General features: G+C 38.3%; 4 protein-coding genes and 2 long non-coding RNA genes across 22 annotated transcripts; 3 read left to right on the forward strand and 3 right to left on the reverse strand.

Annotated features, from left to right (window-relative positions):
* Positions 1-7,009: 7,009 nt before the first annotated feature.
* LOC130743270 (ethylene-responsive transcription factor RAP2-7-like) lies at positions 7,010-11,196 on the forward strand. Of its 2 annotated transcripts, XM_057595441.1 has the most exons (11): positions 7,010-7,173; positions 7,284-7,998; positions 8,196-8,221; positions 8,330-8,360; positions 8,473-8,560; positions 8,647-8,792; positions 9,026-9,070; positions 9,190-9,293; positions 9,411-9,535; positions 10,058-10,171; positions 10,727-11,196. In XM_057595441.1, the coding sequence occupies exons 2-11, from the start codon at positions 7,529-7,531 to the stop codon at positions 11,006-11,008; spliced, it is 1,431 nt and encodes a 476-aa protein (XP_057451424.1). In that variant the 5' UTR covers positions 7,010-7,173; positions 7,284-7,528; the 3' UTR covers positions 11,009-11,196. The 2 variants fall into 2 exon arrangements, with proteins under 2 accessions (XP_057451424.1, XP_057451425.1); XM_057595442.1 differs by lacking the exon at positions 9,026-9,070 and having other exon boundaries at positions 7,011-7,173.
* Positions 11,197-13,688: 2,492 nt separating this feature from the next.
* Positions 13,689-16,490, reverse strand: LOC130743271 (uncharacterized). Of its 14 annotated transcripts, none has more exons than XR_009021423.1 (5): positions 15,990-16,490; positions 15,710-15,792; positions 15,207-15,244; positions 14,038-14,979; positions 13,689-13,921 (listed from the first exon to the last, which is right to left on the reverse strand). It is a non-coding gene; the product is annotated as an uncharacterized LOC130743271 (long non-coding RNA). The 14 variants fall into 14 exon arrangements; XR_009021415.1 differs by having other exon boundaries at positions 15,573-15,792; XR_009021417.1 differs by having other exon boundaries at positions 14,038-14,831; positions 14,942-14,979; positions 15,207-15,792.
* Positions 16,491-20,922: 4,432 nt separating this feature from the next.
* LOC130749132 (uncharacterized) lies at positions 20,923-25,944 on the reverse strand. The gene is made up of 5 exons (XR_009022851.1): positions 24,764-25,944; positions 24,532-24,584; positions 24,301-24,384; positions 22,967-23,038; positions 20,923-21,210 (listed from the first exon to the last, which is right to left on the reverse strand). It is a non-coding gene; the product is annotated as an uncharacterized LOC130749132 (long non-coding RNA).
* A 4,672-nt stretch (positions 25,945-30,616) lies between these two features.
* Positions 30,617-31,085, forward strand: LOC130744292 (uncharacterized). Its single transcript, XM_057596479.1, has 2 exons — positions 30,617-30,775; positions 30,870-31,085. Exons 1-2 carry the CDS (start codon positions 30,617-30,619, stop codon positions 31,083-31,085), a joined length of 375 nt encoding a protein of 124 aa, XP_057452462.1.
* Positions 31,086-39,522: 8,437 nt separating this feature from the next.
* LOC130744293 (uncharacterized) lies at positions 39,523-43,838 on the forward strand. Its single transcript, XM_057596480.1, has 5 exons — positions 39,523-40,772; positions 40,855-41,612; positions 41,706-41,985; positions 42,926-43,071; positions 43,161-43,838. The coding sequence occupies exons 1-5, from the start codon at positions 39,746-39,748 to the stop codon at positions 43,836-43,838; spliced, it is 2,889 nt and encodes a 962-aa protein (XP_057452463.1). The 5' UTR covers positions 39,523-39,745.
* A 5,867-nt stretch (positions 43,839-49,705) lies between these two features.
* LOC130743273 (uncharacterized) lies at positions 49,706-56,411 on the reverse strand. Of its 3 annotated transcripts, none has more exons than XM_057595445.1 (13): positions 56,252-56,411; positions 55,515-55,618; positions 54,899-55,026; positions 54,441-54,594; positions 54,205-54,314; positions 53,189-53,272; positions 53,039-53,087; positions 52,860-52,951; positions 52,635-52,761; positions 52,411-52,487; positions 50,894-52,332; positions 50,508-50,621; positions 49,706-50,437 (listed from the first exon to the last, which is right to left on the reverse strand). In XM_057595445.1, the coding sequence occupies exons 2-13, from the start codon at positions 55,605-55,607 to the stop codon at positions 49,881-49,883; spliced, it is 3,024 nt and encodes a 1,007-aa protein (XP_057451428.1). In that variant the 5' UTR covers positions 55,608-55,618; positions 56,252-56,411; the 3' UTR covers positions 49,706-49,880. The 3 variants fall into 3 exon arrangements, with proteins under 3 accessions (XP_057451428.1, XP_057451429.1, XP_057451427.1); XM_057595446.1 differs by having other exon boundaries at positions 49,706-50,359; positions 52,635-52,764; XM_057595444.1 differs by having other exon boundaries at positions 52,635-52,764.
* Between the last annotated feature and the right edge of the window lie 14,672 nt (positions 56,412-71,083).

A 71,083-nucleotide genomic window follows, 5' to 3' on the forward strand; every position in this document is an offset into this window, starting at 1 on the left:
TCCTCAACACTCTTGCTGCCTTGGGTAAGTTTTTGAAGTTTAAATTTTACATCCCTAGCATGGCTTGAAGGGACATATCTTTTCCTCATGATTCGTTTCATTTCAGCCCATGTTTCCACCGCTGGCTCCTCATTTCTCAATCTCTCTTTTGCAAACTTATTCCACCAAACAAGAGCATAGTCTGAAAAGTGAGCAGCTGCAAGTTTCACCTTTTGGTCCTCCTCATAGTTGTTGCAAGCAAAGACATGCTCTATTTTGAGTTCCCACTCCAAGTATGCCTCTGGATCACTCTTTCCCTTAAAAGGAGGAATTTGGAATTTGACTCCTTCAATCCGAGCAGGTCTAGGATTTTCATGAATTCGTCGTGGCCTCCCGCCTTCACTGTCACTATTGTTCCGGTTCTCCATTTGATCCAGCCTTTCGTGGATCTCTTCAGTTTGCCTCCTCATTAAGTTTTCCAGATGTTGTGTAAGAGCCCGCATTTCGATGGTCGAGAGTCGCACTGCTGGTTGCTCCTCCTCTTCTCCTGACATCTTTGACAAATGAAAAGATTCAAGTAGAACAAACAAATGTTAGTGTTTACCTCACTTCTCTCGTGTTTCCCTCAAATTGGCTTTTCTATGATGTGCACTCTTGCCTTTTTCCACTCAAAAATTCTCACAATCTCTTGAGTAAATCAAAGTTAAGACACACAAAGAATTATGCCACCAAATTTGTGTAGAGTCACACAGATTAGAATAGACTTTAGAATATGAAACAAAAGAAGACAAGACAAATCACCACAGAAATGGAAAGGACTCAAAATATTTAGAGACTAAAGAAGAATTCAAGAGCAAACAGAAAGAAGAAAATAAATTGGAATGCTAGCAACAAAATTACCTTGAACAATTGAATTTGGCTAATTAAACAAGAACCATTCAGCCATTTTTTTTGAATTTTCGTTTTTTTTTTTTGAATTTTCGTTTTGTAATTTGTTTTTGATTCTGAACAATTAACAAGGCTTAACTTTTGCAATGGTTCAGCCAAAAGAAACAAAAACTAAAATCAAGGTAACAAGAAATGATAAAGAGTTGCAAACCAGAATTCCAGATAAGAAAAGAAACCAAAATCCTAGAACCGGAGCTCTGATTACCAAATGATACGCCCCAAGTTGATGCAAGGGCTGAAATGGATCGTCTAGGATTGATCTTGGATGATGAGAACTCTGAAATGTGAGAAAGAAGAAGAAGAATTTCGTGATAGAAGGGAAATGGACAGAAAAGAGGGGAAGTTTTAGTGAAATGGAAGATGAAGACTTCACACAAAGGTGGTGGCAAACCCTTGATAAGCCTAATTCTTGAATCACTCAAGAACTATGAGAATCACTCTCACAAATCTGAATCACTCAGAAAAAAAAAATACTAATTCATTCATAATCTGTCTATTACATTGAAGGAGTGGTCCTTATAAAGAAGAAGGAAATTCAGCCTAGTTACAAAAAATGATGAGGTGTAATTTCTCTAGAAGAATCCTAGGCTAGGAGTTACAAATTAAAAGAGGAAGATAGTGATTTGCTTCAGCCCTGAACGTGTATTTGGTGGCTGATTGCTTCATGTAACTCCCTTTCTTGATTGTTATTCTGACCAGGGAATATAGCATTCAATGCTCTTTATGAACTTAATTTCCCTTTCTTTGTAACTCCATTCTTGGCTTTGAAAGCTCTTCAATCCTTTGACTTTGCTGATGTAACTCCTCCATTCAGAACTTATTGAAATTCAAACACATTCAAAGAGTTTTAAGAAAGGAATGGATCCCTCCCTTTAAGCCCTTCATGCGCCACATGCAATCACACACCACTTGAAGTGGATTAAACACACTAAAATAAAATTCAGCAACATAATGCATTTGGATCCAACTTATTCAATTGGTCCCTTGCATTTTTATTGAAATAAAATAAAACAAAACATCACATGGCAGCCCCTATGCGTGGGCTGGCTCTTCTTCTTGGGCCTGAATGATCATCATGATTTTTGGTTCCATCTCTTCTACCACTTTGTCTTCAAGAATGGTTGCCACTACTTGCTGAAGAGTCTCTTTGGCCTTTTTAGCTCTAGCCCTTGTCATTGGTCCTCCAAGTCCTTTTAGTGCTCCATGACCCTTGTCCTTGTCCTTGTCCTCATCACCGCGTAAGAGCGCTATTAGGCGTCTCTTAGTAGCGGACCGAAATGGCAGACCTTCGGGTTTACTACTGATCTGGCTACCTTTGTGTGGTGTAAGAGGCACGCGGGCAGAAATGGTCCCACCGTTGCTGGTGCTAGGATTGATCCGTTGATGTCCATCCGTTTCCGGAATGCATTTGGTTAACTGGGTTAACCGCCATCTGCATTTCATGCAACATGCATACTGACTTAGTTGCTGAGTGTGATTGATAATTGTTAATCCTATTTGATGCATGCTATTTGTTATTACTGTCGTTACATTCATTATGGAATATGCAACCCTAGGATGTTATCTAGAACTATAAGCCTAAGTGGCTATTCTCTTAATTGTATCTATTGGTGATATTACTTACATAATTCTTTGGAGTTGACCCTCGCGTCTTCTGTGTGTGTTTTGGTGGACTACGCCCTTTATCAGATGTCTTTGGCGGGCTGGTTCACGACGGTTCACCCTTCGGGGGGAACTAGGGTTGGGATGCTGGAACAGGAGCGCATCGCGGTCGCGAGAGGAGGACGGATGGTGTACATAGACTAGGTCGTTCTGGATTTCGAATTCGGACGACGATCATGCTAGCATGTAGGTTATAGTGCTGGTGTAAGCTCCTCGAGATGGGATTAATGTAGGAGTAGAGTCTTAGCTCTGACCGTCATTGTTTTCTTTGGGGACAGGGTAGTTTCCCGCCGATAGCTTTTTGTGTGATTTCTCTACGGAAATCACAGAGAGTTGGTTGGACTAGGGGGTCTTGTTTTAGGCCGTTTGGGCTGACTTATTCTTATTTTGAGGGACAGTGTTGCAGACACTTGACCTTTCTTTTGGATTGTACCTTTTGCCTACGGGCGCTACTTTCTACTACTTTCCGTCACTGGAGGATACTCGTGACGTGGTTTGTTACTTACAGCGGGGGCTGTAAATATTTTTTTATATTAGTTCTGTTATCTTTTTCGCATTTGCGTTTTATTTATTTCAGTCTTGTATACATTATCGTCAAAAAAAATATATTAACGTTTTTCCGCTTAAACTTTCTTTTTGGTTACTAAAGTGACGCCACCGAAATCGGGGTGTTACATTGTGGTATCAGAGCACGGTTGAGTCTTTCGGGAGTTGTTGGGGAATAGGTCTTCTGTGCTAGGTTGTGTGACTCTGCAAAGAGTGAAAATTGATTGTCTGCAAGCGATTTTTCGCTTAGAATTGATTGAAATTAGTGCTTTATCATATTGTATAGTTATGCTAGATGTTATCTTATGATGAGTACTAATTGTTTGTTTAACTTAACAGAACATGGTGAACACTAACCAATTAGCTGAGATGATGGCCACTATGGCCCAAGCTGTGACTGCTCAAGCAAACGATAATGCTATGAGGCGTGCTGCTGAGGAGGCACGTGATCAGCATCAACGTCAGCGAGAAGTGACTCTGGACCAGAACAAGGGCCTGAATGACTTCAGGAGACAAGATCCACCAAAGTTCTCGGGTGGTACTGACCCGGACAAAGCGGATCTCTGGATCCAGGAGATCGAGAAAATATTCGGTGTATTGCAAACTGCTGATGGTGCCAAGGTGGGCATGGCAACTTATCTGCTGCTCGGTGATGCTGAGTACTGGTGGAGAGGCACCAGGGGGATTATGGAAGCCAATCATGAGGAGATCAACTGGAACTCCTTTCGAATTGCGTTCTTGGAAAAGTATTTTCCAACAAGTGCTCGGGATGAGCGGGAGGCACAGTTTCTGACACTCCGACAAGGAGGTATGTCTGTACCATAATTTGCTTCCAAGTTGGAATCTCTAGCGAAGCATTTTCAGTTTTTCAACGATCATGTGGATGAGCGCTACATGTGTAAGCGTTTTGTTAATGGGCTGAGGCCTGATATCGAGGACTCAGTGAGGCCATTAGGAATTATGCGCTTTCAGTCGTTGGTGGAGAAAGCCACAGAAGTGGAGCTGATGAAGAATAGGAGGTTGAACCGTGCTGGAACTGGAGGGTCGATGAGATCAGGTTCTCAAAATTTTCAAGACAAAGGGAAATTTCAGAGCGGGAGGCCATATCAGCGTCCTGCTGAAAAAGGGTTTACTTCAGGATCTTACAGACCCATGATGGGTACTGCTGGTGGTTCTGGAGATCGGACTTTGAACAGGGAGATGACCTGTTTCAGATGTGGGAAGCCGGGGCACTATGCTAATGCTTGTCCCGACACGAGGCCCAAATGCTTTAATTGTAACAAAATGGGGCATAATGTCGGTCAGTGCAGAGCACCCAAGACGGAGCCAACCGTGAACACTGCTCGTGGAAAGCGTCCTGCTGCTAAAGCAAGAGTTTACACCATGGACGGTGAGAGAGCTGAGGGGTTTGTCAGAGGAGAGCGCAAGAACGATGGTAACCTTCTAACCATTCTTTCTCATTCTAGTATAATATGTTCCATTACTCTCGTAGCGTGTGCAAACACACCTAACTTACTTATACTGTCTGAGCTTTGACCTTATAGTTAGTACACCTATTAAGACTTTACTCAGTTATTGCTCGTGTTTAAACTATAGAAGTACACGAGGTTTAGGATAACATGCTAAGCCTAGGAAGTAGTCTTCCACCGATGCGTTTAAACGAAAGTATATTGCGGATCCGACACATGCTATTGAGCTGGATGACAGTAAGTTGAAGGATGAGATGACGAAATGACTAGTTAAGTCCCTTGAGGTATAGTTATGATTTGATCTTCTAGAGGTTAAGTCTCGATTTATGCGAAGTGTTAGGGATTTCAGTAAGCCTAAATTGGTTTGAGTGAGGAAGGTTTTGAGGACGAAGACGACAATAATGGATTGTTGGATATTAAGAGGATGATTAGCTTATGAGTGGTCGATGAATTGATGATTAAGGGGATGAGTCTTGTCATGCACGAGGTATTAAGACTCAAGTCGAGTTTTAATTTGAACGGTGACTAAGGAGAAGATTGATTTCATGGTGCGAGCGACGATAGTTACGAAGTTGGAAGTGACGTTAATGGACTATTAGATTCCAACGCAATATTTCGTCTAGGAGTTATCAAGCGATCGAGTTGAGTTTTGGATCATGAGTGAAGAATACGAGGACAAGTTGAACATTCACTCTGGAATGGCAGAGGTATATCGAGTTTTAGCAGAATTTTGGACGAACAAAAGCAAAGGAGCAAGTGGTTAAGGTTGTGCAATTGCACGAATGCCAACAATATTTTATTTCCAACGGAGACCCGACGCAAGTGGTCGAACCGGACAACATAGAGCTGGACGATGATATGTCTTTTGAGACGCCGTCAGTCAACATTGGGACTAGAAGAGTGAAACAATCGAGGGGAAAGCAGAGTGCTTTAGTAAAAGTTATTTGGAACAAAGACACGGACGGTGCTATATGGGAATTAGAGGAAAGGATCAAGGAACAGTATCCGGAACTTTTTACTGAACCCTAAGTTTCGAGGACGAAACTTTCTTTTTGGAGGGTAGTAATGTAAGACCCAAGTTTTTCAGTTTATGTCAAGTGAATAAAATCCTATTCACGATTAGAGTTGATGTATCGTGAAGGGAAACCTGAACAAGAGTTGATCAAATGAAACAAATTTATGAAGGAGAAAGTTCAGGAAAAGTCTAAGGATTGTATCAAAATCGATAAAAGGTATAGCACGATCGATATACGCTTAAACCTAGGGCAGAAACCCTAGTAAATAGCTAGTTTACACTTAGTAAATAGCTAGTTTACACTTAGTTCTTATATAAGAAGTTTTGCGTTTTGAGTTTTTAGCTTAAAATATTAATTATTTCTCTCTCATACAAACTACTTTATTACTTTATGAGTTTTGTTTTATTACTTTATGAAAATAAAAAGTATAAATAATGTGGTTGGTGGGACCAAATGAATAGTGATAAGAACTAAGAACTCATTGTTGAAGCAAAATTGCTTGAGAGTTGTTTAAACACATGTGGCAATACGAGTTCACATGAATAGTGCTAAAAACTAAGAAATAAAAACTAGCATTGGAGATGCTCTTAGGTTAATAATTACTGACGACTTAGACCACTAATAACAAATGTCCAATACTTTTTAAGTTTGCCAAGTTATAATGTCTAATAATTAGGGGCGGAGGCAGGAATTTTATTGGGGGTGACGAAGATTTAAAGGAAGGTAACATTGTTCCGGCAACACTAAGTCCACTAAATGAAAAGCACAAACCTCTAAGAGCATCATTATCCAAGAAACTCTACTAATTTAAATTTTGGTAATGTCACGTCATTTAAACCACTTTAATAAACTCTACTCACTTTTTACCCCAATTCAGAAATTCTAAAAAGTTTCTTAAATGGATCCCACAATATACCCCATTACTTTCTTGTAAATCCAGTTACCTATCTATTTGCTTTTTTATTTGTTTTTTATTTGTTTTTTAATCATTAAATTTAGAAGAGAAACTTTGAGCAAAGTTTCTCTAGAAAGAAACTTTGGAGCAAAGTTGCTTGTCACGTGGAGAAACTTAATTTTCTGCAACAGTTATAAAACTTTACTTCAGATGACTCTTGAATTTGAATAGTAGACTATCCTGTTTTATACAGTACCGTATCATATGTTACTATGTAAGATCTTATCATACATTGATTATCATGTCTTACTCTGTTGTGTACAAAAATACTACTTCATACCTCCACAGAACAAGAAATTTCCGCCGTTAGTAGTGGACGGTTGTTTCCGTCTATGAGACCGCAACTCGACTGTAACAGATTTGTCACCAGTAACCGAACCAGCCGGTTCATCCCATGAGAGAGAAAATGTTTATATATTCCCTCTTCTCTTTAAAATGTGTCTGAATAACAACTTTACAAGTGCTCACGTTTTTTATCCTCTCAACTCTCAAGTCTCTCCGCTGCCATGGAAACCGATAGAAGCCGATAACCGCTCTCTCTACGGTTATAACCGCCGAGCAAACGAAAAATGCAACTACCATCCACCGCGACGCCGCTGTGAGTTTTTCTCCTTCTCCTCCTCCCCTTCCGGTCGCCGGAAACTTCCTCCGGCGAACTAACTGTAACTTTAGCATCTACTGATTCTGTTTTTTTCTGTTTCACTGTAGAATCTCTGCTCGCCGGTGAAACTCTCTCTGAAGAACTCTCCACATCTTCAACTGTTTTGCTTTCACTTCACGTGTGTTAATTGATTGTTGTTCTCGATCGGATCGATTTAATCTCACCGGTGATGTTAATGTAGAAGTAGTAGTATTAGTTGACTTGAATAATTAATTAAAGTGATAGATAGCAAAAGTAGAAAGAAATTAAAGACGGTTGAAATTGAATAATAATAACTTGAAGATTAAGCGCCATGTTAGATCTTAATCTGAATGCTGAGTCGACTCACAACGATGACTCGTTTCTCGAAGAAGCTGTTTCTTCCGGAACCTCGAATTCCTCCATCGTGAATGCGGAGGGGTCGAGTAACGGGGTAGGCGATGAGGACTCGTGCTCCACACGCGCCGCCGGACACGTCATCACCTTCGATTTCGGCATCCTTAAGGTGGAAGGAGTGGGGAGCGACGTCGCGGCGGCGACCAGGGAGCTGTTTCCGGTGATTGCTGGGAGTTGGCCGGTGCCGACGTTTGTGGCGAAGAAGAGCGTCGTGGATCTCTCGCTGGATCATCACAGGAGCGAGAACGGTGAGGTGAAGGTGGTTCAGGTACCGCAACCGCAACAGCCTCAGGTGAAGAAGAGTAGGAGGGGTCCAAGGTCTCGGAGCTCTCAGTACAGAGGAGTCACCTTCTACAGGAGGACCGGAAGATGGGAATCGCATATCTGGTTCGTGCACTTCACAGTCTTGAGTTTACTAATTTAGCATATCTGGTATATTTTTTCCTTTTTTTCAAATAAAATATCTGCTATTGTTTGATTATTGGACAGTAATTGTAATTTGCTGTGAAATTTGGATTCGGTTTTACCTGGTTGAATACCAACTGAACTTTTTTATTTTTTGGATTTTATTTGTAATGGTGTAGGGATTGCGGGAAACAAGTCTATTTGGGTAAGGATTTGTATTTTGATTGATTAATTCAATTTATATGTAAGATAATTCGATGTTTCTTTGCTGATTTTAGTGTCTTTTCTATGAAATTGGTATTGGTCTTTGTAGGTGGATTTGATACCGCTCATGCAGCTGCTAGGTAAGATTTTTGCACATATTTTAATATCCTTTGAGCAAAACTGTCCTTTTGATTTTAAGATGGAGATTTTCCAGTTTTCTTCCTCAATTAACTTGGAATTTTTCAAATTTAGAGCTTATGATCGAGCTGCAATCAAGTTCAGGGGTCTTGATGCTGACATTAATTTCAACCTTGTTGATTATGAGGACGATCTGAAACAGGTTAAAAAAATGCATCAATTTTTTGTTACCATAAATCTAGATGGAGCCTGCAATTGGTTTTTTACTGTTTTCTTTATGCTTGACAGATGAAGAATCTCTCCAAGGAGGAATTCGTGCACATACTGCGTCGCCACAGCACCGGTTTCTCAAGGGGGAGCTCAAAATACCGTGGAGTGACACTTCACAAATGTGGCCGTTGGGAAGCTCGAATGGGGCAATTCCTTGGCAAAAAGTGAGGACCTACTTTTATGTTAACTGAAACTAAATTTGTGTTCTGCTGTGTGATTATTGGATTAGGATATTAGTATGAATTGAATTCAAGTACCTGTTGGCCTGCAAAGCGAATTGGTTTCAGCTTGGTTCTCAAATGGGTCTTTACTCTTTAGGCTTTTTCCATGTTTGGAGAAACATGTCTAAGATGCCTGTTTTAAAGAAACAATTAGAGATTGCAATGCTTTCGTGCAGGTATATATATCTTGGGCTATTCGACAGCGAAGTAGAAGCTGCAAGGTCCTAATGATGCATGAATTACTTTCTACCTGCACTGATTTTTTTACCCTGAATTATCAAAAAGTTCATTAGGGTTGCAACCAACACATGTCTCCCTTTTTTGTTTTTCTGCAAATTAGGGCCTATGACAAGGCAGCTCTCAAGTGCAATGGAAGAGAGGCAGTGACCAACTTTGAGCCATGTACATATGAAAGCGAGATGAAACCCGAAGCTATTAATGAAGGTAAACACTTCATAGCAACATCTTCTGACTTCTGTTATTTTTTATTTCCAAGTGATTACCAGTTTTAGTAAAATGTTTTGTGTGTGAAGTGATTATTTATATTGTCTTCCAACACAGGTGGCAATCACAATCTTGACCTCAATTTGGGTATGGCAACCCCAGGACATGGTCCCAAAGATAACAGGGGTCATCTTCAGTCCCAGCCTGTCCCTTACAACATGCATCCTGGAAGAAGTTCAAAGGTATATAGCTGAACCTTACATCCCTTACTTTAAGATATCTGTAAAATTATCGGGAAGATTTATATCACAGTATCATCCTCTATGCACTCAAGGTAGTTCAGACATTATTGCTGTTTAGCAGATTTTTTTAACGCAAGCAGAGTGATTTTGGCCTTGGTGGGCTCACCAATAGCTAATTAATACCTGCTTTTTGTGTTTTTTTTTTTGTTACATTAGAAAAATACCTGCTTTTGTTTGACACGGTTGATCTCTGTGAAACATTTTGCTGTTGATATTATTTTGTAACGGTGAATCACATAGCATAATTAGCTTAAGCGGTTAGTATTCTGTTATTACGAGTTAGTTACTGCTGCTCACTTCTATATAACAGAATTACAGAACTTGTATTTCATTTTTTAGTTCAATGTAGAATTCCATTCTCTCTTATCTTCTCCAAACCAGTTTTTGTCCAATATCATAGTAACTAATCAGATTTATGCCTTAATTAGTTGTCATAATTAGGTGGTTTCAATTTATTTGCAGATGGAGACAAATGCTAATTCAGTCATTGGTGATCCGTCTTTGAAAAGGCTGGTAGTTACTCAAGACCGTCCTTCTGTATGGAATTCCACGTACTCCCGTTTCTTTCCCACTGAGGTGAGTTCACTCACTACTATTTTTCAGTTTACAACTGCAGTGTATTGCCTATTTCTCTGGAAAGGTGCTTGACATAAAGTGTTTTAGATTTCTTTGTTAGTAGTATCTGCCTCAGAGTTTAGAACTAGAAGGAATGTATGATTTTTTATTTCTACAGTGCAATCATTATCAGTAAAGTCATGGGAATTTGTCTGTTATATGTATATATTTGATGTTCTGTCACTCATTCTTTTACAAATTGAGTTTGTCCCCAAATGTGTACATAATTAAGCAGTCCTTGAAGTGGTGAGTCCATAAGTTGGTCCTTGAAATTCATAAATAAATTCTATGTAATGGCCATTTTTGTCATAAAATGAGCTGAAATTGGAATGTGGCTCCTCCATCTCAGGCATTAGGATAATATTTCCCGTGCTGCTTTCCTTTTCAATTTTGTATACCTATACAGAGTAAACATGCTGGGGGACTAACATTTTGCATGAATAGTACTTGATGGCACCGTTGGCATGTTATATAAAAATAAGCCTATATTTGAATGATTCTTGAAATATTTTGCAGGAAAGAGCAGAGAGAATAGGCTTAGATCCTTCAAAAGGACATAGCAACTGGGCGTGGCAAACGCATGGGCAAGTGAGCGGTGCTACCCCAGTACCACCGTTCTCTTCTGCAGCATCATCAGGATTCTCAATTTCAGCTACCTTTCCACCACCCACTCCCATCTTTCCAACAAAATCTATGAACTCAATTCCACAGAGCCTCTGTTTCACTTCACCCAGTGCACCTGGTAGCAATGCATCTCAATACTACTATCAGGTGAACTCCCAGAAGGCACCATCATAGCCTTTCTTGTGTGATACCGAAATGAATGGATAATTGCTACAAACCATTGCCTTAAAAAACATATTGTATAATTCAGATAGAGATTGATGTATACTGAGATGTGACATCTAATTGCACCTCTTGGTTAAAACCACTATGAACGCCATGTATTAAGCAAAGAACTATTTTGAGTGTGCAAGTTTCTCTGACGATTCTGTTTTTTCAAAATTAGTAACAGCAAGTTATCCAAATTCAGGGTATTCTCCTCCTACCAATTTTGAGATTTTAGGCAAACCCTGAAAATGGGAGGAAACAGTAGAGTATTTTGTACTTTTTATGGCAACTTCACAATGTGATTGACTACCTTGTTTAATAGCCCTGTCATCTAATTCCTCTGGCGTAAACCCTGCACTCGAGTTCTGAATAAAATTGGACCAAAAAAGAAAAAAGTTCTGAATAAATAAGCTAAATAACAGAGGTTTGCATTCTGTGAAGCATGACTACTCCATATTTTGCAGTAAACATATTGGAGATTGGATACGCATCGGTATGGGTACACATGAGGCAATTCTAAACAAGTCCTAAGTATTCACATTCTTGTGAGAAAATCTTTTAAATATTTTTTCCCCTAAGAGTCAGAACTAATACCTTAACTTAAATTTAACACTTCAAAACCAATTATACCTTACCCTTCGGACAAAAATAATCTTTTAAACTTACTTTTATAATATTATTCCGAACACAAATCACCCTAATAAAATATATTATTTCTAATTAATCATTTATAAATCAATTCTCCCAAAGGTTATTCTACTCAACTTCAAAACATTCATGTTTGGTGTATAGTATGTTGTAGGACTTTTGCTCAAGATAATAATTCATGTGTTTTACAAAAGATTACTTTTGACTTTAATATCAAAGAATTAAAATCTGAAAATAAACAAAGTATGAATTAGTTAATTATAAAAATTTATATTTAAAGAAATTTAAATGATTCAAAATTCATATAAGACGAACCAAAAAGATCCAAGTACTTATTTTGAGTCTTTTTTGGTCAAGATTTATTTTATTTTGAGTCTTTGACAAAGAAGAAGATGAAATTCTCTGATATCTCGAGTCAATTAAGCTGCAATTTTCTTGGAACGAGGATCGACCATATATGTCCAGTGAGAATAGGCAGAGGTAGCAGAAGTCAACGGTGGTACTATTTTATAATATTGGTCACAGAGTAGAGCAGAGGAGAGCAGTGTTTCTGAGTAATAACCAGAGCTGTAAGTAGATGAATGGAGAATACCAAAGCTACGAATTCTGATTACTGCTCATGTGTTATCTCTGTTTTTATTGTACTGTCAGAAAACTCTGAACAAAGAATCAATGACAATCAGATTCGGGTCTATCAACTGGGACCGATTTAGCTGTAGTTTTTTTTTTATTGCGGAAAGAACAAAATACCAAAAATTTAAGGTTCTCTTTGTTTTATGTTTTCAAAACAGTTTATAAAAACTTAAAACGTGTTTGGTACGACCGGTTTCTAAAAAACTGTTTTTGAAAATAATTTTCATTTCAGGTTTTAAAACTAAAAAATCAAAACAGTTAAAAGTTTTTTTCAATTTCTGCTTTTAATTTTCAGTTATCAGTTTTCTAAATGTTTAGAAACATGTCATTCAACCTGTTTTCTTCTTCTAAAAAACTATTTTTAAAAATTGTTTCTGAAAATTATTTTAAAAACTGAAAACAAAACTGCAACCTAACATGCCCTTAGTACTCTCTTTTATTATATGTATTTAAAACAATAAAAAACGTTAATGGTCAAAATCTTAATAATATATAAAGTTAACGAAAGTGAGTTTTAAATGACACATGTATTTTATTGATTAGTTGTTCCTTACTATTTTCTACATGTGTCTCTTCCATTGGTCCAAATTGTGTACACAATCAATATATTCATCATATTGAAGAGATATTAAATGCATTCACAAAACGGCTAAATGCATTCAAAGCAATTAAATTTCATATACACATTAAAGCAAATCAAAGATACTAGTGTTCTTTACCCGTGCGTTGCACGACGATTAAATTTATTGTAAAGATGAATCAGTAGTAATATGTTTTAACTTAGTTTATGCTCTTTTTAGTAAGTATAACAGATATGGAACCGAACATATGTTACAAACATGTAGATGAATGGACCACAATAAATATATTAATTTGATGAGGTTGTAGATACCTCACAATCACTACTAGAAATTCGCTCATTTCCTGCGCATTTTCCTGCGAATTTAGCTCCAAAATTCGCAGGAAACACGTTTTCAAATACCCAGCTAATACCTTCGTGGATAATGCTTGCTGCGATTTCCTGAAATCGCAGGAAATTCCTGCGATATTTTCTGCGATTTTCACTTCAAAATGCGCTGCAAAAGTCGCAGGAAATTTCCTGCGACATTTTCTGCGATTTTCACTTCAAAATGCCCCGCAAAAGTCGCAGGAATGGTAGACCAAATTCGCAGGTAAGAAAAATTTCCCAAGTAAATTCGCAGGAAATTTCTAGAGGTAAATTTTTTTTATTACCCTGATTTTGCGTTGAGATTTTGTTTTGGTAAGCTAGATTTTGCGTTGAGATAACCTTTTTATTAATTATTTTCTATAAATATATCAATTCACAAGGAATTAATTGAGACAATTTCTTAAATGCATGCAAATCTATTCAATAGAGAATTTTTTAAAATTGACACAGAAGCAAACAAGTGTGGAAAAATAGGGTACATATCAAAATGGGGCATAGTAATAATAGTAAATGAGTTACATATCAAAATGTGTCTAAATGTCTATTCTTTCTAATGACACCAAGTAAAGCCCAGCAGCTCCAACAACTCCAATCCAATTGGCGCACCAAATAACAAAGCTGTCAGCAAGGCTGTGAATCAAAATTATAACCTGCAGTGGAATGTAGAATTTGAATCAAAACAAAGTTCATAAAAGCTACCATAAGCTAGAGCTAATCCAAACTGAGCCTAAACATTTAAGACATAATCAAGACTTGGATAACATACTTGGATTCTCATGGACAAAATCAATCATTCTAAAACCCCATCATGTACTTGTAGAAAAACCACTCTGCACTACTGTCTCTCATTGCAAAGAGGCTTGTCATTCCTTCCCTCAAATTGGTTTCTGCCATAACTTTCATTATGCACAGGTTTGGATAAACTTTTCAACAACTACTTATAAAAAAAAGAGATGAGATATTCCCTGATAGAGCATATCAAATATAGCACTGCTGTGAATCATGATATTACCCGAAAACCAGTAACTTTTTGTCTTGCAGATTGATCAGATTTTTCTAGTGCAATTTATTTTCTGAACACAATATAAAAAAATATGATAATCAGTGATCCCACAATCATCATAATGGATTATAGATGGATAAACACAGTTGTAAAGAAAAAAACCTAAAATGGTGTCGGGTGTATTAAACAATGGCATCTACCTTTGTATGAACCAACTAGTGCACTCTGCAACTACAAAATAAATAATAACAAAGATGGATCATAACCTACCTAGTACCTATATATTAAGCATCTTATATTAACTTAAGAATAAGCTCTGCATATATGTTTTTTTTAAGCTTATTTTCTCAAATAATCTTACGAATAACCACTAATAAAATATGTACTTATTGGCATAAGTGTTTGATTGAGTTGTTTATCTAAATGCACCTCAAGTATCTATGAACTACCTCAAGTATCTATAAACTAGAAATAAAAAATACATGAATAGTAGTAAGGGGTATGTACCGAGGCAGATAGGACATGTAGGCTGTTCAGTTGAGCTAGCACTGGATGGCCTAAACATTTAAGTTGAAACAGATAGGAGTGGACAACATACCATAACTGATAAAAAAGACAACAACTATTTTAGGGAATGAAATTGAAAGCGAAGATAGATATTAGATACCCGCAAAATCAGTGAATTTAACAAAACTGGTACCCAATCTGCAAAATTATATTAAATATGAGTGTCAGGTAGGTAAAAACACTCTAAGATTATCTTCTACCATTGTTAATCCATTGAAAACTTAAATGCCAAACAAGCCAAGAATTTCAAATAAGTTGTATACTACAATTGTAGCTGAAGTGCCTATCTAATTTGCAAGCCACTGCAAATCAAAAGTACTATAAAAGAAACTGCACTGCAATTCAGCTAAGATGAAAGAAATTACCTTGAGCTGACTCTGGCATGAACTTCTTCAAAAGGTACCTGGACGGGAATGAAAGGAATACAGATGAAGTAACCAAAAAACTGATATACTATAGTAACTAATTTAAGTCAAGTGAGGAGGATGAACAAGGACAACATGATGCAGTATAGCTGATTATGAGTCAAGTGTTTTAGTAAACTAATGTCATCCTGTAGCTGCTGATAAACAAATAAAAGGCAGGAAAGCATCTAATGGAAACACCAGAAAACATCTACAAGATAAGTACTCATCAAGCCACCGCAAAAGCAAAATTGTTGATATAGTAAATGCTCTATTCTTCAACTGTATCATTGTTGATATTTGTGCAGAATTCAATAGTCAGATTACCTTTAGAGCTGGAAAAGTGCACTCTACAAGATAAGTACATAAAAGGAAAACACAAAGTATCACTGAGCTTTCAGGAATGAGATAAGAGTGACTAGTATTGCCAAAGAAACATCAATGCTGAAAAAGAGAAGAAAAACCTGACATTAGGCTTCAATTGAAACCCCAATCTTTGCATTACTGCAACATTAAAGCCTTTGAAGCATTGAATTTACATGTAGAGCTACACACAAACACACAAGATTGAATGAAACAGATAATTGCTTTGGCAGACAATCAAAAGCAACATAACAACCTTTCACACCTAACATTAACTGATATTATAGCTAATATGTACCCTACACTTGATTACCATGAAATTCCCCAAGTATATGAAACCCAAAACCAAGCCACAATAGATGATGTGAAGAAGAAAATTACCTTGGCTAAATTTCCTTGAGATGGAAGAGTATGAACGAAGAGCTTCAAAGAGGAAATCCACAAACCAGAGAACTTCAAGAGAGAATAGTTTCTGAAATTACAATTGTAGCATCAAATCACAACGTTAAACCCTAATCAATGATAAAATGAATCAATACTCGTCGAACAAGCCTAAATGGAAATGCAACAGAGTGAGGCAATGAGCGTGAGTCAATTGTCGATATGGAAGCAGAGTCGCAGCCTTGCGCCGCCGTGGAAGAGGTAACCGCGCCGCCGTGGACGTTATGGATTAGCTTTGCTCTCCAAGGACACAGTCACGAACAAGAACAGAGGAAGAGGTGCGAGCGATGGCGGCTGGAAGAGGCACGCGATGAAGCAGTGGCGGTGGCGGTGGCGGCGGTGGAGGACGAGAAGTTGAACGGCGCAGGGAAGCAGGAACCCTAGAAGAGAAATCGGGATCGTGAACGAGAACGAAATGAAAAGCGAGATTGTGAACGAGATCGGAATCTGAGACTTTTAATATATTATTATTTAATACATTTTAATATATATATAATATATAAGGGTTTCCTGCGAAAATTGCTTAGAATATTAAATTATTGTTTCCTGCGAAAATTGCTTAGAAATTTCAAGTTTTGCTGCGATGTTTTTTGCGAATATATTCCTGCGAATTTAAGGACGTCAATAAATTCGCAGCAAATATTCAAATCTAGCTGCGAATCGCAGTCCGTAGGTAAGTTTGCAAGAAATTTTATAATTACCTGCGAATTTTTCTTCAAAGACTGTATTCGCAGGTAAAAACACCCAAATCACAGCAAAATTCGCAGGAAATACCTGCGAATAAAAATTGCCAAAAAATGTGCAGGAAAAAAACACATTTCTAGTAATGAATGCCAACACTTGAATAGTAATAAATAAAAACCAAGTTTTTCAGTAATGCATTACATTGAAATTGAAATAAGATAAACATAACAATGACAGCAACATGAACCCTTATTAGAATAGTAATAAATAAAAACCAAGTTTTTCAGTAATGCATTACATTGAAATTGAAATAAGATAAACATAACAATGACAGCAACATGAACCCTTATTAGAAGTTGTATTCCATGATTAATGATAGAAACTTCATAACCGATCTTGTTGTCAATCAAGCATATTTGAGCTATAGAACCTACAAAGGAAAAAAAATTATAAGTGTAATAATTAGTAACCAATACAAATATAAACTGTATATAATTTGAAAATGTTAAACTAACCTTATAGAAACGTCAATAAACCTTCAAATTAGATGATCAATAAACTGTTTGACATCTTTTTATGCTATCGACAATAAAAAGAATAACCATATCAGTTTTCCTATTACTAAAATTTAAATTGAAATTAATTGTAAGATAATTAAGCACTTACGTGTCAAATATTATCGAAGACTTCTTGATACACCATGTTGCGTGTAGTGTTAGATACAACTCCTTCGTCATCTATGATAAGCATCTTCAACCCTTTTTCTAGATTTAACTCTAGAAAGTGCAACATATAGCTGCCCTTGAGTAACGACAGGCCTTGGCAAATACAGTCCAACATGAGATAAAGATTGCCCCTGACTTTTATTTATAGTCACTGCAAAACATAAAGTAACAGGGAATTGTCTGCGCTGGAATTTGAATGAAATGTCAGAATGGAGTTAAGCTCATCCTTGTAATAGATATTGTTTCACCCATCTTGTTTCCGTTTAAAACAGTAGAAACAATTATATATTTAGTCAAAGCATTGATTATCATTCGAGTGTCATTACACAACCCTGCAGCTTGGTCAATGTTTCGAATGAGCATGATAGAGACACCAACTTTCAGTTTAATTTCATGGTTTGAAATCCAGAGCATTTGAAATCATTTAAGAATTCAGATGTAAACCATTCCGCATTGACACCCGAATCTTCGTCTGACTTGCACGGAGTATCACAGCTCATATATTCTGATTCATCACCAGGAATCATTGCTAACATAAAGTTGTTGATTTCCTCTACACTTTCAAGTGTTGGTGCAAGGATCGCTCTTTCTTGAAAGAAAGAATTTTTTTGCAAATTATGCGCAAGTTTCGGAAATGCAAAATTAACTAATTCAAGCAACATAAGAAGAATTGGAGGAATCTCAATATTTCAGGGGTTGACTTGCTTTAGCCCTGAGTTTTTTTGCACTACTATTGATAACTTGTTGGGAGTGGTGTTTCGAAGAGCTCTTTGCAGGAGTTGAGAATAATTTTCTTGAAATTGAAGCAGGTGTGTATGTAGAGCTTGAGTATTGATATCTATGGTAGAACAATTGGGGTTGGATGAACTTGATGAGTTAACAACACCGCAATTTCTTCTATTTGATAAAATTTTCTTTCTCTTTGCCCTGGCCTCACCAGAACCTCCCTCGTTGCTTGGTTTCATGGAGTAGTTGAATGCAGAATGATGCTTACCACTGTGTATTTTATATATTTTTTTGGATGAAATTTCTAATTGATTCCCAAACCCCTTTCCTTTCGTAATTGATTCCTTACATAAATGCATTTGTTTGTTTCCATAATTAAAAACTAATAAAACGGAAATTATGGAGTAAATTTTGTTACACTAATTGTGGCTATAACTTATGAGGGACGAAAATTTGAAATTAATGACTTTTAAAATTGTTTCCAAAATAAAGTTATTAGTGAAAGATTTGTAACAACAATATTATTAAATATCGTATTAATAGTTCCTTAAATTTTGAACTTGATTATTTCAGAATTAGTTTTTATTACAATATACAATAAAGAGCATTTATAATTTCACACATAATACTAATACTATCCCATTGATATCGGTGGCACATCATGTTATGAAACTATGTTTTTAACGTGATATGCAGGTACTAAACTTATTTTTTTTTAACTTGACACATGAATTTTCCTGAGTGAAGTGTTAGAGTCCCACATTGGCTAGAGATGTGGCCAAGCAATTGCTTATATATGGTTGTGCAAACCTTAACTCTTGAGCAAGCTTTTGGGTTGAGTTAGGCCTCCTTCATGAAGCTCTATTTTTAAGAATTTTTCTGTTTTTTTTTTTGAATTTAAAACAAATCAAACAGAGATCAGATTTTGAAAAAAAAAAGTTTTAATTCAGTTTTTTTATAAAATATAATTTTTTTTATAAAATATAAAAAAATGAAAATTTATGCCAAATCAATTTATTAAAACATAGAAATAAACACTCAATGTTTCTCATTTAATCTAATTTCCTTATTTAATTAGATTTTCTTATTTAATTTAATTTTCTTATTTAAGTTCCCAACACTCAATATTTTTTTTAAAAAAAAATTAACCAATTAATGTTAAATGATCATCATAAAATTATACATAAAATTAATTTATTAATGTAATTATTTTACTGAAAATATGTTTGACTGGGTTGATCTCGTTCAAGACTATTGTAGGCTATTGTCCTATAATTAGTATGTACATTTTGCTTGTTGCTTCTTGTTTCTTTTTTTTTCCTTTTCTCTTTTATCCCTCTCTTTCTCTCTTTGTACAATTTGGTTTGAAGTACACCTAGTACTTCCTTAATATATTTGGCTTATAAAAAAAATGTTTGACTTATAAAAAAAATGGAGAACATGTTAGGTGATGTTAGGTGGAGTACGTTTTCCTTTGATTTCTCAACCTATGATTGGATCTCCATCCCAAGATACTTTTTAGAGCACCTTTGATTTCTCAGATATTAGTTCCTTGTAGACTTGGTTTTTAATTCAATTAATGATTGGTGGGAGATTAATGTTGATCAAGGTTTTTTGAATCTGCAGTGGATGGTGGAGAGACACTAATTTAGAAAGGAAATTTGTAATTCCCTTTATCTTTGTAATTAAATACATTTATTATTTGGGTTGGAGTACCCCTAGTGCTCTCTCTGTCAATATATTTTTGCTAGTTTAAAAAAAAATATTTAAGAGCATCTTGTTATGAATCATAGTCTAAGCAAGTGATGGAAGAGAGAGGAGAAGAGAGAATAAAGAGTGACACAAGTAATACTGTAGAATGAGGGTTAGGTTGCTTGATGCGACCTCCTCTATATATATATATATATATATATATATATATATATATATATATATATATATATATATAGCATTAGTGAATGGGCCAAGTATAGAATAATGAGTCTGGCCCATATGGTCATCCATTCATAACACATCCAAAATTTATACACAAATTTTCAGATAGTGTCTATAATTATTAATTAGGCTACACACTATGAGCATGATATAAAGCCTAGTAATTTTTTTATGTATTTCCATTCTGATTTTTTTTTGTTATCAAAAGTTCTGTTAACTTGTTTTTAATGATCACTAGTATAGAGCCTGTTTGCCCGTGCGATGCACGGGTAATTCTTTATCAAATACATGGTTGATTATAATCATTGAGTATTTAATATATATGGAATAATTGAATTATATATTTACTAAAGCATACAATTATAATCGGTGATACACTTATATGTTAAATTTGGTTCGCCCTTTATAGTTAGTATGGACCTTGTGGGTGTGATATCTGGCGCAATCTTACATGTAAAAGATAAACAAATAGTTTAGTTTATACAGAGAGTTACGAATAAGCTACATAATATATGTTGCTCAAATGTTGGTAACTGAATTAGTACCCAATCTTAGAGAAAAAAATTAGGAAATCATACAAACTAATTGTTGTAAATCTTTTGGATAACTTCCTTGAAGACAATGTTCTTGGTAACATCTTGTATAAATTGTTTGGGTAAAATGCTTGGTATAGAACTATATAAACATATGGAATGTGTGAAATATCTTTTATTAAAATGGTAAGACACAACAATTTGGTGGTAAAGGAACAACATAAAAACTGTAATAACCAAGAGAAAATTTGGTTTCACTATTGCTGTGAATGTATTCCTTACGAATAAACCAATTTTGCATATAAAATAAGAGACATCACTGCACCTTTTCCACATACTTCTAAGTTCCACCTACAAAATTTATACAATTCCTTTTATTGAAAAAACATGTGCTACAGCTGAATTAATTTCAAAAGTATACACTCATTTTCTTTTTTAATAAAAATGAAACGACCAATGCCTTGCCCTCCTAATGTCACAATTGCACACATCAGCTTGAACTCCCATATCTTCAACAGCCTTCATAAATAATCCTCCTTGCAGCTTACACAATTGCTTCTGCAATGACAAAATCCACATTATGCAATAAACCAATCTTGATAAGTTTGTGAGTTGAAAACTAAAATATAAAAATTGGAATTATAAGATTTTCAGGGTTTCAATTATAAGATTTTTTTCCATTTCAAAGGCTCAAATTTAACAGTTTGAGTTGAGAACCTTACTTCGAATTTATAACAGCATTGATCTTTGTGAAAAACTAAAACATAACTGAAATCCTACAATGCTAACATCTTGCAGTATTAAGCTTAACTTACCCACTGTAGACGAAGTATATATTCATTTCACCATTACATTTAGTACCACTTCCATGTACTTTTGAAGAGGACAAAGGAGGAAGAAAAACTGCATTAACCTATTACTAAAACATGGGACAGAGGGAAAAGAAGTTCCAAAGGACTATATACAGAAAAGAAAAAAATACACAATAAGCGAATCACCATAGAGATATTCCCCTTATTAGTTCAAAGGTACTGGAAATCCTTCTATGATTCAAGGGGAAGGTAGTTGAGCTTGTGGCGTTGGGCAAATTAGAGATGGTCATGGGTTTCAGAGTTCTTAGGAGTTTTGGCTGTTCAAAAATTGAAGCTAACTCTAACGGTGATACATTCAAAACTACCTAAGAGTGAACATTAAAAAGAGTAAAAAGTCAAATCAACCACTGCAAAACTATAGCATCAATTGTAATAATTCCTAAACAATTAAAATTAAGCATAAACCTCCTCATTTTATATTATGTTGGGCCTAGTTTCAAGTACTTCAGGATTAATTAGACCGGTGAAGTTAACATTCAAGAACTGATTTGATGGACAAAACATAACCTTTAACATGGTTTACATTATTCATTGGCTAATTTAAATGATGTTATATCTCCATTAATTACTAAGCGAGATAAGAAGGAGCAAGTAACATATAAAAAATGCAAAAAGAAGGAATAGGAAGAAGTGGGTCTACACCGAACTGTATAAAATGAGAAGGTCTTAGAGGCAAAACACATTTTCAATGAGTGAGGGAAAAGAACACTTAACGAATGTCAGACATACTTTGATGAGTTACTTTAAGACAGCTAATAATGAAAAGAAGAAAAAAGTGTCAGTGGTTGAGGGTGTTTATCAAAATTAAGACTTTCAAGCATGTATCTCCTTCTCATGATTTTCTTTCTTTCATTAAGAAGAAATAAATAAAATTTAATCACGAGTTTCACAACATGTAGCGAAAGCCTAGACAATTCTTTTTTCTCATACAAATTACAAAAGTAACAACTTAAAACTATATTGAATCTAATCGAAATATGCCAATGCAGGATTGAAGTTACCACAATATCATTGTCATCAGAATGTGCATATAGGAAAAATTATGAAAACAAAAGACAATCAGAAAAGTACAATCCATGAGATGAACAGAAATGCTCAATTACAATTTAAGAAATGAATTTTCTATATGTGTAACCCAAGTATTCATTGAAAGGAATACAAAAAGAAATGACAAAATCTCTTATTGTTCTTATTGTATTCATTCTCTCTAACCACCATGATAAATCTAAATAAAAGAGTTTATGCAGATAGACATTAACAATGGGGGAAGGGGAAGAAAGAAAAAGAAATGAATTTTCTAGTAGCAACTCACATCCACTACTTGTTCTTATTGTATTAATTCTCTCTAACCACCATGATAAATCTAAATAAAAGAGTTTATGCAGATAGAGATTAACAGTGGGGGGAGGGGGAGGGGGAGAAAGAAAAAGAAGTAAACTTACCTAAAACCTCCTGAGCATTGAGGCTTAGAGAAGGTTCTGTACACAGTTGATGTCCATACATTTATGCATAACCTGTTACCAATTAGCCATAAGACATGAAAAACAGGAGTCAGAAATTGAACAAAATTAGCTCTAGCTATGATTGTCATGACTGTCCTAGTAAATTACTTGTCATTTCAAAGGCTCAAATTCAACAGTTTGAGTTAAGCACCTTACTTCAAACTTATAAAAAAAAAAGCATTGATCAATGTTAAAAACTAAAACATAAGAATTGGAATCCTACAATGCTAACATCTTGCAGTATTAAGCTTAGCTTATAAATAAGAGAGGGTGAATAGTGAGAGATAAAAATGTTTCTGTACTTACTAAAATTGTACGCAAGAATGAAAAAGGAAAGAGAAATAAGAGCAAGTGAGAATTGTGTTGAGAAAAGAATAGAGAAATATAAGGTGTAAATAGTATTGAGGTATGAAAAAATCATGTCACATAAATGCTGAACATCTCAATAAAGACTACTTATATCTTGATTCCTTAGCAAGTATTATAAATGATTATGATTTGCATTTGCCAAAATGTATGTGCTGTTGGAGCCAAATTAGCCCCTAAGTTCAACCTTAAAAATATGACCTTAATTTCTAAGGGTTAAGAATAAAGCTAAGATGAACCATGTTGCAAGCCATCCCCCATTTTGGGGCTTTTCATCAAGTTGTCCTAAAACATCTAGTGCACCAATGCCTTCTGTACATTTTTTTCTCACTATGACTTGCAACAATAACCTGTAAATGTGGGTTTACAGAAAGAAAGAAAAAACCATTGCAGTATTAACAACTTTCATCAAAGGAATCAAAAGTAAAATGGTGAACTTTTGTCACAAGTCCAACCAATTGTGGATGTGAGACCAACATAGAGTATTTACTACAGATAATTTTGAAGTAAATTAGATGCAAGCTTTTATGTTTCAAGTGAACAATAATTTAGACTTCTTCTGAGTTGAGTGAACCAAAGTTTATAGAACTAAATTTATTGAACGGAAAGAATTTGCAAATGCAAGTGCTGATGAACAATAAAGAAATGTAGAGTGAAAGAGAGTGAGTAATCATTTTTTTGTTATTGTAGGCCTTAATGTTTTTTATCATGTTGCTCTTTCTTATTTTCTGCTTTAGCAACAAAATGAGTTTGGTAGATAAATTAAGATGAAAACAGAATCACAAAAAAGTGCTATATTTAAGGATATCAAATTAGTTAAATCACATCACATTGATAGAAACGACAATAATCAAGTTCAAAACTGCTAAATTCAAAGGTGCAAACATAAAGTGGGACAATGCAATAACCTGTTAAATTCTGTAAATTGGAGCAAGATGGCTATCAAAAAACTGATTCTCTACTGCTCCTTTACTCCCAGGTCTTACCCAGGGCTGAAAAGTATGAAATTTTTTGTTAGAAACTCATCTAATGTCAAGATTATGTTTCTCATTCTGTTAAAAGTAATTTTGGGTAAATGATAAATGAATATGAAAATATATATTGGAAAGTACATGTCTTTTCTTGAGTGCCTTCTTTACCTTTGGTGGTCTTAATACAACCTTCACTGCAACAAATTTAGTGTCTTCAAAATCTGAAATACAAAAAAATTAGTCCATTTTAATTCAGTTTAATTATTGCAGTAACAAATACTAATATGGCTTCATGAATATAAATATCTCTCCTACTCTTTCAATGGTATTTAAGAATTAATTGATAACAAAATCATATAGCTACTTGGGTAAAAAAAAGCTAAAAGTTAGATTTCACTACCTTTGAACCGTCAAAGTCATTCAGAGGGGAAAAAGAATTGAAATTGCAAGCTAGGGAAATCATCCCTGCAAGTGAGAAACAGCAAAAAAAAAACAGCTTATAATTTATTTTCAAGAAAAACCACAGCTTCTAGAACCAGAGAGAACACTTTCACACTCCATAAATCTCTTCGAGGAATAAGACTCCTTTGATTCATTGAATTAATAGGACCAGCCATCTCAACAATTGATGACAAACAAATTAAGGGTGAAATAGCAGACTGGAAGGGAAGATGAATTGTGGTGGAGTGAGGGTTGTGTGAGCCTTTATAGGCCAATCTGAGGAAGCATTCAAATGAGAAAATGTTGTGTGCAACTTTCCACCTATAACCCTAGATCTACAAACCAACTTCAAATAAGAATGGAAATGTCAGATGATAAAATTGGATGAACAGGAGATAACCATGGGGAATGGTTGCAAACCAAGTACCAAATCAACCAAAAAATGCATATCTACTCAACAATATCAGATAAAAAATATCATAAAACTGATGAAACTATGCGAAAACGTGTGAGAAGTGCTAAGCTACAGTGTGTTAAAGTTAAAAAAAAGAACTATTACAAAGACCCCCCACGTAATGAGGGCGACGTGATGGCCATCACTGGAGAATCCATGGGAGCACGCCAAGGATCGTGGAAAGTAAGTTTATGCACCAAGTGACGTCGGAAATCATCGGAAATCGAGGAAAGGGACGAAAGGGCAGTGACGCGATAGGGAGTGATGGCGGTGGTGCTCGATTTAGGTTGTGGTGAGGGTGGCAGAGCAATTCTGACGGTGAAGAGGATGAATTGAGATGCACACAACAGAAGAGTGTGAGTTGTACTTCAGAGTTGGTAGAAAGGGGGAGAGAACACGGGAAAGCAATCTAGGGTTCGTCATGGTAGGGGATGAACAGGGAAAGAGGAAAACACGGCGTTTGGCAAGTTCAAGCTGGAAAAAAAGGGGTAAAGACGCAGACACGTGGCGAGCAGCGATTGGAGGTTTTGTAGGAATAGTGAAAATGAAACTCACGAATAAGAAGTAGTAGATACCTTAAAAAGATATAAGAAAAACATTATTATTTTCATTTGTGAAGCCCATTTGAAAAACCTACGTATTTTAGAGTTGAGATTTATATACTTATACCATATGCATAGGTTGAAATTCATACATCAAGTTCTTTAGCCTGCCTACCAAAAACAAAAAAAGTTCTTTAGCCTAATCTGTTAGAGTTCATGGCCTTGCATAATGAGTAATCATAGGAAATGAGTAATTATAGGAAATGAGTAAGTATTTCGATTTTTTTTTGAAAAATGATAATCAATGGCATATGTATTCAAATTTTATGTTAACAATTAATGAGGGGTTCAAAAACAATAAAAATAAATCAGCATTCAAAAGGTTTTCAATAATGGGCCTCCATACAAAACTCAAATAAAAATGGACTTATACTACTTTAGTCAAAATCAATAAGAATGTGACATTTGTCAAGCAAAGAGGGGGGTTGGGCGAGAGTTATTATTGGAGTGTCAAATCATCTAGGTGGGGCTCACAACCTTCCTCTTTTCTAAAGTATATAGATAAATTCTCGAGTAAAAAAAAAAACAAAGAAAATTCTCCAATTAGTTTCGTACCTTTTCAAATCAGTTTTTAAAATTTTCAAAAACTGATTTAAACATTTCCATATTTTGGGTACCAAAAATATTTTCATATTCGCAATTTTCTTTAAAAAAAAAGTATACCCAGTTTTAAATTTAAACATATCTTTAAGTTTAACTTTTTAAAATTTAAAATTTTCAAAAACTGTTTCAAACATTTCCATATTCTGGGTACCTAAAAAATTTCCATATTTGAAATTTTCTTTAAAAAAACAAAAAACTATACCGAATTTTAAATTTTAACATATCTTTAATTTTATTCTGAAATACGTACTCATCAATGTCAATAATTTCGGATTAATGTGAACCTTTCCAATTCTCCATTAAGTTATGCTAGAACCAATAAATTAATAAACTCAGTTTTAATTTTTTTCAAATTCAGTCCTTCAAAATCTAAATGAAGTCATTTTGAATATTTTTATATCTCAAATTCGAAAACATCTCAAAATCACATTTAAAATCCAACTTCAGCTATTTAAATCGACCAATAGGAAAATTAATTCTTTTCATTTTCCAAAATGCACCGTTAACAGCATTGGAACATTAAATTATGCGAACCTATTCATCACCTTTTACCTTTTTCTCCACCAATCAAATCTCTTCTCAGAAGTTTTCCCCAATTTGAAATCCATCCTACCACTTCGTTTTTTGTTTTACGAAGTTATTCTGCATAGATTCACCAAAACTATTTATGGAGCTTCAATATTTTCTTCTCCCATCGCTACATAATATTCTCCCGTGGACTTCTCGATTGAGTAAACATAACTCCGTCCCCAACCTCATCCCAAGTATAAATAGTCATTCTCACGGACCTTTATCTCTATCTTCCTTCATGCATTGTATTTGAATAAGGATTTTAAAAACCTACCCACTTGAAAGTTCTTATTTCCCTCTTTTCAATTGATATGTTTTGTAATATCAATTTTTTTACGATTTAAAACTAGAAAGTTTTAGTGTTTATTTTTCATGCCTTTTTTTTAACAAGATCTATTTTAAATGTGCAAGGTCACATGTGCAGAGGTGGATCTTCTCCGAGGTCAAATAATTGTTCTACGAGGCTCATATATGTACTAAAGAAGCTTTATATTATGCAATTGGTTCCCAAGGAGGATTAGTGGAAGTGGAAAAAATGCTCTAAGGATGCACCCCAAAGATACTTGCGTACTCTAAGTGTAAAATTTGCAGGCAAAGGGTGTGAAGAATGCAAGTGCGCTTATTTGTGAGAGATAAGAAGATAAGTGATTAGTGATTATATCAAGTGAGAGATACGAAGAGAAGAGAGAAAATGAGATGTATGATACATTATGTAAGAGGAAAGGAAAAGATAAATAAGAAGATGAACCGAATAGAAATGAGATAGAAGAAGTGAGTATAAATTAATCAAAACTCTTTCATATTTTACCCTCTCTGCACCAACTTTTATTGGGAGTTAAGAATCAAAATTTCGATTAAGCTTATCTGCTTAGGTTGTGATATTTGATATTTGAATATCAAATTCGACATTGATTATGTTTCTTCTCTGCGTCAAAACTTCATTTGTGATTTTTATTGCAAGCTTTGTATTTAAATCTATATAAAAGTTCAGAAATTAGATAGTCAAAATATGCTCAACGGGATAAGATAAATTAAAAGATAAAAAGTTTTCACGGGAAAATGATATTTTACATGAATATATTTTATCGTTAAATCTATTATAAAAATTAATTTCAGTATTTTCTCCATAATTTTTTAAAATAATTTTAAGAAAAAGTATATAGAAAATATGGAAATTTGATTGGGGAAATATATCATATAGGATTAGAAATTATATACTAAAAGATGGCAATTCCCAGTGTGTTTATTATGTTTTGCAATAACTGAAGATAAAAGTCCGGGACAATTATTGTTAGTCTCTTCCTTGCTCGGCCAGTTTTTCCTCATGGGCAATTGTACGTAGCTCTTTCAAGGCTTATGTCAAGAAAAGGACTGAAAATATTAATTTTAGATGTGAATATAATGTGCTGAACTATACTTAAAATGTTGTGTTTCAGGAAGTTTTTCACAATGTAGGATCTCGGAATTATTTTTTGTAATTTTTTTCAAATTTTCTTATATTTTTTCCCGTTGAAGTCAATTTTAACTATCATCAACCATTTATAAGATTTAAAACATGATTCACTGCTTATTTTATTTGAATTTCTCATGTATATAGGTTTTGATTTCTTTTCACAAACTCTGGTGGATTTCCCCTTAACCAAAATTTTAAGTATATTTTAATGTGAAACAGTGTTAGGAGCAGGAATGATTTTCAGGAGAAAGGAAACAAGATGGTGAGGCTGCAAGCAAAAGTAGATATGTCGTGTCTAATAGAGGATAATCATTTTATGAAGAAATTTTTACAACACTTAAATTGTTATATCCTTGCTTCAATGGAGAAACCTGTCAATAATAAACCTCCCCATTTTCATGTAAATTCTAGGTTAACTTATGTAATCAACACAACGTAAAACTTCTTTGTACAACGCACGGGCATGACATAAGTCTCCATAGGGTGGGGAGACTGATGACATTGATTTTTGAAGTAGCTTACCAAAGTGAAGATATATAGTCATATGTTTGATGAATATTAGAGGTTGAACAAATTCATGGGTTCCATGATGGCTCATTGCAGGGACGTATCCAGGATTTTCTTGTTGTGCGGGGTGAAATATAAGACTAAAAAAATCTTTATTGAATATTATATAAACTTTAAATAATAAAAAATCATTTAAATACAACTCTGTGTTCTTTCATAGTACTAAATTTATCTATTATTGTATCAATAGAAATTTTTTCAACGATTTCTCTTTCGATATATACAACTAATAAATTTCTGAGAAAATCATCTTAAATTTTGTTACGAAGCTGTGTCTTAACAACTTTCATTGGAGAAGAAGATCTCTCTGATACGTTTGTGACACATTGGGTGCTATATCATTGGGTTATGAAGAGATTGATATAACTGTTGACCGAGGTATCAAACAAGAGGATAAAGTTGACGATCAGGAAGAATGTTGTAAAGTTGATAGTTATGAAGAAGACAACGACAATAAGTAGCTACAGAAATCTAGCTGCGATAGTATGCATTTGAGATGTTTCATGTAACACAATAAATTGAAGGAAAAACTTCGTCAAGTTTCTCACATTCTTTTAATGCACTTCCAGGGAAACAATGTAACTCCGGGTAGGTTGACTCAGGAGAGCTTTTCTAGGTCTTCACTCGCTCGTTTCGTTATTTGTGATAGAAGCACTCACACTTCCTTCCTATCCTTACCATTCCGGGAATGACACATCCTATCATAAATCAGAGTCATCGGCTCTCTTTCCATTGCTTTTTCATTGCACATAGACATTGCTCCACGGGGAATTCTTACTCCACCGCAGATACTGACCTTCTTTCTTCGAGGAGCACAATCAACAGCACTTCCAAGGGGAGCAAAAGCAGACAAGGAAAGTCTGCCCAAGCAACTAGTTGTTTAGATTGGAAAAGTGTTCTCTAGTGATAGGGAATTAGGGATCACTTCACCTCCCTAGCTACCGAAGAAGATTTCAGGATCCACCTTTGGTACCACATTCTGGCACGGAGACCATTAGATGGTACATATGAGAGAGATATCGCAAGTAGATTTTATTTCCAATAATAAATGCTATCCATAAAAGAATTTATTGTAAAATTTAAAAAAAATTATACATGTGTGGTTATATGATTAGTAATGAAATGAATATAAGTAACTTGACATAAGTTTGTCCTTAGTAACTGAAATGTATCTTTACATTTCATTTTGGCTTAATTCCAGTTTGGGCCCCTGATGTTTCAAGAATGGGCGATCTGCACCCCCCGTGTATAAAAGTTGCGGTCAAGCTCCCATTTGTTACAAAACTGTGCTAACGAAGCCCTTCCGTTAGCTTCCGTCTGTTGACCAAACGGAATTATATTTTCTTTAAACAATTATTTTTTCATGAAAATCACCCCCCCTCCCCCCAATTCATAAGACCCGATCCCCCAAATTGAACCCAACTTGAACCCTAATTTCACCATTGTTGAAGAGAAAAGAAAGGGAGAAGAAGATAGCAGTAGGTTGAAGAACCGGTGCGAGGGAGAAGACGACAGCAGTAGCTTGAAGAACCGATTCCCCCCAGGAAGTCGCTGCTGCGATAGATGGAAAGAGGAAGCCAAATGTCAAGTGGAAGCTCCATGACCCATGGGTCTGTTCGAGGAACGACAAGGGTTTGCGATTGTGGGGCTGAGTCGAAACTAGTTACATGTTGGGTGGGTGAAAATGTTGGTCGGCGATGCTATGGATGTGGAAAATATCATGTAAGTTTTGACAATCAAAACTGGGTTTCCTTTTCATCTTAGTTTGGAAAATATCATTGACAATGTTTGTAATATTTCTGGGTTTCCTTTTCAGGTTTATGGGAGGAGGTTGTGCTCATATTTTCATTGGTATGATGGGGAAGGCAATGTACGTGATAGGAAGGTTATTTCTGGGCTAATCCGCAAGCTTGAAGTGCATAAGAAGAAGGAGATCTATTTGACTAGGTGTTGTGTCATTGGGTGGGGACTTAGTGCAGTTTTTCTGCTTGTGATTGTAATGTTGTTGCTGAAAATTTACCTTAGGATATAGGGCTCATGTCATGTACTGGTTAGGAATTAAGCCTACTTGGTTATGATGGAATGTAATTGGTAGCCTAATTGCTACTTGATATTCTAATGCAATGAGAATTCTCACAGTTTAGTCTAAAGTCTATGTTGCTATGTTGTTATATTACCTTAATTTTGCTATGGCTTGCTATCTATCCTGGTGCATGTTACAAAACAAGGAAACCACATCATCCTTAATTAACACAGAAACCAAATCATGTTCACAGAAAACCAAATCATGTCCACAGAAAACAAATCATCCTTAATTAACACAACATTTGAAGCTCCAAAGGTATCATGCTTAATTAAAACACCACAAAATACATAATTTAGGTTCATAGCCTTCAAAGGTAAGATAGGAACATAACAAATTACATAATTAAGGTTCCCACAACATCATAACTAAGGTTCACAAAACTTCATAATTAAAGGGACCAAAACATCAAAATATGCCTAACTAGTTCCCACTTAATCAAAACACATAATGTTGCAGCCTTCTTCAAGTGAGGCTGTCTTAAGTTCCCACAACACTCAATGATGCTCTTGACCTCTTTCTGGGCCTTGATGTAGTTCCCACTTCATTTCTTGAGCTTCCTCCCTGTGATGGAACTTCTTGAGTCAAGACACCAACATTGAATTGTGCTCCTTGAGGTGGTTGCTGAGATGCTCCCTGGGGTTGTTGCTGAGATGCTCCATTAGTTGGGTTTAGGGGTGGTTGCTGAGTTGTTGCTCCCTCAGTTGTTCCACTGCCACTTGCCTCTTTAGTCTTCTTCTTCTGTTTCTGTTAGTTCCAAACATGAAATAACCATAGCTGAAATAAAAAAAGTTGGAAAGGAAAACAAATTTAAAACAAATTAATAAGTTAGTTGTTGCAAATCATTACCTTATTCCCTTCTGGTGGAATAACAATATCAACAGCTGTTTTTGCCTTGCATGATCTGATGTTGTGGCCTGCCCTTCTACAGTTGCCACAAAAGACAGTTGATTGAAACCTTTGCAGCTTATGTGGATCTTTGGGCTCATCAGCAGTCCTCACCTTTTTTTTCTTTGGTCTTCCAGGAGCCCTCCTCATTGCTGGTGGGATTATTGACAATACATTATTCCCAGGATTAGGCCACAAGTCAGGACCATTTGATAGTAGTATGATATTTTCATATGTCCTCAAAAAGGTACTTTTCTTAAACACATAAATGAGATGATATCAGTAATACAAGATATGCAACATACAATTTCAGTAATACAAGATACAACATTAACACAATTACCAGTAATAAGGGTCTACAAAATCCTCAGGCCTGGTGTTGTTGTACCATATGCAAGATACAACATGGCAGCAAGGGATACCAGTTAGGTCCCACCTTCTGCATGCACAAGATTTAGCATCCAAGTTCACAGCATACTTCCAAGTCCCATTAGTTACTTCAAAAAGTGAATTCCTAGGGTCTCCAGCAGATAAAGGAAGCCATGCAGCAGCGTCTCTCTTAGACACCTCTAATTTCTTCTGAATGGTTGGACATAGATCACCATGGTACCTAATAACCATATCCCTTTGCTTCACAATCCTGTTGGTAAGATAGAACTTCAATCCTTCAAGCATGTTGATTATAGGTTTATCCCTATACTCTAGGATTGCTCTGTTGAAGGCCCCGCACATGTTATTAACTTGCAAGTCACATTTTGGGTATGTGCTATAGCCAGCTATACTCCATTGTTTGATAGGTATCTGCTTCATGTCATTCCAAGCCTCCTCATTCAATTCTTTCAACTTATCCATTGTCTTCTCCCAATGTGACATAGTATTTGCTCTTACAGCAGACCAATGTGCTCCTTTCATTTCCTGTCCAGGGTATTTCTTCCTCCAATTTCCATAGAGATGTTTAACACAGAATCTGTGATCAACATTCTCATCCATTGATGCCAGTGTAGGAACAAGCCCCTGTAATTCAAGACATTCAAGTACCAACAAGTAAGAATGTAATTAAAATTAGTCTTAAAATTAAAACAACAGCTCAACCAACATGTAAGAATGTAATTAAAATGCAGTAATATATACATTCTGCTGGTCAGATATAAAGCACCATCTCTTGCTCTCTATACTGTCTAAATCTGCCAGTAACAAGTCCACAAACCACTCTCAAGAATCTTTTGTTTCAGCCTCTACAACTGCATATGCTATAGGATACATCTGATTATTACCATCCTTTCCAACAGCAGTCAAGAGTTGCCCCCCATAAACTCCTTTGAGGAAGCACCCATCTAAATCGATGAGAGGTCTACATGTGGTGGCAAAGGCTCTTTTGCATGCAGCTAGGCATACATATATCCTCTCAAATACTGCTACACCAGCACCTGCCATGGTTTTGATTTTGACAGTGGTTCCTGGATTGCTTCTTCTAAGCTCTTCACCATAACTCCTGAGATGCTTATATTGCTCCAAGGTTGCCCCTTCAATCATAGCTAAAGCCTTCACTCTAGCTCTAGATACTTGATATCTGCTCAACCTCACACTCCACCTATGTCTAGCTTCCTCAGCTAAAGCTTTCAGTTTCATATGAGGGGTGTGCCTTAGAAGGTGCACAAACTTCTTAGCAAGAAAATTGGGCCTTGCTTGTCGGTTTCTATTACTCAAATAGCATGTGTGCTCATCCTTAAATGTGACAATCTGAAAATAATTATTTTGTTTATACTTGGAAGCCCTCAAGTAAAATGGACACTTTTAAGTGCATTTTATCACAATCCTCTTTGTATCATTCTTATCAAACACAAGATCCTTCTTATTCTGCAAAGCATAGTTCCTCACAGCATTTCTAAACAGATCAGCATTTGTGAATATCTGGCCAACCTCAAATTTGATCACAGAATCATCATCTCCAGCCTTGAACTTTGGAAACTTCCTCTTTACATTGTCAATCTCTTCATCACTATCCTCTGCTGGACTTTCTAGGTCTTCAGAACTCTCATTCTCATCCACAAAATCTTCAAAATAGGCAACAATTGGGCTTTTGCAAACAGCATTAGGGACTTTGTAATCTACTGGAAGAACTTTACTCCAGTCAAAGGCTTCATCATAGTTACTGTCATCAAGGCTCACGTCACTGTCATCTTCAACTTCTTCAGAACCACCATCATAATCTTCATCTTCACTTGAAACCTCAGGTTCAGCCCCTCTCACAACACTAGCATCAATAACAACTTCAGCAGTTTCAGGTTGACTAACCTTCTTAGTTTCAGGTTGAGTAACCTCAGCAGTGTCAGGTTGAGTAACCTCAACACTTTCAGGTTGAGTAACCTTAACAGCAACACATTCAGGTGGAGTGACAAACTCCTCTTGAGTAACCTCAGGTGGAGTGACAACCTCAGGTTCAGGTCCAGTGAGAAGCTCAACTTTAGTGACCTCTGGTGGAGTGACAACCTCAGTTTCAGTTCCAGTGAGAAGCTCAGGTTGAGTAACCTCAGGTCCAGGGACTATCTGAACCTCATCATCATCATCAATTACCAAGCCTGATAGAGATCCAGGAACATCTGTCAATGTCTCAATGTAGAATGTAATTTCATCAGCCCCAATGTGCTCATCCAAGAACCTCACCACATCACTATCATTTGAAAAGTGTCTGCACCCATGTTGAAGGGAAAACCCAGGTTGAAGGTACCACACTTTGAAGGACCTGTAACCTAGACCTCTGGCTAATTTTACCAACTCAATTGAGTTTATGGTATCAACATCACACTTCTCAACACTTTCACAGACCCCATCAATATAGTCATACGTAGGGTGAGTCACAAACTTTCCCCCATGCCAAATATGTACAATTGCCAACCTAGATTCCAACAACCACAGTAAATTGCAATAAATTAAACACCCTGAACCATAAAATATACAGGAAACGACAGAGAGGAAGGGAAAAGGTACCTCGAATGGCCAGCAGTGTGGACCACATGCGGAGCTTCACTGTTCGACAGCGAAGGGGTTTGCCTCGGATTCCTTGCTCCAGCCGATCCACGCCGTCCACGACCTCTCCCTCTCCTTGCCATGCACGAATCTTGGTCTGCAACCGTTCGATTCAGAGATAGAAACCCAGGAACTTGAGGGATTGAAGGCGCACACTTTCTCTTTGTTCTAATGGTGAATTTAGGGTTCAATTGGAAATATAGGGTTCAATTTGAGAAAAATTTGGGGGGAATCGGGTTTGGTCAATTTAGAGGGAATGTTTTTGAAAAAAAATAAAGGTTTAAAGAAATTAAAAATACACGTAAGCCATTTCCGTTTGGTCAACAGACGGAAGCTAACAGAAGGGCTTCATTAGCACAGTTTTGTAACAAATGGGAGCTTGATCGCAACTTTTATACACGGGGGGTGCGGATCGCCCATTCTTGAAACATCAGGGGCCCAAACTGGAATTAAGCCTTTCATTTTTATCATTTTTTTTTGGTATATAGCTGCTTAAAGAAAGAAAAAAGAAAACTAGCGCCTCAAGAAGTGAGTGCCACGATAGTCTTCTGACAAAAGAGGAATAGCCGCCGGCGGGGGACTCTCCAAAATGCTCATGCGACTGGAACCACCAGCACCTGCCTTCGCAAGAAGATCAACCACAACATTACCCTCACGAAGGATGTTCTCAAACTTGACTCGCCATGCCCGCCCCACCAGCCCTAGAATCAGATCAAGCACCGCCGCATAGACATGGAACCGCCCACCACCATGCTGCAGGAGGGTCAAGGCGTGTTGAGAATCCGAGAAAACGACCACCTGACGAATACCACGCTCCCAGCAAAGACGTAAGCCATTATGTTTGCCCTTTCTATTTTTAACCACTGTCCAGCTATCATCACGTGGGCCCTGTTGAACCTCTTTCCCTTTGTCGGTGTTAGGGTTTACGTTGCTCTTTGATGCCACCGCCGCCGGCTGTTGCACCTCTTGTCTCTGTGACGCTGGCACCACCGCCTCCTTCAAAGAACAGTTGCGGCTTAAGTGGCCATAGTAGCCACAGTGATCGCAGATCATCTTCAAGCCTTCAAACTCCACACGAATCCATTGGTCCCGGAACCAAATGCGTGTTGCCACAGGCTGGCTAAGGTCCACCTCCACGCACACCCGCGCATAACGGCCGTGGTGCATCGCCCTAGTATTAACATCAACCTTGATCGGTCGCCCAACCGAAGCCGCAAGCGCAAACATAAAGCTCTCGTCATAATACGCCAGGTTGAGGCCTGGAAAACGAATCAACACCATTGTCTTTAGAGCAAGCAACTCCGATGTGATGAAATCTGGGCTCCAAAGCGACACCGCCAGACAACGGTCAAAGATCATCCACGGGCCGCCATTGAGAACAACGTCCTTATCATCAGAAAGATCAAACTTCACCATATACACACCATAGTCCACGTCAATAATTCCAAAGCCTCCCTTTGGTTTCCATAACGTCTTCAACTTCGTCTTCATGAAGAAAGTGACGCATAATAAGTTATTTGAAAACTTTAAGGTACATATAATTGTTATGAAAAATTTACCAGCTTTTAATTAAAATGAATATTTTTTTTCATTATTAATTAATTATATTCATTTGTAGAGTTCATGTAGATGTCTTCCTCAGGTTGAAACTCATGCTAGAAAGAATTATGACGGTAAGACCTCACGTCGCAAGTCAAGCATGTGCTTCGGCGAGTGACATGCAAGTGTATCATGTGAATGAAAGAAGAAATGTCAAATAGTGTAACATCAAGAGCAGAGAGATGGTAGAAATAACTTACTTTAATTTAATTGATTAATTGATTTTTTTAAACTAGTTGTCTGCAAAAATGATATGTTGAATATTTGCTTACACATGAATTACCCCGACAATTTTTTTAAGGCTGTTACATTAAACTATGTTATCAAAAGCACTAGACTTTAGTGACTTGTTGTTTATCTCTTACTGGGAGCACCTATGGAATTGGTAGATGAATTACAAAATTATTTTTAGATTTTTAGATCCGTCACTATTAATCACTTTTGCGGCAAAGTGATTTCAGCTATAAAAAGTAATTTCTGAAATTACTGTGCATTAGATTGTGTGTCTACCCCCAACTACTGTAAGAGACTCATCATGTGGTATGTTCACTCCCCCACATTTCCAACTTTGGAATGGCTTGAAATTAGAGAGCTCTCTTCCAGTCTTGCGGCCTCTAGACAAGGTCGATCAAATCTTTTGTCTTAATGATCATATTTCTTTGTCAATTTTCCGTAAAGTGGGAGATAGAACATATCTTTCAAGTCCTGATCGCAAAAGCAGACCTCTCATCTCCCACCTCCTATTTTCCGAACTGCTTCAAAAAATCAAGCTCGGATCCTCTCTTTAACTATTCAGGAGTTTCGTGAAGTTAACTATGACAAATTGAAAGTTTGCTTCTCATCATTTACTGTTAGAGATGTGGACCTAATGACCAATGACCGGAAGGGTACTATAGCAATTGGCAAAAGGATATTGAACTATCCTTCGCAGCTGCAAACAAAACACACTATAGACAAAGTAGTCCGAGCCCACCCCAAAACAAGATTTCTTAAAATTGGAGGGATTTATTATGGTCTTCTAAAAACTTGTGCAAGGTTGCACCAAACATTTTTTACCTATAGTAGCAGGTTTTTTTAAAAAAAATCAAAATATATATATATTAGTAAACTAATTAATGAAGGATTAAGTTAGTTATTCAATAGTTAATTAAAAGGGTAGAAGAAGATAAAGATCTCTTCTTCCACCTGCAGAATTTCTCTCTCCACCACAACTATCATGAAACCCGCCGCCACCACCACCAAATCTGCAGATCTAGAGCCTCTCTCCCTCGATCCCTCTCCTTTCCTTCCACCTGTGCGGGATCTAGAAGAAAAAACCTATCTTAAATTACCTAAATTTAATTAAAACAAAACATTCATCTTCATCCACTATCATCTTCACTCTTCAGGAACATTCATATGATTGTGAACATTCATTAGATCTGTAAGTCTGCAACAAATAACTGAAACAAAGCCAAAGGAAATGTTTCATTCGATGATGATGGAGTCTACTCGCTCATTCTTCCTCCTTGTCCTCCTCCTCTCACTCTTTCTCCCCCCTTCCAACCCGATCCGAGACGTCTCTAAGATCTCCCTACCCAACTCCAACCTCACACTCTCCAAGGTCGGCTTCTTCCTCTGCACCCTCGACTCAAGATCCGCTGCCTCTCGAGTCCGACCTCGTCAAATCTGTCTTCACCTTCAACTCCCTCAACGTCCGCAACTCCTGCAACACTGTACTTGGAGTAGAGACATGGAGAGTTAGAGAGGGAGAAAAATGGAGGTGAGTACCCTGGTTGAAGTGCGAAGAGGGCCCGCGTTCTTCCTTTCCCGATTTCTCCAGGCCCACAAGCAAGAGGAACTATATATCGGATCTGGATTGGGGTTTTGGGATTTATTGGTGGCTGGTGGTAGTAGCTCGGCACCGTGGGGATGGGTTATGGTTGATCCTCCATTTCTGTGCAGATCTGATTATTTATTCTCCATTTCTGCTTTTCACCTTCAGGTTGAGATGGGGATGGGTTATAGTTGGTAGAAGGGGAATGAGGGGTGGGAGTTGCGGTGGAAGGATGGGGCTGGAATGGTGATTTCTGGGTTTTGCAGAGAATTTTTTTTTCCTGAGTTAGGATGTGAAAGGTGCAGCAACTTCAGGTTTTCTGGATTAAGGTTGTTTTTGGGTTTTGTGATTTTGGGTTCAAGGTTTTTAATTTCTTAAAGGGATAAGACTTGAGAGATTGAGGTTGGGGAATTAGATTTCCCACCCCTGGGTTTAGAATTGCCACCCCATTTAAAAGTGGGGAAAAACCAATATTGCCCCTCCGTGTTTTAGTCCGAATATATAACATTCGGACTCCTCCGAATTTTTAAATGTCGGACTCAGTTAATAATAGAACAAAACTATCAATTCAGATTCACATTTGTAACGGGACAGAACATCAACTCTCGGACTGGTTCAGGAGAAGCGACCAGAGGCACCCAAATCGACCCACACATCACGACCAAAAGCAACCAAGAATCATCTGTGATTCAAAACCGACCACACTGAGGTAATTTGTTGGAATCCACGACCAAGAATCATTTGTATTTTGAATCATGTGTATTTTGATGAGTTAGTGTTGTGATTTCAAATTTAGGGTTTCAAATTTAGGTATTTCAGATTAGGTTAGGTTTCAAATCCCTTTTTATGAGTTGATTTGGTGAAATTTCATTCCTATTGTGATTTCTGGGGTATATGGGGTTCTGAGGTGCGAATTTGGGGATATTCGTACTCCGAATCTTGAAGATTCGGACTGGTTCAGGACTTCAAGATTCGGACTGGTTCAGGACTTCAAGATTCGGACTTGAGAGATTCAGTACTGTCTCTCCTATTGCTTCTGCTATTGTTTTTCATGATAAGATGAATGGGGTGAAGATAATTTCCATGCTTTTGGCTATCTTAGGGTAGTGGTTAAGGACATAACCAACTTGAGATTTCACATTTGAATTTCATAACATTATTTGAATTGTATTGAAATTTCATAACATTAGTTTACTGTGTATACTTGTGGATTGCTTCAACTAGTTAGTTACTCATTACATAGCTATTAATCTGTTTTCCTTATTTTTTCTGATAGATTATGGCGAGGACAAAGCAAACTAAGAGGGTATCGTCTGAAGAGTTGGCCGATCGTCGTGCCTATCTCCACGCTTCTCATAGGCGAGGTGATCATGATACAGATGTGTCGACTTCTCGGAAGCGGGCTAGGAAGGGTGCTAGGAAGGGGGCTCCGAAGGCGACCACTGAGGTTCCTGCCCCTGCTACTGAGGTTCCTGCTACTCAGGTTCCTGATACTGAGGTTCCTGCCCCTGCTACTGAGGTTCCTGCTACTCAGGTTCCTGCTACTGAGGTTCCTGCTCTCTCGACGCCTGAGGTTACTGCTACTGAGGTTTCTCCTCAGTCGACGCCTGAGGTTACCGCCCACGATACTGTTGAGCCTTCCACCTCTTCACTTGATATTGATGCAGTTGAGGAGCCGGAGTCGGAGTCGGGGTCTGAGTCTGAGATTGAGGGTGAGGATGTAGAGGTAGAGGATCCGAATATGCCGCCGCTCCAGAGAGATCCACCGTTTCCTGGTGGGCCGGTTGAGTTGTCACTTCTGCAGCATTACCCGGATCACATAGCACCGTGGACGTGGCATACCCTACTAGGCACCACTGACCCTCGTTATTCTGAGCGAGGTGATTTGAGGCTTGCTACTGCTGGTACGAAGCTCGGGCTGATGACGTGTGAGGGGGACAATTACAGGGAGGTCCGGTTGATTGTGGAGAGGAGCGGACTGTATCCACTGGTCAAGTGCAGCTATGTAGAGACGGATCCAGGGCTTATATCGGCCCTTGTGGAGAGGTGGCACGAGGAGACTAGTAGTTTCCACATGCCATTTGGGGAGATGACTGTCACCCTTGACGACGTCTCCGCTCTTCTTCACATCCCGGTTGGTGGGAGATTCTACACTCCAGGAGTGGCCTCGAGATATGATGTGACAGAGACCTGCGCTTTGCTGTTAGGGGGGGATGCAGATTTGTACATGGCTGAGTTTGATAAGCTTAGGGGTCCGACTATGAGGTTCAGCTTCTTGCGAGACCTTTACCCGAAAGCTGTTGCAGGTTTGTTTCATTCATTATCTGAACTTTTTCCAACTATTATTTATATTTACTTAATCATAATTGGTATTACATTGTAATGTAGAGGGGCGGTACGAGCATGCAGCCAGGATGTACCTGATGCATCTTGTTGGCGCGACATTGTTCGCCGACAAGAGTGGGGGGCACTCATTCTCCGCCCGTTGGATAGGCATGCTACAGGATCTTGAGCGGGTGTCGGAGTTCGCGTGGGGCGCCATGGCCCTTGCCACGTTGTACGACCAGCTTGGACAGTCTTCTCGCAGCGGGGTCAAACAGATGGGCGGTTACACTTCCCTGTTGATGGCCTGGGTCTTTGAGCACTTTCCAGACAGGCTCGTTCGCCGGTATGCGAACCCGGCTTACACAGAGGACCAGCCCAGAGCTCGTAGGTGGACAGAGTCACGGTCGGGGCATGCTAGGCTTGACGAGAGGCGAGTACTACTTGATGAGTTGACGGCCGACGACGTCACTTGGACTCCATATGAGGCCCACAGGGAATGGCGACAGCGGGATGAGATGGCTTTGTTCTCAGGCTACATTCGGTGTCCCTATCCCCCTGCTGTGCGACCTCATCTTCCGGAGCGGGTCATGCGACAGTTTGGGTATATACAGACGATCCCGCGCCACCCTAGTGAGATGGATAGATCTCCCGCAGCTGAGGCTGTTGATGCGGCATTCGCAGGTTATGTGCAGTACTTGTTCCCTGAGGGCGACCCTGCTATAGAGGAGGGACAGGCTGTGGGCGGTTACATGGATTGGTACGCTAGAGTGTCTCATTGTTTCATCATACCGGATGAGAGGAGGATTGATCTCAGTGCCGTGGTAAATTTTAAATTTTATTTCTATTTTCTTTATGCACTTGTGGTTTTCTGTATGTGATTTACTAACAGCGTTTTTTTTATTATTTACTTTCAGGCTGCTTTGCGTAGGGCTTTAGAAGTCCTTGAGTTGTCACTTGAGGTGGATGATGCTTTGCTGCCAGGCACACAGGCCCGCGCTTTAAAGGAGAGAGCACTTCGCATCCTCCAGGACTTGGCTGGGACACAGGGCATTGCTTACGCTGCTGGGAGAGGAGGTCTGGGAGCAGGTGGCCAAGTAGGTGGCCGAGCCGGCGGCCGAGCAGGTGGCCGGGAGGGCGGCAGGGCAGCAGGTGGCCGGGAGGGCGGCAGGGCAGGAGCCAGGGGAGGTCGTAGGGGTAGGGGAGGTCGTCGGGGTAGGGGACAGTAGGGGACATTAGTTGTATGAGCATTTTGTTGACATTACTATTATGATATTAGGGGACTATGTATTTTGCACTACTATTTCGGATTAGTATGAGTTTTATCTTCACTTTAACGTATATTTTTTTTTTATTTTTCACTTTTACCCTAAACCCTAATAATTTGTGAGCTTTATCTTCACTTTAACATTTTTTTTTCTTTTTCACTTTTATAATCAACCCTAATAATTTTAAAAATCAATAACTTTTATAACCAACCCTAATAATCAACCCTTGTAATGGAAACCAAAACCTGGCACTCAACAACACAAACCCTTGTAATGAAGTTTAATCTTCAAGATATAATCCGAAACTTCAACCTTCGGATCAGTATGAAACTTCATCCTTCGGATTAGTATGAAACTTCAACTTCCGGACACCTCTGACAGATTCTACCACCTTTTTCAGCACCATTACTCCATAGCTTCACCTACCTCACCACCATTATGGCCTGCATAAACTCCTCAACCACCAAACCACCCCCCATTACATTTCACTTATGATCACCCTCACTCCCTCACTTCCTCTTTTCTTACTACCCCTCAACCCCCCACCACCATCATTGCACCACCAACAACAACCTTCATGCACCACCAACAACAACCTTCATCAACCAGCACCACCTTGGTATGTATCATTGCATCCATTATAATTTGCCAATAATATACGTTTGTTTATATTTTCTACCATTTAAATTTCTCTTCATTTTTTGCCACCACCATCACTTCAACTTTTCTGCCCCGACATAAATCCGAATGTTCAAGTCTCGGATTAGTACGAAAGTTATAGTCTCGGATTAGTACGAGAGTTATAGTCTCGGATTAGTACGAATGTTCATTATACAGACTGTTAACCAGTGGCAGATTGGTTTATGCAGGCAGTATGACGAGCACATTTTTCTATGATGATGAAATGCTGCTTCTAAAACAAGATAATGATGTCAGTGAAGGAATGTTGCTTCAACAACAAGATAATGTTCAGCCTATAAGTGTGGATACCACTCATTTATGGTCGACCGATCAGGTATTCATTGCGTATACCATAATGACATTATTGTTTAGTGATGCTTGAATTGATTACTAATTTTAAAATGATATGTTACCACTGTACAGATATTTGAAACTGTTGATGACCTTAAACAATGGGCTAAGAATGTTGGGAAGGACAATGGATATGCGATTGTGACTGGAAGGTCTGATTATTCCAGAAAAGGTGGAAATATGTATATTGTTCTGCGGTGCTCGAAGCATGGTGTGTACATCCCGTACAAGGACCCTAAGTCCTTCAAGTACAACTCCACCGGATCACAAAAATGTGATTTTCCTTTTAAACTTAAAGGACGACCTACGGAGGGTGATAAAAATTGGTGGCTGAAAGTGTTGGAAGGGGTACACAACCATGAACCAGCTAGATCTTTGGTTGGCCATTCCTATGCTGGTCGACTAACAGAAGAAGAGAAGGTTCAAGTCGACAGCATGAATAACAATTGGGTCCCACCGAGACACATGTTGGCCACTTTGAAGGAAAATAATCCGGGTAACTTGTCTACCATCACTCAAGTGTATAATCGCATCAAAAAAGTTAAAGAATTAGACCGCGGGCCACTTACAGAGATGCAATATTTGCTGAAGAAGTTGGCAGAAGCCAACTATGTTCACTTTGAAAGACATGAAGAAGATTCGGGTGTCATTATGGAACTTTTCTGGGCTCATCCTAATGCTATTAAACTCTTCAACACATTCCCTCACGTGGTAATCATGGATTGCACATACAAGACAAACAAATTTTAAATTCCATTGCTTGAAATGGTTGGCCTCACTTCTACTGGTCTGACTTACTCCATTGCATTTTGCTACATGACTCGTGAGCGCACACCTGACTATGTTTGGGCCTTGGAGTGCATGAAATCTCTACTTGCTGACCCTGCCCGATTACCTGGAGTGATTGTGACTGATAGGGAATTGGCTTTACTCAGTGCTGTTCGGAATATTTTTCCTGAGGCTACCCATTTACTATGCCTATTCCACATAAACAAGAATGTTGAGGCAAAGTGCAAATTGTGGGTTGACACAACGGATTTTAAAGCCTTAGTGATGCAAAAGTGGAATGAAGTGGTATATGCGGAAACAACTACACAATTTGAGGAGGAATGGAGCGACATGTGTGATATGTGTAAGGATCATCCAAGGTTCACATCGTACATTTATGACACTTGGTTGGTTCACAAGGAGAAATTTGTGAAGGCATGGACAAACAGAGTGAAGCATTTTGGAACGACAACAAGTAACAGGTACTACGCACATGCAATCTTGATAGACTTGCTTCATTTGATAGAATTGATTCATTTAATAGGCTTGTTTCATTTTTTGTATGCATTTGATAGACTTGTTTCATTTGATAGAATTGATTCATTTGATAGGCTTGTTTCATTTTTTGTATGCATTTGATAGGCTTGATAGACTAGCTTCATGTTTGTATGCAGGGCTGAAAGTGCACATGCAAGCTTGAAGAAGATACTTAGGAACGGCAAGGGTAACCTGTGCGATTCATGGGAAGCAATTGATAGGTTGACCATTGTACGCCACAATGCAATACAAGCATCGTTTGAGCGCAGTATTAACATTGTAGAGCACCGTTTCAAGTCTCCAATGTATAAGAATATGAGAGGATTCGTTGCTAAACATGCACTTCACCTAATGTATGATGAACAAAACAGATTTTGGGGTCATGGTGAGAAATGCGGTTGCGTGATGAAAGTCACTCATGGACTACCTTGCGCTTGTGCACTTCAGAGTATGGCCTCAATTCCGTATGCAACAGTTGATCCATTCTGGAAGATACTTTCTTGGGAACAAGTGCCTGTTGTGGAGAGTCAAACCTCAAACAGTGGATGCATGCCGCTAGAGATTGAGGCTTTGTGGGCTCATTTCAATACCTTGGATGATGCGGGCCAAAGTATGCTGAGAAGGAAGCTTAAAGAGCTTTATTGTCCTCAAATCAGTTCATTGTGTCCTCCTGAAGTGAAGATAAAGCACAATCAATCGTCCAAGGAGAGGAAAACCAAACCTCCCAGAGGTCAATCAATAGGATCCACCCAGCGTGACCTTTCACATTGGGAACATGTTGACAATCAGACCAAAGAACAAGAATCGAAAGCTAGCAAGAGGAAACCTAGGCTCACCAAAACTCCTAAAACAACTCCAACATCGCAAGCTCCTAAGTCAAAGAACAAGAAGGCTATGACGGCCACCGGCTCCAAAATCTACTTACCGGAGTTGCCATCTTTTTTATGGCCATATATACATGAAGTGATAGATGTTGTCGGGATGGTAATTGTGGATACAGAGCCGTCGCTGCATTGCTGGACCTTCAGAACGGTCAGGACGGTTGGCCTCGGGTTAGGGAAGAGCTGATTGTAGAACTCACACTCTATGAGAAACACTATACACGCATGTGGGGTTATGATGTGGTACAAGCCATGCACAATCGTCTCACTCTCCCTCCTGATGGTAGAGCCACTAAAGCCAAATGGATGCATCTACCGGAGATGGGGTACCTTATTGCTAACCGGTTTCGGGTGGTTTTCATCTCCATCTCGTTAAAATCTAGTTACACTTACCTTCCGATGAGAGGAGGCGCCCCATCGTTAGAACATCCTGTCATAGCTATTGGTCATGTGACCAATCACTTTGTACAGGTATATCCTCAATTAAATACATATCTTCTTTTTTATTAATACACTCTCTTGTCACGTTAAACAATTTATATTGAAATATATCTAATTTTACTACTATACTCTTAAATGTAGCTGAAGTTGGTGTCTGGACATCCTATGCCGCCAATTGCTCCCCAATGGGAATACAACGTTGAAGAACCCGAGTCCGAATGGTGTAAACCGTATAAAGAGCGTTTGGATAGATTTATGGCTGAACACACTGTTTGGATTGGTCCTTGTGTTATTACCAACTTTGATTTAACAGACATAACAGAAGATTGATAATATGATTCATGTTTGTAATGTTGTAACCATGTCTGTAACCATATTATTAGCAAGAATATTTTCCTACATGTATTAAGACAATGCTCCAGTATTGTAACGAGGTCTGTTTGTCCCATATTATTGTCACTGCATTTTCACGTTTCTGTCTGTGACAGTATCTGGTTTTAGAGGTACGAATCTTGAAGTTTCATATTAATCCGGGTTTTCAACTCTCGGACGTCTTAAAAAGGGGGGGTGGTAAATTTAATTATGAATCAGTCCGGAACTTATAGTCCTGGATTGATCCGAAACTTAAAGTCCTGGAGTGATCCGAAACTTATAGTCCTGGATCACCCTTATCAAGCAGCAGAATGCCTACACAACCAACTCTGACCACCATCAATTACAATCTCAACCACCATCACTGCCTACACAACCAACTCTGACCACCATTAATCTTCACCACCAACCCCATTACTCATTCCTCCTACACCATAAATCCCTTTACTTCCTATATTAGTCCCCTATGCACCAAAGGCATCCTACACCATTACATTACTTCCCTTCTTCCCTTGTTGCAGGAAATAACCAGAAGAAATGGAACAAGATCCACCATCAACCTTCATCCGCCCTTGCAAACGCCAAGACAACCTTGCCTCCAGCTCTCGTCCTCTCATTCCCGGCCCAGCTGGCGCCGTCCAGGCCGCCATGATTCACCGCAGATCCACCGACGACAAACCAAACATTTCAACCCAACAATTCGTTAGGCAAGTCCTCCAAGAAGGCCACGACACCGATCCCGATTTCCAATCCAATGCTTGGCTTTCAGCCCTGCAATTAAACGGATCTGCCACTCCTCTGGGCGCAATCACTCACCATCATGAAAGAGTAGATCACGTCATCGGTGTTATCAAATCCTGCAATCCCAATGGGTTTGGAGATGCAACAGTTACACTCAAGGTATTTCCTTATTCCTCCTTATATTTCAGTGAAATGATTCATGTTTCTCTCATGACATCTGAGATTGAGATTCAGGACCCTAAGAGCACTGTTGGCGCTAGTATCCATCACAAGGTCTTCACTGAAAGCGTATTTGCGAAAGACATAACTGTTGGATCTGTTCTGCTTCTCCAAAAGGTTAATCTATAGGCAACTTTAACATTTTAAGCTTCTTTGGACAACTTGGACATCACATCGTTTCTTCACTTTGCTTTCATGTCGCTGTGTTCTCTCCTAGAAAGTCTAATTGTTATCTGAATATAACCTTGTCCAATGTAGTCAAGGTATGATAATCTTCTTCCACATCTAAAATAAAGCATTTGAATCTTTTCCACATCTACAACAAAGCATTTGAATCTGTTTTCATTATACAGGTATTTTCAAAGGACAGTGCACCTCCACCTGGAAGCTTCACAAACATAACAGAAGATTAATATTAGTTCTTTACTAATTCTATATTAAGGACTATTTGTGTAACTTTTGAAATGCTGAACTTAGATTTCGTATTGTTATTTTGCTTTACTTTTCCAATGCTTAACTTGGATTATGTATTGTAATTTTGTTTAAATTGGATTATGTAACTTTTCAATTTTAAAGTCATGTTATATTTGCTGCAATTGGACTAAAGTCATGTTATTTTAACTGTAATTAAAGAATCCGAAGGTTTAACTCTCGGACTAGTCCAGAACATCAACCTCTGGACTGGTATGGAGGTTTAAGTCCCGGAGGGTATTCCCGACATTTTTTTAAAAAGACTAGGGTGGCAATTCTAAACCCAGGGGTGGGAAATCTAATTCCCTTGAGGTTGGGGTGGGTTGGGGTGAGGATGAGGGAGTTCTGGGTGATGATTGTTAGGTGGAGAAAGAGGAGACGAAGGTTGAGAGAGAAGAGGAACAGATTAAGATAAATGATAATTGTTTTTTTTTAATTAATTAAAGATAAAAGTTTAATTAAGAAAATATTTATTTTGATTTTTTTTTAAAAAACCTGCTACTATAGGTCAAAAGTGTTTGGTGCAACCTTGCACAAGTTTTTAGAAGACCATAATAAATTTTTCCCTTAAAATCATATGAACTTTCTTGTAAGTTTACTATACTTCAGCAAGCAGACGTGTTGCATATGAAAATTTGTTTGTGCCTTGTAGAAAAGGATGAATTTGTTTGGCTCTTGTGGCCTTGTACTAGGAGGGCATGGCCGTATTCAATTAATGGAAGAAAAAAATCATATTGTTACTATTTTGGTATCATAAGAAATCACACCATAACCATAATATTATTGCACCATAATGTAATCCGACACCGTCAAAGTATTAGAATTTGTGTTGTATCTAACTCCTACACAAAAACTAACTTAAATGAGATGTAACTCCATTTTCCTAGTGGTATACCTCTAGACAATGTAAACAACATTCCCGCCCAATAAATTGATATCTTGAGGGTGGAGCTAATCATCAAAATGTACATATACACATCGGAATGCACATATCATCAAATTAGACTTTGATCTATTTTTTTGTTCTTTCATTTATAAGTTCTTCAGAGTTATATCTTCATACACACCTTCACTCCTTTTCCACCTTCATTTTCTATCTATTTCTCTCTTCTCTATCAATCAAATCACTTATCACATCTTTACTTTCTCTCTCCTTTCTTCCTATCTCTCACTTCCTCCACCTCTTCACACCTAAAAAATGAGGTTTGAAGAAATGATTATTCATTCTGAGTATTTATTCTTCATGTCTAAACAATGTGAGACTTAACACCACAACACATTGAATGAATAGCTTCTATTTTGTATTGTAATCTACAAAAAAATGACAAACCTTCCTACAGGTTAATAACCCATAACATTAACCGGCCCAAATCAACAATCGGCAAAATATAACTATCGCTGCAGTCAACATCAAGTTAAAATACATCTAGGATTTGCAGATGCATAATATTATTAACACAGCCATGCTAATAGTCATTCATCAAGTGTCACCAGTTACTCCGGCCTTGCTGTTATTTAGCCTGATAACCAGTTAAATAATCACAAGAAAGCAAAATGCAATAAGGAGTAACAAAACAAAGCAAGACAATTGGCAGGAACCACAAATATAGCTCAAGACTTGAAACTCATCCACCTGTGTATTTGAAGGGATTAACTATCATTAAAAAATTTATATGCACAGAAGACTGAATATCAGAAAAAGTCTCTGTAAAAAAGTCACTAGATCAACTAAGGTAGCAACATCGTTACACGGAAGGAATTTCCCGGTTTGAAGGTCACAAATTTCGCACCAAATATGATTATCAAACACTACCAAGATGAAAATTAATGCCAAAATTATTTTCATTTCATTACCCATCAAACCAAATAGATTATTTGATCGTCAACGGATTTACAAAATCCATGATCTGTATTTCTGGGAGAAAACCAACCAATATCTACCTGCCAATGAGATCATATTTCAATCTGCAATTGATTTCTTGAATCTCAACCCAGCTCACCTCCGCAAATCTCGAACTACACAGAAAAAGGCGACAGAATTTAGTGCTTACACTTAGAAGTTCTCATACTTGACATATTTTAAATTTAGTGTTGACCGACAAGTAGTTGAAGTCCCATCAGAAGCCAACTAAAGCATAAAAATGAAAGCAAGAAAAGATGAAGCTTGAATAATTACCAGCTGCAGATAAAAACTGCACTTTTTAAGAGTTTCATCATCGGGTAGTAGCCCAAAAGACTCATCATGTAATGCACTGGACCCATCACCTTTGACAACACGGGAAAATTTGTGTTTGTCCATTTCAGGCTTGGCTTTACCTTGGTCAACATTGTGAAATATAGTCTATAAATACAGCCAATAAGTTCAAATCCCAAATGTCCTGTTGTACAGATCTCCAGAATTTGGCATCTGATATTTTGAATCATCAAATCCTCTATAAAATTTGCTAAATCCAAGTCTCTCATTTCTCAGAAGCTCAGCTACACTAAGATTATTACTGCTCTGCATTTCATTCCACCCATTCCATTGGCCATTTGGAAAGACTGCATCATGAGATTGCTGCAGGGACAACTGAGGATATGATGCCAGATTACTGGCTTGTGTTTGATCTAACTGTGAAGAAATGCCATAAGAATTACCAAGCGGAGAAAAAGAATTCCCGCGAAGGTTTTGCTGTGGTGAGAGAGATCTTTGCATCAATAATTGAAGTCTGGCCTCATTTTCAAAGTAGTTCAACTGTGAGGAATAATTGGATGGAACGTCCAGTGATGGGCTGTTTAGTGTACCTTGAAGTCTCCCTTTACCAACTGCCAAAATAGCAGGATCCATAAATTCAATGTCTCCTGCGCCACCAACATTTCCAGTTGAGGGTGTCTGATATGAATTTCTCAGTGAAAAAGATGTGTCAAGCAATGAATTACCTGTCACAAGGATAACTATTATACTCAACCAATTTGCAGAAATAATGGACATGTTCAAGAAACAACTAACCAGAAGTAGAGTCAAAAGCCTGCCCCATTCTCTCATAAGAGGAGAAACCAGGAGGTGGTGGCCTGCTTGGAACTGAAAATCCTGGCGGTGCTGAAAACTGCGCTCTTGAAACAGCTGAAAACCATAATATAGGAAGATCATTAGATGTCTTTACAAAGATAAGGCAAATTTAGGAGCAGCAATTTCACTTTCAACTCGGTGACAAAACTCTTGGTCAAAATCAGTGCCGATATATAATTGACCACATAGTTGAAAAAGGAATGTTATCACCACATTGAAATAAACAGAATAAATCTGGCCAGTAAGCTGTTCTATCCAGAACCAATGATAGGAAATGCTAATATAAAAACTACAGTAATCAGTCTAATTAAGCTATAAATACTCACAGGAAGGCTTATTAGAAGAAGCAACAAAAAGACCATTGCCTAGATTTCCAGATTCCTCAAGGTTATTGGCATGAAAGCCATTTGCAATACCCAGCCTATCCAAAGACAAGTCTCTTTCCATAAAACCCTGGAAGAGTGAGGGGCTCTTTGGAAATTGTTGGTTGGCACCATAAGATGGATGTACATCAAAGGCTTGGATTTTGGATTCCTCCTGTCTTGCAAAAGAGAATCTTGATTGATTACTTTGAACTTTCCAAGAACTAGATTTCTTTAGCGGGCCATTCTGGTTGTTGATGTTGTCACCCAACAGCTTGGCCAACCTCTCAGATGATATTAGTGAGTCATCACAGGTATCAAAATCCATGGACAATATATTTGAAATTATACTACTCTCGCCCTTATCCACAGCAGCATCACTTCCACAATTAACTGCTTCACTAACTAATCTTCCAATGCATTGCTCGTTCCTTTCCTCATGAAGCAACCCATAAGAGTTGGTGCTGACCAATTTCTCAGGATGTCCATTGCCTAATACATTAGACCCATGTAATAGTGAGTCATCCCCATTTTTATTATCTGCAGCTAAAGAACCAGCATTTATAACAGTACAAGGTTCCCCATGCTGCAGAATATGAGGACTTGAATGGTTGGAGACACTAAGGGAACTCGACTTTGGCAAATAAGAACGACACAAAACTTCTGGATCCTTAAGTCTCTGATTATCAAAAGACGTCACATCATCTTCCACTTCAGCATTATCTGATACTACTTGAGATTGAGAATCCAATCTCAAATTATATTCTTCCTTCAATGTACGAACCTCATTATCTGATATAGCACCTTTACTGTCAGTATTTGTTATTACCGGATCACTAAATTTGTCAGCATTATACTGTGATCTGTGAGATTGCATAGAATTAACCAGGACATTATCAGGAGGTGGGCTGCTAGGTTTGGATAGGTTGTGGTGTTCATTTAGGGCATTTCTATCAGTGTTTCCAGAGGACAACTCATAGGACAAATTCTGAATCTCTTCATTGGTAGAAGTAATTGCTTCCTCATGACCAAAGCTGCCAATAGAATTTGTTGTCTCTGATGTAGAACATCTCCCTCTATCAGAATCTTTAGCTAATGGTAGAGAAGACAACTGGCTGTTCAAATTCACAGGTGTTGAAGAAACATCAGAAGGCAATTTTTTTTCACAAGCACTGCCAAGGACATCTATGCTATTATTATTGACTCCAGGTGTAATACTATGACTCCCATCACTTGACGGTGGTCTCTTTGCCGCACCACTTTGTATTGAAGCCTGATTTGTGCCTACAACAGCTGAGGAAAAGGGTAGGGTACTGCTGATTGGATCAGGTTTGGGATTGGACACTCCATTTGGACATAACACACCTCCAGCAGCTGGCTTACAATTTGTAGCCCGTGTACCCCTAATGAACAAGATTGAAATGTTCATTATCTTTAAAATGCTTGGAACACTCAAAGCAAAATACAAAATTAGACATTACCATGCAGCAGCAGGAAGAGCCATAGGCCTCCCAGAACTTCCATTAGGAGGCGAACCTCTTACAATGCTAACTGAATTCTGCTCCACGACCAAAATAAAACGTTAGTACCTACATATTCAGGTGCAGAGTGCACAAACTAAATTTTCCAGCAGTACAATCAATCTGGGAAAAACCACTAAATATCGCAACAACGCAAGAGTTGAAGGGCATGAAAAATGTCCTACATTTGAAGCGTTTTTCACAATGGGGTTTCCTGAAGAATTATTTGCACAATCATCCATTGGAGGAGGCAGTACATTCCCTGACCGCCGTTGCAAATTGTATGCAGCACCGGTAATTTGTTGAAGACGGCTTCTTCAAAACAATAAATCAAGTGAGTAAACCATTATAAGAAAAGCAAGTGGCTTAATAAGTCCCATATTAAAAGTCATTTAAGGTAAGAGAAGTACCTAGTGCATTCAGAAACTATATCATCTTTTATGAAACTATCTTCTTGAGAGCCAATCTCATGCAGATATAGACAATCCGAATTGCTGCAAGGCTGGTCATAAAGATCTATCCTCAATTAAAAGCTTAATTATTTATGTAACATGTTAAAAATCTATACAGGATTTTGATATTTTCAAACCATGTTTCTGAGCCATGCATGACAATATTTAGTGGTTCCATAACAAGCCCTGCAAATGTGCATAACCAAAACCATACAAAAATGGTTAGCAAGAATAAGAGGTCAATCATCCCATACATGAAAAGATTCAAAATGTGCAAATAGTGATACCTTAAAGGTCTACCCTCCAAAACAAATCCATGTACATTTTGAATGCATCGAATTGCTTCTTCTTCCTTTGAATAAGTAATATATCTGAAACCCAGAAAACCTTCCTTAAAGAGCTGCAACACTTAACATATTATGAAAAAAAAAGGGTGACCAAACAGGCTGACAGAGCAGGGAACATCATGGAGACTCTCCATTGGAGAGGGTGGAGGCATAAATCCTGCTTTCAATTTTTATAAATAAAAGCACATGGTTACCGCTTAATACATAAATAACCTTTTCTATTTCCTTTACCAAGGAAAGAATTGTTTTTCAAGTCTTTTTACTGGCCAATTTTCTAAATTTCTTTCACCAAATGTTGAACGAGGGAAATATTCAAAAAGAAAAAAAAACTACATAGACCTGTACACAATCTAATTCTTTTCAATGACAACAAATCAGACACAGTAAATGGTCTATGTATCATATAAAGTAATATGACAGGCTAACTACCAAAAAATCAGAATATCAATGTTTTCATTGGCAAAAAGCACAAAGTGGTGGTATAGTGCCAGTGGTCACTATAACAAGGAAAGCCATCATAATGAAATACTTCAAATATTAGCAAAAACCACATAATTTATAATCTAGCATAAAAATATTAAAAAGGAACAAGAACATAAATTGAAGAGAACAAAAGGAGGACAAGTATACAAACAGATGGTGCATGTGATGCCCTAGTAATGTGATTTCTGATCCCTAAATAACATTTTGACTTATAGGGTCAATGGACCTAAGCCCCTAAACTTTTAAAGCCAATTGGATTGTGTTGGGTTTTAGAGAGGTCAAGACCCAAAATCAACTCCCAATAGAGTAGCTGCTATAAGCTGCAACGATGAATTGCTTTTGCACCGCTTAAATCATTCAGAAGTGGCCAATAGAGTAGCCGCTATATGCCACTATAGTTGGACTAGGACAATTATGCCCAATACCACTACTGAAAAGAAGCTAATCCGCAAATGAACAGCACATGAACTTACACACTACAAGTATTGTTCGGAAACTGCTGAACAACACCAGCTGCTGTCCGGGACATTGACACTTTTAAGACCTTCCCATACTGGCCAAAATACTCCCGCCGCTGGAGAAGCTGCATGAATTGTAATGAAAATTTAGCCCAAGAATTAAAAAAATGACAATATTTGTTTGATAAAGAAAGGAAGATACACAAGATGGCTAACGCGAATGTCAAAAGCAGATGAGGTAAAAAAATTACATCTTCATCTGCCAGATTGAGGGGCAATCCCATTATGTAAACAAGATTCCGCTGAATCACTCGCACATTACTGAGCTGCTTCCGTCCTTCAGATGATTTAGATTTTGCTTTCTGGCTCTTCGTTTTTCTTTCCATATGGACCCCAGCCAACAATCTAAAGGAAGATATCATTAACAAGAGGAACACACAGAAAAGACATAGTTTAGAAGCATAATAAAGCTTCTAACTAATAAGATCTAAGAAACAAAAAGTTCAATAATTGGTATTTTCCTTTATCTGATCTCAAACATTAAGATAAAATACAACTTAAGAGTTCTATATATATATAATATCTTATTTAACGAGTTGTTTTAAGATATAGTTATACAAATGCATGCTAGTATAATTATAGAAGAAAGGTTCTGGGAAAACAATATAACATTTCAACACTACAAAGAAAGTACTGTTAATAGAATAACCTGTCACAGTTTGAAGCCATCCCGACAATCTTTTCCTTATCATATGGAGAACGACATGCAGGGCATCGTCCCTCTGTGTCATCCTTTTCAGCCATGTCCATTATGTGATGCCAACACCAGACACATATCTACAGTCAAGTAGGGATGAAATTGGTGTTTATTAGTATTAGTGCTTGTGATTAATAAAACCATGTCCTCAGGAAACAAAGGAACAAGTATGTTATATACATGTTGAATTGTATAAAAAAAATATGGAATCAACACTTCATTCTAACCAGTAAAAAAAGTCACTTGTACTATATAGTTTGGAGTGTAACCATAGTATTCCGTCAACAAGATATCATCAATAACACATTGTATACTCATTTTAATAATTAGTGTCACCTTGCAGAGTAACAAGACACACCTAATAGGATCAAGAATAGAGCAGGGCAGAGAGAGGAATGCCAAATGTTAAAACATCAACAGAGAGAAAAATACATAGACCAAAAAACCATATAACAAATTGATAAAGATACTAAATAACCTTAAAAATCCCACAACAAAGACTTGTTCAACAGATTATATAAAAACCTTCAGATGATTGCCTAATAACAAAATAGATATAGCGTCAAACCTCATAGCCACATTTGCATGGTTTCAACTGCTGATCAGTCAAATCCATCTCTTCAGCACAGAGAGGGCATGACCTTTCTCCTTCGTCACTCATGATTGCACTGGCTGAAAATTCAACAAACCAACAAACATAAGTCCTCGTCAAGAAAACACTGTAACAAGGGGATATTATAATCAATGTCATCACAAAACTTAAGCCTGAATCAAAAAAAGTAAAATTTTTGGATAGAAATCAAGATTCAAAAACCCTATATTCAGTGAACTGACAGTGCAATTTTGCCCTAGGAACCCAACAATCACGATGACAGTTCAAATTACCATCTACTCTTAATACAAAAAACTGATAAAGTGCTTTACACTGATCCACAGTGACTTAGTATACTGTAACACAAAATCAGCAAAAAAAAAAGACCATGCATTAGATGATATGGAAATGGAAATTCAACAATAAGGGAATCATTGGCAAATGGCAATCGAAAACCTAATCTAATCACAATAGTTGAAAACTAACAGAGGCGAAACAGACAAAAATCCGAAAGACGACGACGACGACGCTGGATTGAGAATTCAAAATTACAAAACAACAATAAACCGAAAAAATTGTTAAGCATGAGAATGATTGGCGAAATCAATAGCAGAATAATAGAATCGCGGAATCCATTAGGGATCTAGAATTGAAATTGGATTCGGAGGAGAGAGGAATTAGGGTTATGGAATTGGAAGTGATGAGAGACTTACAGTGGTGGAAAGATCGGGAAGAAGAAGAAGTGGGAACTGTGAGGTGGAGATTGTTCGAGAAGCGCAGCGCACGATAACGGAGACGACGCAGAATGAGAGCGAGCAACAGGGTAAGAGGCAGAGAAAACCACAAGGTGTGTTTTTATTTTAAAAGAGAGAGGGCTTTGTTTGGATGGGCCTTTTTGGCTGCTCTATCTTATACGTCGCTGTCATTCAATTTTTCAATCTTCATGGCTTCTACTATTTTGTACTACTTTGATTTGGATTTGGATTTACCTTACACTGTCAAAAACTGTGTTACCTTAACCTGTGGAATCAAATCAATCAGGTAAATTTTTATTTTATAACAATTAATTAATTAAAATATAGATATCTTCATATTAGGGTAAAATATTCGAAAAGCTTGCTGCCGGTGAAAATTGGGATTGGAAGGTTTGGAGCACGCCTCCATCGTCAGTGGTGCCCCTGCTCTGTCAGGATGTAGTTGTTTAGTTGTTTTTTTTTTATCTTCCCTTGTAACCAAAAAAATAAATATATATTCGAATAGGAAAAAAACTTATTCTAGTGTTTTTTAAATATGTCTATTGTATTTGATATATTAATCAATTCATTGATTATTGAAAATATAATACTGAATGTGCGTTCCTTGCAATATTGTTTAATGGATAACACATCTTTCCAAATTATTGCATGGAATATACGTGGTAGCGCCGGTGCGCGAGGTAATCGGAGAACTAAGGAATTGGTTCGAATTTACAGGCCCTCTCTTTTTGCACTTTGTAAAACACATTGCAAATTTGAGCGGGTTAGACATTTCTGGCAGCAACAAGGCTATGAAATTCTTCATGAGGTTGAAGCGGATGGCCATAGTGGTGGGATCTGCCTCCTTGCTCCAATCACTAGGACCTTCCATGTCACCGTGCTTGCTGCATGGGATCAAACACTTTCTGTTGAGGTCTTGAACGGTGGGCGACGATGGGTGTGTACGGCGGTTTATGGTAGCCCAAATCCTACATGCAGGCAGCAGCTATGGTCGTATCTTGCAAACTTTCGTCAAACTTGCTTAGACCCTTGGCTAGTCTTGGGAGATTTCAATGAAATTTGCAACCCGTCGGAGGTATGGGGTGGGGATTTCAACGAGGAACGAGCAATGGCCATGTTGACAATGCTTGACACATGCTCTCTCATAGATTTGGGTTTCACCGGGTCAAAGTTTACATGGGAAAGGCGTGTGAATGGTAGACGTGTACTTGCAAAGCGTCTTGACAGGGCATTGGGTGATATGGCGTGGCGCGTGTTATTTCCGGAGGGGTATGTGGAACATCTGACTAGGGTATACTCTGATCATGCACCAGTGCTGGTACGCTTGGAGGCACGTCAAGGTGAGAGGCGACCCCGTCCCTTTCGGTTTCAAGCAGCTTGGGCTACACATCCTTCGTTTGAGGGAGTGGTAGGGCAGGCTTGGGGCGGACAAGGGCTACCACTCAGGGAGAGGCTCTCGAATATGCAAAGCGCTGCCACAAAGTTCAACAAGGAGGTTTTTGGAAGCATTCAAAAACGTAAATGGCGCGTGGAGAGTCGCTTGCAAGGTGTCCAAAGGGAGTTGGATCGGAACTCCTCGGAATCATTGGCTAGATTGGAGAGGGAACTTCAAAAGGAGTATGATGATATTCTTCTTCAGGAAGAACTTCTTTGGTATCAAAAGTCTAGGGAGCAATGGGTGATGTTTGGAGATCGTAATACTAAATTTTTTCATCTCCAAACAGTTATTCGCCGTAAGAGGAATAAAAGTCATGGCCTCTTCCTCCAAGATGGAACTTGGTGCACAGATTCTAGCGTGCTTCAGGAGGAAGCAAGGAGATTTTTTATTAACTTGTTTTCTAATGATGTACAGGTCACAAGGAATGCTATCATGGAGAATAAGACGCCCACCATACTAGAAGGTGTGAGATGGAAATTAATTGAACCCGTTCGCTTGGAGGAGGTCAGGCATGCGGTCATGGCGATGCATTCTTTCAAAGCACCAGGTTCGGATGGGTTTCAAGCTTTCTTTTATAATAAATACTGGAACACTGTCGACGGTGATTTGCATCAGATGGTGGCTAAGGCATTCCAGGAGGGGCGCTCTGATCCAGCACTTTTAGATACCTTGATTGTCCTTATCCCAAAGGTGGAGAATCCAAGCCGCCTTAAGGACCTGAGGCCAATAAGCCTGTGCAATGTGGCTTATAAGGTGATCACAAAGGTGCTAGTGAATCGTCTTCGGCCCTTGCTTACAGATTTAGTGGGACCTCTACAGGGGAGCTTCATTCCAGGACGAGGTACACGGGACAACATTATCCTAGCACGGGAAGTCATGCACACCATCCACACTCATAAAAAGGGTGGCGGTACGGTAGCTTTCAAGATTGATTTGGAGAAGGCGTATGATAGGGTTAATTGGGACTGCCTTCGGGTGACACTACATGACTTTGGGATCCCTCCTCAACTAGTGGAGCTGATTATGTGGGGTGTACAAGCTTCTAATCTCTCAGTCTTGTGGAACGGTTCCAAGCTTGAGTCCTTTACTCCCCAAAGAGGGCTCAGGCAAGGCGATCCACTCTCCCCTTATTTGTTTGTTCTTTGCATGGAGAGGCTTGCCATTGAGATTCAGCGTTTGGTGGAAGAGGGGAGATGGCATCTAATGCGTGTTACAAAGGAGGGGATAGGTATTTCCCATCTTTTCTTTGCAGATGATGTGTTATTGTTTTGCCAAGCCAATCAGGAGCAAGTTCAGCTTATCTCCGAGACCCTTAATGCTTTCTGTGAGGCATCTGGAATGAGGGTAAACTTGGACAAATCACGCATGTTTTGTTCCAAGAATGTGGCGAGTGGACAACAACGGGTTCTCTCTTCCATTTCAGGAATGAGTAGAGCCAGCAACCTTGGCAAATATTTGGGCATTCCTCTTCTTAAGGGGAGGGTTACGAGGGACCAGTTTGCACCCATCATAGAAAAGGTGAATACTAGGCTAGCATCATGGAAGGCCAAACTGCTCAACAAGGCGGGTCGGCTGTGTTTAGCAAAATCAGTTTTGACTTCATTGCCGGTCTACACTATGCAGGCGCTTTGGCTCCCAGAAGCGGTGTGCAATCATGTGGATAGGATGGTACGCAACTGTATCTGGTCAAAGGGGGCTAGCAATCGGAGCTGGAACCTCGTTGCTTGGGATGACATCACGCAACCACGGGACAAGGGTGGCTTAGGGCTTCGGTGTGCACGACAGTATAACCAGGCTTTGCTAGGGAAGATGGTGCAGAGTTTACTTCATGAGAAGGACCCTTTGTGGGTGAAGGTTATGCAGGAAAGATACTTGAAGGGTAACTCAATATTACAGGCGAACAATAAGAATGGGGAGTTGAGGCTAGGGATGCGGTAGCGTTGGGTTTTCGACCCCGGTTGGGAGCGGGGGACTCTTCATTATGGTACAGCAACTGGTTGGGCACAAGATTGTTAGCTCAACAGATTCCTTTTGTCCATATTACAAATACCAGTTTGCGGGTTTTGGATTTGTGGCATCATGGTGCATGGAGATTTAATCAGTTATACACATAATTACCTGATGAGATTAAGCAGGAAATTAGCAAGGTTTTGATTCCACAGGTGCCGGAGGGCCAGGATAGGATATTGTGGCATAGGGAAAATGATGGACGCTATACGGCTGCATTTGCCTACAAGTTGTTGACAGAGAATGACCAGCCACTGTCGCGGCTATGGAAGCTGGTCTGGCGATGCAAAGCCCCAGAGAAAGTTAGGTTCTTCTTATGGCTGGTAGCACGGGAAGCTCTACCCACTAACCAGCGCAGGAAACGGTGCAATCTCACGGCTGACGAGTCTTGTCCCTCTTGCGGTGCCCTAGTTGAGGACGGAGAGCACATCTTACGTACATGTGTGGTAGCCCAACAAATTTGGAATCACTTCCGTTCGTTGTTACCACGCATGCCTAGTACCTTGAGTTTTCGCGCATGGCTGGCGGGGCATCTCCAACATGCTGATCACGCATTCTCTTATGCAGTTTTGTGGTTGTTGTGGACATGGCGGAACAACAAGGTGTTAGAAAGCCAGTCGTGGCCTAAGGAGGTAGTTTTACAGAAGATACTGGTGGCGGTGGTAGAATTTCAGCGGTGGGGACGGTTGCGACAGGTGGAAGGGACGGAAATACTAGAGAATGAGGCGCCAGATGCGGTCGAGTTGTGCACGGATGGCAGCAAGATTCATGGTTCTCATGAGATTGGTGGAGGTGGTGTGTTGAGGGATAGAGACGGACGCTGGTTGACGGGGTTTGCTATCTTTTGGGGTGTGGGAGACGTGCTTACAACCGAGCTTCGAGCTGAAGGCTTGAAGCTTGTTTGGGCGCAGGGGTACCGTAAGGTGGTTTGTCGCTGTGATTGTTTGGAGCTGGTTGGGTTGGTGATGGGGAGTCACGATGTGGATCTTTATTGGCAGCGTGAGTGTATTCACCAAGTCCACGAGTTGCTGCATAGAAACTGGGAGGTTACAGTGGGTCCCATCTCTAGGGATCGGAATGCCGTTGCAGATGCTCTAGCTGGTTTTGTCACCAGAGCTCGTTGTCAGATGAGGATTTGGCGATTACCTCTGACGGATATAGTGCCCCTGCTGTGTCAGGATGTTCTAAGTTAGTTTTGTTTATTTTCCGGATGTAACAAAAAAAAACACTTTCAAAAAAAATATATATATAATAAACAGAAAATTAAATAGAAGAGTCGGAAATGATGACCAAAGTCGACAAAAAGTCTGAAATGCAAAACATTTAAGGGGATGATTTAATGAAGGCTAACAAACAATAGCTGAGTTAATCTACAGTGAAAAAAAAAGAGAAAACATTCTTCATGAACGTGATTATGCGAGTTCGTTTCACACAAAAAAATAAACCAAGCTTGATCCATGTAACATCCCGACTTTCGGGTAGTTACAATAGTAACCTGTCCTAAAACTAAGTGCGAAAAATGCAAGTATATTTTTTCTTTTTAAAACAAGACTTGTCCAAACAAGGACTAAATTCAAAGCTTAAGACATAACCTGATATAACATATATATATATATATATAAATATATACAACCCCTGCTGTAACTATAAGTTCCACAAGTGCCTGCAAGTGACAAAAGTACGCCCGAAGGAAAAATGTACACATCTAGTGATCAAAGTGTAAGAGTTATAAATACATTCCTCCAAAGTTTGGGAGAGTCGGCCCAAAACGGCCTCCTCCTAACGTCCGACTACTCCCTGTGATTCTCATACAGAGAACTACACAAAAAACAAAATGTCGGGAACCTACCCTGTCCCAAAATGTACAAATGACGAATCAGAGCTACGACTATATACACCTACCCAAGTCACACAAAGAAGCGAGTATCCCAACCCTCCTCCTCCTCCTCACTAGTGTAGTCATCCTCGGTATCAGAATCCACAACTATCACATCAACATCCAAATCCAGGACCTCTCTCCACACAGTCCTACGCACTACCCTAGTCAAGCATGTCTCCACGTGAACCACGTCAGTGACAATGTCCTCCTCCATCACGTGAACCAAAGGTTTCACGCGATATCCACAAGAGGAAGTGGACGCACCCAAACGGATGGAAGGTGTGGCGACGGGCTCCCCCCTTTGGCTCCATGAGCCTCGAGGAAGACACAATGTCTTTAGGGTCAATGGATGCAGGAGGTGTCGGTCCATGGAGTGCTCCTGTAGTAGCGTCAAGCTCAGACAGATCCTCCTCCTCAGAAGACGATGGTGGTGAAGGTGGTCACATCCCACAGCCGGGTCCAAAGCGTACCATAGGTGGCAAGTCAAAGCTCAGTGTATACTTTCGTAGTACTCCCTTCGTCAAGTCTCCATGATCGTCAATCCGATCTTCCATCAGCCTCCCCTTGTAAGTCACGCGGTGATCGGCGGGGTCCGTCACCCAAGCGGCAGGGTCAATCCGATCAATCATCTCGTAGCGAATCTCCCCCGAAGGGTGAATCGTCGAGAACCACTCTCCTATCGACATCTGGCAGTTTGTCGACTGCCCAAACACAAACAATACACACAAGGCAAGGCGCGATGGTCAACTCACAGAATAATGTATATAATACAGTACAGACAACAAATATAGTATGAGGAGATAGATACTTAGGTTCCACAGGTCTTATCATGGCATATAATATCATATCTTCAACTTGCAATAACAACATACATTAATTATCAATTCATCAAATAACATAACGATGTTCATCAACATCAAATCATCAAGTACATGGTATGATGTGCAATATCATGCTAAAAAAATGCTCCGGAATAACAACATACATTAATTATTAATGCATGTCCTTGTGTTTAACCATGAAGCTCGGGTGTCGCTTACCACCTGAATGTAGTCAGATCGGTCATAACCCGTAGGCTAGCTACTAAGTTTGCTACTTAAGAACACTCTTGATGTTCTTATGTGGAAACCTGATCTTTCGATCACCACTGGTTCCACCGAGGTCCAGTGTCCCGCCGCATAACCTCAAACATGAATGAATGATGCATTATGGTTAGCCAAACATCGTATCGTCCTTACAACGCAAAGTGTCTAGCTAAGAATATTGTCTCTAAGATACCTTAACGTAATTGCCGAATCATCGACCCAAAATTCCAACAACAAAAAGAGTGCAAACACCCTTGATGACTACTCGAGTCGTCTGGCTCATCCTTTAGATGGTCAAACTGCTCTGCGAGAAAAAGAGTACAACGTACTTAGAAACTTATTAGTTTCCCAGACTTATCCCTTAGGTAGCATAACAATAAACTACCCATCGGGTAAAAGGTGCCAAAGCACACAGGGTTTTCCCAAAACTAGGATCACCGACACTTTTCATTTTCCCAACACTCATTTCCAAGCCCTAAGCATTCTTCAATAGATTATCAATATTTAAAGTGTTCTAATGTTGTTTAGTGTATTGTGAATTTCATTTATAAAACGATTTCTATTCCTTTTTGTCTCTAACCCTATAAGTCCAAAGATTCCATCAAACCCATGTAATTCCCTGAGAAGGTCTCGATACCCTAAAACGAAAAAGGTTATAACCTTGGTCCGACCTGTCAATCATTCTCTAAAGAACCTCGTCACTAGAATGGCATAACTGCACAATTCAGTTAGTACAATCCAACAAAGCATATTCACAGATATCAACACAGCCTATGATTAACCACTTAGCACATATATAGCATGTGATTGAGTCAACGTCAATCATAGCAACAATCATACCATCAACAACATATGTCGGCTGAAGCCCTAGAAAATGGAGACACAAGTCTCAAGGTTTAACAATGGTCGAAGCCTCAGAAAAGCCTTTTCCAATTCAGCTTAATCAACATCATCACAATCAAATAAGCAAGTCAAAGTTATCGTCGCCTAAATCATTAGCTAGCAAGTAAGTTGCCCTCACCTCCAAGTTGTCCAGCTTCACAATGCAGGGTTCCTTCACTCGCTTCCTCGCTTGCTCCCTAGGTTCCCAAAATCAAACCTTTGAGCAAACATAACATCATCCGGTCAAAACAAGTCAACACAATCTTAACAGTATTAACTAACGTCAGGCGAAACTTCAAATGCTTCAGAGTACGATAATATAACACGAAATAAGAGTTTTCGCGAAAAAGAATTTTCTCTCCCCCCTCAAAGATTATCTCGACCACTCCCCCCATTTTTAGCGTTTCAGCGCTTTTTCTTCGATCTAATTTAATTCCTAGGTAATCTTAGGTCATAACTAGGGTAAAAAAGTGCTCGGAAAAATTGTCGGGTTTGAAATGCAAATAGGGGTATTTGGGTCAAGATTCTAGGCTCAAAAACTCAAAGTTGAAATTTTGAAAAAGTAAACTGATAGAGTTGTAGAGAATTTCGTTTATAGCAACTAATTCTAAAGGCACTAAGATAAGTCGTGACTTTTTGGTTCAAAAAGTAAACTCATAGAGAAATGTGTCTTGAGTTAGATTTCCAGATCTACGACGACTCGATGAAAGTCTAAGCGCACCTGCGGTGATTATGGAACGCAGAAAGTTATATTTTCAGATCTACGACGACTCGGTTAAAGTCTAAGCGCACCGGCGGTGAATATGGAACGCATGAAAGGTATAGATGATGATTGAAAGAAGAAATCAAATTAAAAGCCTTTTTTGCAAAATGCTCAAAACCTTGAGCATAGAAAGACATAGAGAAACACATCGAAAAGAAGAAGCTGAGGCAAGAAGTAGAAAGGTTACCTCTTAAGAAATCCAACGCAACCGAAATCGGGACGATTGGGCAAGAACGGAGAATTTTCTCTCCCCTTCTCTCTCTCTCTCTATGGCCGCGGGTTGTGTGTGTTGAATGGGTGAGTTTGTGAATATTTTCCTTTTATAGGGAAAGGAAAATGTGGAAAAAGAAAGACTTCGCGAGTCCGGTCGTCCTGGTACTTTTGTCTGCTGATAAAAAGTGAATATTTGGCGACAGAATGCCAAAACTCAAAACGAGGTTATTTAAATTGAAGAAAACGATTCAAGCGCAATATGGATCAAAATACGTTGAAAAACTACATTTTGCAAATGGCGTCGAATGAAGAAACTTCCTTCTGAAGAAAGATCGCAATCGTCGAAAAAAATGAGGCTACGCGAAAGGAAACTTCGTTAAAAGCTACCAATATAAAAACTCTTCATTCAGGGTCTTAATTAAAGTCCCCGAGAAGATAAAGCCTAGCTTCGAAGGACTTCCGGGAAGCCAAACCTATCGTGTGTACAGTCCAGAGTTCCGTAACGAAACACTGGTCATGGGAAAAATACCCGAAGGTTCTTATTTTTCTAACGATTTTGAATTTCTCTTAAATAGTGCTCTAGGAGTGGAAATAACCTTTTTCGGACACTCTCGACCTTAGCCGGGTGTAGAAATGGCTCGAGCTATCACTTACTGACTACAGTATTATCCTTAGTCATTTCCTGAAGTTTCTTCTTCATTAAGTTATCCAAAACAGCAAACACTTGTTCAAGTTCCTTTCACGATGCACTGAAACCTAAGCGTGAATAAAAAATTAATTAATTTAATCTAAATCTAAAAACTAAGGTCTTACAATCCAGATCAACAGGAACTCGTTTCACATTCTTCATGAACCTGAAGACAATAGCACAAATCATAGATATAAGGAATCACCAATAAAGCATTCAGAAAAAACATATTAATCTTAGAAAAAAAGAATATGATAGTTGCACCAATCAAGATTCTGAAAGATAAATTATAAAGTATAACAACATTGATGTGAGCATGTTATATGATTGTGAGCGAACGCACGAGAAATTTTTCTATTGTATTTGAGATATCAATTAATACTTTGATTATTAAAAATATAATAAACAACAAATGAATATAAGAGTCTAAAATGATACAAAAAATCTTAAATTTAAACCCTTGTTGCATAGATTGAAATTGGTACAATTGAATAACTAATAAAAAGTCAGAGAGTAACAAAGCAAAGAGACGAAAGAAGTAGGGATGGACCAAGTGATAGAGAGGCTTAAATGAAGGTTTTGAGTACATAAATTCCTCTCCAATGATAAAAATTGTCTCTATGGCCCAAAAAAAGTTTACGCTCATGATATTCCTCCATCGAATGTGTTAAGAGTTCGTAGAGTTCAACTAAATCTTACTACAAATGGAGAATTCTAACGAAAGAAGTAGAATATGAACAAATGATGAAGAGGCTTTAATGAAGCTATTGAGTGGAAAAATCGTCTTTATGGCCCAAAATAAGTGTAAAATAAGTTTAAGCTCATGATATTTCTTCATCGAATGTGTTACGAGTTCGTTGAGTTCATCTAAAACTTACAACAAATGGAGAATTGTAACGAAAGAGGTAGAGTAGGACAAATGACAAAAAGGCCAGTGTATTAGCTTTTGAATGGAGAAATTCCTCTCCAATGATCAAAACCATCTCTATGGCTCAACAATAAGTTTAAGCTGACGATATTCCTCCATCGAATATGTTACGAGTTCATTGAGCTCATCTAAAACTTACTACAAATGGAGAATTGTAACGAAAGAAGTAGAGTATGATCAAATGATAAAGAGGCTTAAATGAAGCTTTTGAGTGGAGAAATTCCCCTCCAATGATCAAAATCGTCTTTATGGCCCAAAATAAGTGTAAGCTCGTGATATTCCTCCGTCGAATGTGTTACGAGTTCTTAGAACTCATCTTAACCTTACTACAAATGGAGAATTGTAACTGTAACACCCCGATTTCCAGGTGTCACTTTAGTAACCAAAAAATAAACTTTCGCGGAAAAACAGGTAATTTTTTTTTCGATTGATTCCTTTTAATCAAAGCAATATAAAATAACAACATAACCCAACCTCTAACTAACCAATGTACATCAAACACAACTCCCACCACAAAACCCACAAACCAAAACCCAGAGTCTGTGCCGGTCAATACAACACGACTCGAACAACACTACCAGGAGTACTAGAGTACTCGGTGACTTTCAATCATCACCATAGCTCACCTTAGTGGCTTTCCCAATTCCAATAACTCTCCAAACCCACAACAAAGTCGACTTTTCCCCGTCTTTCGTAAATATTTTTCCCTTTTAGTTTCTCCTATGGTTATTCGTTAATAAAAATAATTTCAATTCACATTAGTCAGAGTTTATTTCTCAAAGTCTAAGTCTCCCAAAGTCTCTAGTTTTCGAAATTCTACTCATTCTAGGTTTTCCGAAAACCAACCACCCAAAAGAAGTTTCCCGGGGAAGGTCTAAGTAAACCAACGGATCCCAACAAATGGCTAAGTCTCAAACCCCTCGTTTGAACTTGCCTAGGGTTGTTCATCCAACCCGAAATGTCAAAGATCACCAGATCAATGAACCTCCACTCCGAAGTTGCGTCAAAACGCTCAATCCAACAAAAGCACAACATCACAAGTTATGGAAAACATCATAACAACAACTCATCATCATAAACAACATCAGATAAAGCATAAGTCGAATTTATCGACGCCTATCATGCAATCATAGCTAATATAGTAAGTTGCCCTAACCTCGAGCTGCTCCAGTCTCGCAAGCAAAGGCTCCTTCACTCAATTGCTTTGAAGCTCCTAAAGTTCCTTCAACTGAACCTCGGAGAAAAACAAAGCAGAATCCAAACAAAATCGATTAGTTCGATCTCAATACAATACATAAACGATAGACAAAGCATTAAAGCTTCAGAATACGATCATCGGGTACAAAAAGACAAGTTTTCGAAAACGAAAAACTCCCCCCTAAAGGAAATAGCCCACGGCCTCAAAGGAAAAAGAGCTCCGGCTCTTTTTCTTCGATCAAATCAATTCACAAGGTAGTTTTAGGGTAAAACTAAGGCAAAGACTCTGTCAGAACAATTTTCGGACAATCGGGTCGAAATACGGCTATCCAGGGGCATTTTGGTCCAAAATAAAGGCTCAAAACTTCAAAGTTATCAGTTCTGAAAAAAAAATTGACAGCAATGATCCTCATGACATCCGTGACAGCAAATCCTAAAGGCACGAAGTCAGATTACAGCTTTTCGACAATAAAGTTTCGAAATGTGAGACAAAAAGGTTTTGAAACAGTTTTTCAGATCCTGGACAGCTCGATCACAATCGGCGATTACTGACAGAGGTTTTAGACTCATGGGAACGTAAGGAACATAACCCAAGCAAGAAATCAGAGAAATCGGACAGTTTTACAAAAAGCTCAAAACTGTGAGCACAGAAACGACTACAGAAACTCAGCAGAAACAGAAATCAGAGGTAAGAATCAAGCTAGTTACCTCGATACCTTGAAGTAGGGATGAACTGCACGAAGATTGGTCGAGTTTTCGCGAAAAACTTCTTCTCCCTCACCCCCTTGAAACTCGCGGCCTAGAAGGAAAGAAATTGAGAGATTTTTGCTTTTTCACCTATTTATAGGGGGGTGAAATCGCGGGAAAATGAAAATTTCGCGATTCCGATTTTTGCAGCACGTTCACCGAGGAATTCTAAGAGAGATTCTGGCGTCAGAATTCCAGAACTCAAAACAAATACCTATGATTTGGGAAAAACGATATCTAAAATCCCAAAGGGGTGTAAGTTAATCTGTCCCGAAAAACTACTTTTTGGTGTGATGCTCAAACGACAAAACTTCCTACTGAAGAAAGATTGGAAACGTCGAAACAAATCTGGTAGTGCGAACGGAATCTTCGTTAGAAGTCCTGAATAGAAAAAGTCTTCATCCATCGCTCAAAACTAGAGTTTCGAAGCAAAGAAATTAGCGTCGGCGGACATCCGAAAAGTGAAACCTATCGTGCGTACAGTCCAGAGTTTCGAAATGAAACGCTGGTCGATGGAAAAATAAAGAGAATCTTTAAATTTTCCAAGGATTCGAAATCTCACTTAATACGTTGCTCTAAAAGTGAAATAGCCGATTCTGGACACGCTCGCCATAAAGCAGGTGTGCAGACGGCTCGCACTAATTCCTAAAACGACTACGCAACATTCCTCAAGCAATTCCTGAACTTTCTGCTTCATAAATCTTTCTCAAACATCAAACTCCTGTCACGCTTACACTGATTCTACGCGTGAGTCGGGAATTAACTTGTTCTGAAAATCCAGGTCTTACAGTAACAAAAGTTGTAAGACCAAGATTTGGTCAGGTTGTACAACTCTAGGTTTTGATGATAACAAGTTTATATTTATGTATGAACAATTATGGTACTCTAACGTTTGTCTTGTAAGTGTGTTTGACCAAGAGGTTCTAACTCTGACCCAAAGGTATACATCAGAACTTAAAGACCAAAGAGTAACCAATGAAACGCTTCTGCAATCACTACGTTCTTCTGAACGGTAGTAAACGCTTCAGATGTTCTGAAGATTAAAGCCCTGATGTGGGCTCTAAAGATTTAAGTGCTGAAGACCAGAAGTTCTGAGTGAACGGTCCAGAAGCTGAGACTTGAAGATTCTGAAGTCCAAGAGTAAGCTGGCTCTCAAGATCAAAGTACTTCCATTTCTGAAGACCAGATGTTCAGAGTGAACGGTTCAGAAGCAGAAGTTCTGAAGGTCAGAGGATCCAAACTTCCTTCTGACTCTGATCAATTGCTTCACAAGTTCCAACATGAAGTGTCACCAAGATCAGAAGTCAACTAGGCTAAGGCAATGTCATTGCCAATAGTACAAAAGCAAGTGTACTATTCTGACCGCCTTACCTACGATGTTCAGCCACAACAGGTTCTGGAATTTCTAGAATTTCCCTCCAACGGATAGAATCATTCAAACGAATACAACACTACACCTTGGAGTATAAATAGGCTGAAGAGAGAAGAAAAAGCTAAGAAACTATTGAGCAATACAAGTGAAAACCTTCAAGCAAAATACCTTAGCAATATTTCTTCATTGTTCTTATTGTGTTTACTCCTGCTTATTTAGAAGCATATCTTTGTAAACCAAACCCTTCTACAAATTGTTTGTAGTTCCTTGAGAGACCAGTGAGGTCAGGATTCTAAAGAAGACTAAGACGTGTGAGTCTTAGTGTTGCTAGTTTATAGATTTGTTAGTCACTGAGCAAGTTGTTCCAGTGCAGTTGTAACAATCTTTGAATAGTGGATTGCCTTCATTCTAAGAAGGAAGAAATCACCTTAACGATTGGACTGGATTAGCTTGAGGGATTTATCAAATGAACCAGGATAAAACACTTGTGTGCTTTTCTCATCCCTTCATCTCTTGTACTTTGTGTTCTTCAAACCGAGAAGATTTGTACAAATCTTAGAGGGAAAGTTTTTTAAAAGCAAAACCCTATTCAACCCCCCCCCCTTCTAGTGTTTTTCATACCTTATAAAGTAGTAGGGTAGGACCAAGTGATAAAGACGTTTAAATGAAGCTTTCGAGTTAAGAAATTCATCTCCATTGATCAAAATTGTCACTATGGCCCAAAATAAGTTTAAGCTCATGATATTCCTCAATCGATTGTGTTACGAGTTCCTAGACCTCATCTAAAACTTACTACATGTAGAGAATTGTTAGAAAAGAAGTAGGGTTGGACCAAGTGATAAAGAGGCTTAAATGAAACTTTTGCGTAGAGAAATTCCTTTCCAATAATCAAAATTGTCTTTATGGCCCTAAATATGATTACGCTCATGAAATTCCTCCATCGAATGTGTTAAAAGTTCGTAAAGCTCACCTAAAACTTACTACAAATGGAGTACTGTAACGAAAGAAATAGAGTATGACCAAATGATAAAGATGCTTAAATGATGCTTTTGAGTGGAGAAATTCCTCTCCAATGATCAAAACTGCTCTATGCCCCAAAATATGTTTAAGCTCATGATATTCCTCCATCGAATGTGTTACAAGTTCTTAGAGCTCATCTAAAACTTACTACAAATAGAAAATTGTAATGAAAGTAGTAGGGTAGAACCAAGTGGTAAAGAGGCTTAAATGAAGCTTTCGAGTGGAGAAATTCCTCTTCAATGATCAAAACCGTCTTTATGGCCCTAAATATGTTTACGCTCATGAAATTCCTCCTTCGAATGTGTTAAAAGTTCGTAAGGTTCATCTAAAGCTTAGTAAAAGTAGTAGGGTAGGACCAAGTGATAAGGTGGCTTAATTGAAGCTTTTGAATACAGAAATTCCTCTCCAATGATAAAAAATGTCTCTATGGCCCAACATAAGTTTAGGCTCATGATATTCCTCCATCGAATGTGTTTCGAGTTCGTAGAGCTCAACTAAATCTTACTACAAATGGAGACTTGTAACGAAAGAAGTAGAGTAGGACCAAATGAAGAAGATGCTTTAATGAAAC

Source organism: Lotus japonicus, chromosome 3 (assembly GCF_012489685.1).
Source record: "Lotus japonicus ecotype B-129 chromosome 3, LjGifu_v1.2".
NCBI lineage: Eukaryota > Viridiplantae > Streptophyta > Magnoliopsida > Fabales > Fabaceae > Lotus > Lotus japonicus.

What these genes read in the sequence shown, in the direction of transcription:
- LOC130743270 (XM_057595441.1), top strand. Translation starts at nt 7,529, where the DNA reads ATGTTAGATCTTAATCTGAATGCTGAGTCGACTCACAACGATGACTCG. An exon ending in AGCGAAGTAGAAGCTGCAAG is followed by an intron (nt 9,071 to 9,189) that starts GTCCTAATGATG and finishes TCTGCAAATTAG; the next exon opens with GGCCTATGACAAGGCAGCTC. An exon ending in ATCCTGGAAGAAGTTCAAAG is followed by an intron (nt 9,536 to 10,057) that starts GTATATAGCTGA and finishes ATTTATTTGCAG; the next exon opens with ATGGAGACAAATGCTAATTC.
- LOC130744292 (XM_057596479.1), top strand. Translation starts at nt 30,617, where the DNA reads ATGGAAAGAGGAAGCCAAATGTCAAGTGGAAGCTCCATGACCCATGGG. An exon ending in ATGGATGTGGAAAATATCAT is followed by an intron (nt 30,776 to 30,869) that starts GTAAGTTTTGAC and finishes TTTCCTTTTCAG; the next exon opens with GTTTATGGGAGGAGGTTGTG.
- LOC130744293 (XM_057596480.1), top strand. Translation starts at nt 39,746, where the DNA reads ATGGCGAGGACAAAGCAAACTAAGAGGGTATCGTCTGAAGAGTTGGCC. An exon ending in GGATTGATCTCAGTGCCGTG is followed by an intron (nt 41,613 to 41,705) that starts GTAAATTTTAAA and finishes ATTTACTTTCAG; the next exon opens with GCTGCTTTGCGTAGGGCTTT. An exon ending in AGCCAGGGGAGGTCGTAGGG is followed by an intron (nt 41,986 to 42,925) that starts GTAGGGGAGGTC and finishes TGGTTTATGCAG; the next exon opens with GCAGTATGACGAGCACATTT.
- LOC130743273 (XM_057595444.1), bottom strand. Translation starts at nt 55,607, where the DNA reads ATGAGTGACGAAGGAGAAAGGTCATGCCCTCTCTGTGCTGAAGAGATG. An exon ending in ATAGTTTCTGAATGCACTAG is followed by an intron (nt 52,765 to 52,859) that starts GTACTTCTCTTA and finishes ATTGTTTTGAAG; the next exon opens with AAGCCGTCTTCAACAAATTA. An exon ending in TTGTGAAAAACGCTTCAAAT is followed by an intron (nt 52,488 to 52,634) that starts GTAGGACATTTT and finishes GTCGTGGAGCAG; the next exon opens with AATTCAGTTAGCATTGTAAG.